This window comes from Seriola dumerili, unplaced genomic scaffold (genome assembly GCF_002260705.1).
Source record: "Seriola dumerili isolate Sdu_G_001 unplaced genomic scaffold, Sdu_1.0 BDQW01000092.1, whole genome shotgun sequence".
NCBI classification, from domain to species: Eukaryota; Metazoa; Chordata; class Actinopteri; order Carangiformes; family Carangidae; genus Seriola; species Seriola dumerili.
The window spans coordinates 1,413,042-1,466,951 of NW_019174347.1; the positions used below are offsets into that span (position 1 = coordinate 1,413,042).

Sequence of the window (53,910 nt, forward strand, 5' to 3'; positions counted from 1 at the left end):
CAGATGGAGAAGCAAATATTGGGGCCCCAACAGGGAAAAAAGGGCCCATGATGGCCCCTCATATTGGTACTTTTTCAATGACAACTATAACTTCCCTTAAACTTCCCATAAAGACAGTATGCAGTGTACTGCTCCCCCCCTTAGTGGGACCCCTGATGATGTGTGCTGTGTCTAGCGTCTACCACATTTCCTGCATGTGAGACGTTTGGCGACGTCTGTCAATCAAAGAGTCTAGGATCGCCACAGTGTACGACCCTCTCAATTTCACATGCAGTCGTGTGACTTGGTTTGCCCACCTCCTGCTCCTCTATTGGTGAAGAAGAAATTTTTAGCAGAAGTTTCTCGTCACAGACCCCACTCTCTTCAACACACTGACCTTTAATGTTTTCTTAATTTTAATGTTTTATATTGTGTTTTATGGACCAGTGAATTTATTTTCATGCATAATTTGTCCGTTTTTTGTGCCAAAATTTGTTTTTTTATGCAATTCACATTTGTGGAGATGAAGCTTTTATTCTGAAAAAAAGACAAATATTTCTCATTGCACCCTCTGTTCTACATGAAGCAACTAAAACTTTGACTTTTAACAGTCACTTTTCAAGTCTCGAGGAGGCTGAGTGTTGAAAAATGTTAAAAAGATTGATCTTGGGTGGAATAACGCTTTACCACAGCTGCTCTTATCACCAAAGGCAAAAAGTGTAGGAGTGTCGCTGCATGTAAAATGACACTGGAGCACTGTTCCTTTAAAAAGCGTGGGCGAGTGAAAGAATGTAAGGAGGAAGCAACACTCGGCGCGGACACACATACACACACACACACACACACACACACACGCACACACACACACACACAGATCACATCTTCAAAACTGAAACGTGTATTACCCCCATCCACAGACTCCAGTGTCGAGCTCTTTAAATCAAGTCAGATGTGTGTGTGGGAGGTAAAAGTTGGCCGGTGTTTCACTCAAAACACAGAAGGTGTGAGATTCTTTGCAGGTAAAGTAGGGAAAGGTTTCTGTGGGGGCTGATAAAGCACAGAAAAAAAACAAACATGCTTTTCTGAATATGACTCGAGGCCATGGTGAGGAAATGACTGAGACATAAGACAAAATACGTTCAGGCAGAAAAAACAAATCATCTTAAAAGGGTTATATTTACATGCTAGCAGCCTGAGACGCATACCTTATGCTTCAGACATGGTTTGGATGCAGCCTGTCATATTTGATGGGTGTTATCCGCCCAGCCACAAGAATGGTCTTTTAAAAATCGTCAGAAAAACCAGAATGAAAACACTCAGACAACAGAGAGGACTCATTTGCATTCCCACGCTCAGTCATGTGCAAGAAAATGATTGCTTGTGCATAATTTTGTCACCAGATACCCTGGTGTCTTGGCAGATTCAGGATATGTACTTTTGGATCAGGCAGCTTCTGTAATTCTTTCATAAAGGTGCAGTAACAAACATACCAGACAAGGGAGAAGTGCACAGACAGTGAAAACAGAAAAACAAGACTTTATGTAAGCTGTTGAGCGTCTTCAGGGTCCAGTGAAGGGCTCTCTGCATTCCTTTGTGCTAAGCTCTTGTTTTTCTGGACTCAGAGGGGCATGGCTGGACGTTACTGAAGCCTGAAAACGCCTCGGATCACTGAGCTAATGCAACACAGTTTGTGTGTACTTCAGGCACCCTGCATGTGACCACCTGAACTTCTGGGGTGAAATCCAGGGCACAGAGACCTGAAGTTGGTCAACACACCCGCAGGGGCAGGTTTACTGTTCTGTTATCCTAATGGATCAGATTCAAGGCTTTCTCCAGAGGAAGAAAATATTTGCAGGGACTTACAATAACTGCAACAAGCCTTGATTTCTGCATCAGCTGCATTTCAATCAACATAAATCAAGGAATGACAAATTTGAAAAAGTACATGGAGCACACTGTATTAGAGCTGAAATGATAAGCAGAATGACAGAAGATAAACCAGTTACAATTCTGATCATCAAGTGACTGATCAAGTGGGTTGCTGAGAAGCAAAACTACTCTTCTGTGAGGCTACACTTACGACGTAACTGTGCCAAATGCTAACATTAGCAACGCTAACACACAATGACAAAGTTTACATGCTGATGTGTTGTAAGTTAGATTGATTGGAGGTATTTTGCCATAGAGCACTGGACAAACTGAAATGGTGACATGACGATGGCACTAAATTAAATGGGATCATTAAAAAGACGTGAACCATGAATGTCACAGGTTTGAGGGGTAAGTAGGACCCAAATGCAGCCAACTCTTGGGAGAACGGTTCAGACAGGTTTGTTCAGAAAACGTGAACGTGACATGAACAAACCCCGAACAAAACTGACGAACCAACACAGACAAAGGGGAGCACAAAGACTATATAGACACAGGAGGCAAGGTGATTGCACACAGGTGAAACACATTAGGGCGGGGCAGACAATCACTACACAGAAACAGGACCAAGACAGGAAGCCAAAACACTGAGACACACAAGGAACCAAATTACAAAATAAAACAGGTGCCAAAAGTCCAAAACAAAACTAACAAAAGGTGTCTGCCATTGAAAAACATGACAGAATATCTGTGCCAAATTTCATGCCAGTGCTGGAGTGGTAGGCTTCGTCCTCATCGCAATCCATCTAATGTTTGTTGAGATATTCCAGTCTGGACCAAAATGGTGGACTGACATTGTAAACATTAGCTGCTTGTATATTTGTCACGACTGATATATCGTGCCAAACAAATGTACACTTTCCACATTGTCCAAAATCATGCACTCTACCTTCGACATGATGAAAGTACAGTCAGTTGACGATTTAAAGCTGCTGCATATTTTTGTATCGATTTGATTATTAAAACACATTAAAAACATGAGCTTTGAGGTGCATCTGTGCATAAAGCAATGTGTTTAGTTTCAGTGGAGAAGGTTCAGTGTTCAGTGATGGTTTAGATGCTCTTCTACAAGGATTATTATTAACACAATATCTGCATGAACAAACCTGTCTGGTCATTTAAGCTGTTTTGTAAATAATTCACCTGTAGAGGAAATAGTAAACAAGAAAAACAGGTAGCTGTTCGTAACGAGATGAGTGTATGTTCAGTGTGTGAACAAACGGCTATAGAAGTTTGGGCTGAGAAGAGCTTCTCCTTGACCTTGTGTCATCGTCCTTGGTCGCGGGCCTGAGAACAGGCACTAATCTCTATTATTAATCAGGTCGTGTTTTGCCATGTCGTCACGTGGGACGGTTCTCTCAGGAACACTTCTTCCCATCTGTCTCACGCTGATCAGGTTTCATTGACAGAACCTGATACAGTTTCTGTCAACACCCATTTCCTCAAGACATACTGTTCAACCTGGATATTTTGGTTGGAGGCTCAAGGGGGGGGCTTGTTGACATGCATGACTCCAACCTCCAACACAGAGGAAGATAAAAACAACACACCGAGAAAATAAGGGCTTGAATTGATTTTGTAAAATCAATTAAGAACTTATCACAGAATCCTTTCTGGGAGATAAAGACGGGCCAGACTCTGTTGGTGAACTTTGGACGTGATTGGTCAAAGCGGATCTTTGCTCCTGGTCTGAAGATATGCTTCACATGCTATACAACATCAGCTCATGACAGTGATGACTGTTTTCAGTAATAATAACTGCATGAATGTATGAGATAAGTGAGTGCTGGCTAACTGAATGAACGACTAGAAAAACCTCCACCAGCTGACAAAGAACCGAGCGCTGTGTGACTGTGTATCGGTATTTTCGGTATGACTAAATCACCTCAATCACAGTCCAGAGAAGTGTGACAAGTCGAAAGGCTCTGAGCTCGGGCTGTCAAAGAATATTCTAAAATTCAATTATATAATCAAATTGTAAAAAAAAAAAAAGAAAAAAAAAACATCCACACATTTTATTATTTAAAAAAAAAAGAAGCTACTTCAGGTTTTGGTCAGCAGACGGCGATGCTACAGTTAGACTGCTATTGCAGGACTTGCAAACTGTGCGTACATCTCCAAAAATATGCACCGAAATGAGCATCTACACAAGTGGTTATGTCTCTTTTTGTATTGATTTCTTTTCTTATGGACATAAAGCATAAAAACAGATAATCGAATGGTTTTTCAAAGGAATATTCGAATGTCATTTTGACCTTTGTCTTCAGTTTTGACAGAGCTACTCTGAGTTGTACAGGGCAGATTTTGGCAAACTGCTCAACTGAACGTGTGAGAAAGACCATGTTGGAAATAATAAATAATAATAACATACAGGAATTATCCTTTCAGATGTTAACCGTGTTGTTTAAGTTTCCCATTAGCTTGTAACAAGATGCATTTCAGCTGCAATCTGCTGTAATTCTGGTCGCTAATCAAAATGAAAAACAGGCAGGAAAATGGTGACAAGCATCAACAGCACTTTTTGCAGGGGTGGGTTCGGATGGGGTCAAAGGAAGTGATGTTAACTCAGAGAAACAAAATGCAGCACCAAGCACATTCGAGATTAAACGCAGTCGGTTTGTTCTCACTGAGGTCAGATAACCTATCACTGATTTATCAGAGGAAGCTGCTCTCAGTCAGCAAGGACTGAGGTCACATGAATACTTAAGATTTAACACTCATGTTAAATCAGTATAAAGGTCAAACAAATGCAGCGGGTCACTTTTAACTAAATACGACTTAGCGGCATAATATAGCCGGCAAATTGTCAAATCCTATACAAACGTATAAACCTATTTCTAATTTCGTCCCACCGTTTTAGTATCAAGTTTCTAAGCAGTTCCGGCTGAATGGTCTGATCACTTGTTACTGGTCATAAAATTTTAAAGTAGCTGAGCTTAGAGGAGAAATGACATCACTCCCTTGTTAAGTGTGGTATTATCTTCCTGTGTCCTTGAACTTAAGTGCGTGTGTGTTTGTATGTGTTTGGGTGGGGGATGTTATTCTATTCAGGTGCAGTCGTGAGTAGGTGGCTGTTGTTTTTAGCATATTTCCGCCATTGACAGTAATCAGTAAACACTCTAAGAATTTGTTGGTGTCATAAAGGTACTGTGTGGTCGAAATATTAGCAGCAACATTCCCAGGCAAAGATGAAGTGTGTTACCTTTGTAGCACAGAGGGCACAAAATCAGCAGGTATCACTAGTAAAGCATTTTATCTTCCCTTTGAAGGTGCCTCTGTGATATGTTGGTGGTGAAGCCAAAACTCCAGTTTGTGACTCTCATGTAATCACTGATACCAGTCTCATATCTGTACAGCAAATTTAGAGCTGCCAACAAGCTGGTTAGCTAATAGCTTAGCACAAAGACTGGAAACTGGGGGGGGGGGGCTTCATATTTAGCATATAGATATGAGAGTAGTATTAGTCATCTCATCTGACAGGTAATGTCACATTATTTACCACAGTTTTGAAGACATTTCTGAATTCCCCTGCCTGGCTATGGTGTTGGTATGAAAATATGATAATGTCTGCTGCTTTTTTCACACGTAGCACCTCCAATGAAATCACCCTGCAGGCACGCAGCTGGCCACCAATGATGTTAGACGTTGATAATGTGGTTGAATGTAGGAGGTTGTGACCAAAATTCAATGTCACGATAATGTCAACTGACAACAACTGACATTGATTGACATTTGTTTTATTGGTTTTCAGTTGCCAAAATCCAACATCATCCAAATATCTCATGCCAACACCATCGATAGAGTCCAGCGTCTTCATGGCGTTACATTGAGGTCCGGTGTCTTAATTTTATTTTACTGACTTCCTAGCTCCTCCAGCGAGGAGACGTCAACTCAGGGAACATTAAGTAAGTGCATTAGCGATTATGCTAAATCAAGTCAACGTACAGAACAGAACACACTCAGGACTGAGTTATTAAAGGACATTCCTCTGGTCAGATGATTAAGAAAGACATGTGATGTGTCTCTGAAGCTTTTGTTCATACTAAAGTCATGCATACTTGAGTCAAGCAAATACAGGAGAGCAAACAGCAGCAGCTCCTGCACAAACAACCTCAGATCAGATGACATACTATAATGGCCCATGACAAACATCCTGCATGCATTTATGCACACTTCATGCTGCTGTACACGGGCTGCTGTACACCTGGCAGCTCAAGAGTTTTAGCGGCCTGGACATTATCATTCAGTAAGTAACCAATCATAAAGCAACAAACAAATCTTTAAATAAACAAGTGACAGGAACTGGTCAGCTGCTTCTGGAAACATAAAGGGCAAACCCAGACTCTCACGTGCTGTGGTCTGACATTAGTTTTCCCTGTAACAGAGGGTTTGAGTATAAAAACGAAAGACAGCATAATAACCAAAACAAACACTGATCTAAGAAGCATGTCAATAATCTAATTAGTTAACAGATACTGATCCATCATAATTGCTTTACATACCCTCCACATGATAATCCCACCACCCACACAGTCATTGCTCAGGAAGTTTGATCCCACATGTGCCCTATTGATCTGATTTACAGCCCTTGATAAGCCTCAGCTTCATTTTGAAAAAATATTCCCATATCAGATTTACGCCAACGGTTTCCTGTTAATACCACATGTTTGGCCTCACCGAACATGTGAAAATGCAAATGTTATTGCACCTTATTTGTATCTTTTCAATTCAGTTCACTGAGTATAAATGATCACAAACTTTGTGTTAATGCCCATACACTGTCGCTTGTGTTGAATCTATTTTTTGTTCCCATTGACGGTAACACCGTTTGAAAGTATGAGGAAATTAACAGCATTTGTGAATCATTAACTGTCATTCTATTTTTTTTACATTCTAAATGTCCAACAATTAACCAATAAAAACATTAAACCGTCAATGTTACTTGTATTGTAAAGCAGTTATCAAAACACATGCTGCAACTCTTCAGTGTTTACAATTGAAATTATAAAGTGTTGATAACCATTCAACAACTCCTACCACACTGGTAATCATTGATATTAGACATACACAAACAAATGAAGGTTTCAGGCTGGTGTTTTACTATATTACAGGTGTACATATTAGTGCTTGTCTCAATACTTTCTGACTTCCCTACTGTGCCTGAAACTCAGCTCCATGCCCATTGGTTCCTACTAAAAGTGTAAACCTTTAAAAATGACTCCTGTATACATTATGATGTATGGTTTCACTATTTGAAAAGGCTCAGTAATTTACTAAAGCATCTGGGCACTGTAGTTTTTAGCAAACATTACTCAAACAGGAGTAAATAGAACTTTTGTAAGGGACTATTTTCATCAGCGGATTAATACACATTTTATGCTTTATGTTTATTTCTAGCAGCAGGAAGCTGTATGCAGGATTGAATTTAAAATAAACTACAGTGTTTGTATTCGTGGTAATGAGGGAACATGTCGACTGTGTTTTTGGACAACAGTTGAGTTCTATGGCAAAAAGGAGTAAGATACATCAGATTTAGTAGGAGATCAATACATTGCTGATTTTGGTCTTTTCATGACATTTGTAGACAATAGCGAACATTGTGAATCCTTTCCCTTCAGGTGAAGTTCAAAGGAACTTCAAAAAAGCCACAAGACTATTTATGGACACATCTGACCTTTTGCTAAAATGCCAAACCTCTCTTCCTGGTTTAAAGGGACTTTGATTGATTCTAGTACAGTAGGATTTAGATTGTAACACACTGGATTAAACCACTGCAAAATATCCCAAATATTTAGGATAATTCTAAAAATCCATCTGATCAGCATGGCAGAATTTGAGAGGATTATCTTTTCAAATAGCAACAAATTTAGCAACCTTTTCTTTGTCTGTGAAATGGCAGGCTAACAACACAGGGATCGAGCCTTTACCAAACAGCTTTCTTTCTGGCAATATGAAAGCGACAGGCTGGAGCTGGCAGGCCTTCTTTGTGTCTTTGGTTATCAACTGAGTGCTTATTTTGTCTGTGCTGTAATCCTTCCAATCGTCATCCATGGGGGAGGATGAAAGACTTCAGCCCTGACCCAAATTCACAGAAAGACCCTGAGAGACAAAACAATAGCAAAGCTTAAAGAAAAGCCCCTAATTATCGTTTTTTGGGTTGCAACAGGGGAACCACTGAAAACGGTAATTTCATCTGCTTAGTAAAAACATTTATGAGAGCTGGGAACAACACCTAAGACTCTAACACCAGGTCATTGCCATTGTCTGGAGATTACACTCACACTTGGCTGGAACAGTTTGTGCCGAGTATCTGGTAAGTGAAATGTACTGGGTCGGGATCTGGAACAGTTGGATAACATCTGGACAGGGAAGTGAACAAGCAGTGCTTTTCCTATTCATTACCTATTGCTGAGGTGCCCCTAAGCAAGACATTTAACCACATCTAATGCCCCAACAGGCTGCTGAGTGGCCAGTATCCAGGACTGCGGTTTACCTGGTCAACTCCCAGGTGGTGTGAAGCAGGATGTTGCTGAAAATGACCGTGTATGAACAGCAAACTTATCAAGAAAGGTTTATAAAAGGTTTGGATGATTTAAAACCTTCTGATATCTCATTGTTCAAAACTCTTTGAACTGTGAACTGAGCTTGTAAATGTAATCCCAACCCACTAAAACAAAACCACGCTGTTATAAAGAGAAGAGTGTTCACGTCAGGTAAGGTAATAGTTGTAAAGTACACTGCAAAAAAGGAACTGAGGGAAAACCCCAATCTGGACTGATTGTCAAGTCACATTTCTTCTCATGAGATTACAACAGAGGGATTTGGTGGAATTACTTGGTTGAACTTCAGCCACCAAAACAAAGAGGGGGGATGAAAGTTAAACTCAGTCCAAAAAACAAGCTTCTTATGGTACATTTGTCCTTACACTGGCACTTCAGTCATGCCATTGTGCCAATAAGTTGCATGAAAGGGGAACTACACCAGTTTTAAACAACGAAAGTCTGTCTTCAGGTCTTGGGGTGTACGACTGAGTAATGGGAAAAAAAGGTGTACACATGAAGCCTGATGATTATCTTCAGTGATGATACTTGAGTCAGAGCCAGTTGAGGCTGGAAACTATAAGTTAGTGTCTGGGGGGGGGTGTGGAGTTTGAAAGGCGTGAGCTCACCAGACCACCTCTGCTTGAGGCTAGTGGTTCAAGGCTACATAAGCCACTTCCACCATAACACACACAAATCTCTGACCGAGTTCCTTTCGATATTATAGAAGCACAATGCTAAATCAGTGGAGTGCTCTTTTAAGTAATATCTGACTGCATCAGACTCTTCTTTCTGAACACATTTAATGCCTTAGTAGGTTCAGTAACAACAAGGAAGATATCAGCCTCTTTGACATGTCAGATATTTGTCCTTTCTCACTGGACACCTTCCTTCTTGCTTTGTCATTTCACACAGGGAAGGCAAGGTACAAACTTGTTTGAGCCACAGGTATATTGGCGGGTCGGTGAAAGCCAGAGGGACTCAACCAAATGGAAATCTGCATCACACTGCAGAACAGTTGAGTGTTGATTCCCAGTGGGATCAGCAATTGTGGAAACTGCAGGGAGTCATTTAATTTTCATGTTAGGATAAAAAAAAATATTTCTTAGGTGGAGCAGTAATGTGACCTGTATGTAAGATTTAGCTTTTGTTGTTTGTTTGACATGTTGAACTCGTCAGGCTCAAATTCTGATTCTGAATGCTGCGTGGTCTGACCACAATCCAAGATCCAACCGGGCTGCGTTCTGTAAGTAAACAAACATTGCTCGCTGTGTGACCCTTGAAATGTAATCACACCCAAAAACAGACCGATAAATGGGCCTTCTGTTTACAAAGATTTATATCCATGTGGTTAATAAGTGTGAACTTAAAAAAGAAAAACAAACGGAAACCAATGGAACAAAGTCAACTCTGAGGCCTGGTTCAGATCACACACAACAAAGTGTAGGTGTGATCACACCACGGTAAAATAAAATTGTCTTCCATATTTCACAATGTGGTTTAACAGCTGCTTTGTCGGAATTAGAGCAATGGAAACAATTTTTTTTATCTTCGCTGAGGGGAGGTCACAGTTCATGCTAAATACAAGTCTAAAGTGAGAATCCTTTGAACATCTACATGTGACTGTGATTAAAACAGGTTAAGAATTAACTTCATCTTTTGACACAGTTTGTCCAACTTAAATGTGATGAATGAATCAGCTGAGCAACATTTTATCAACCAGGCATCAGCAAGGACAGAACCAATGGCTTTACGAGTTAAATGAAGAATGAATTGTGGTTTAAGACTTAACCTGAACATTGCTCCTACTCCTCATGGAGGCAGTTTTAGGATTTGCTGGGTTTTTCACCTTTCTGCTGCTGTGTTACTTTTGCTAGTTAGATGGTTTGTATTTGAAACCATCAAAGACTTGACTAACAAACTTTCACCACTTTGGAAATTACCTACATTTTATTTATAGCCTTATAGCAAACTTGCATGTGCATTAACTTGGTCAAACACTATATATCCATTCTTCTGAGAGTGTGGGAAAAATGTTTAAGCCTAATAAAGAAATAAAGAAAATAACTGAAATACATACTTGAGGAAGACCTGAGTTTAATTTTAATTTCAGATTAGAACGTTGTTTCTTTTTTTTTTTGTCATTTTCTATTTGTCAATCTGATTGTTATGGTTAACTTTGGTTTCGCTATCTGTGGTGTTAGGAAAACCCCACAAATTCCTTTGGGCACATCGGATATTGTAAGTGACTGAGTTGAAAAAAATTTTTAAAAAAAGGTAAACGCATGCGAAACAAGAACGGTGATGACGTCTTTCCTGGGGCAGATCCGGAATCCAGTCAGTACAAAAAAATGGCAACAAGAAAAGTTCCTGCAGTGGAAAGGGGCTAAATGACTTTGCTTTAAAACAATACAGGGGAGCTGGGTTAGTGGGGACATGTAGCTTCAGTTACTGGTGAGACAATGAAATATGATCCAGGAAGTCCAGTTTGAGTAACATATCCCATGGTAAACAATAGAGTTACAGCAATCACGTAAAGTAACCCGCCACGTGTGATTGGACACTGCAGCGTCTTGCTGGATTACGTCCTGTGTTGTTGAGCAGGACTCTTTGCAAAAGTTGAGCCAGGCTCATCTCTTTTGGCAGATAACCCCTCTGCACTGACAGTCCCACTGTGCCGCCATATATCGAGCTATATTCCCTTCACAGCCCTTTCCTTTGTAACTACAGTTGGTGAACTACCAAAGTAGTGAGTAGTACTAATACGGTAGTTCACCGGTTGGAAAACTGTAGTTCCAAAGGAATGCATCGATGAATTGATGGCAAAATAAAGTGGAGAAAATATTCAAGATTTAGCATACACTTACACTAAAGTGGCTAAACTAAAACATGTTTTTTGTGGATGCCCCCGTCCACAGCAGCGCGTCGCTCAGCTTCTGTGATGCTCCCGGCTGCTTCTCTAAACTGGGAACGCGCTGATCTGAATCTACTTCAGGTAATACGCTGACTATAGTTAGCTACCGCACACAACCCTTCATCAAATAACCAGAACTATCACTTTAAGGTGGAACAACAATGCTTGAGTTGTAAATTTTGACTTTACACGGCCATGGTTAATTTTTTTTTTTTTTTTTTGCTGACAAAGTGCCAATCCCAGCTACAGATGAAGGAGAAAGGCGGGATCTATAACTACCCTGCTCGTGATGAGCTCATCTCTGGAACTTCTCCTCGAGTCATCTCCCAGCTAAAACAAGGATTTCAACACACTCATCCATTCAGTGAGTGCTGCGGCAAAAAAGCATGTGATCCAAAGATGCATGACTCGGCTGTGGCGAAATGATAATCGGTCATATGAATTACGTGCAGCCACATGCTGGGCCTCTCCTAATGACTACATGAACGGGTGACTATTGGCAGCACAGTTGTTTTTTCTTTTTTAGTAAAACACAGTGCCTCTCATTGAGCTGGGGTCAATGACCTTTGAACCACTGAGCTTTCCAGATTGTTGTGAGGAATGTCGGAGGCTGCAGACGTCAACAAACTGCCATCAATGCTCGACAAACACGTAGCTCCCAAACAAAAGGTGAAGTCGGGCTGGGGGGGGGGGGGGGGGGGGGGACAAGCTGTAACTGACACTGACCATTTGACCCTCCACCCACCTGATGGTTTATCCAGACATAACAGTATCACACCTGGGAGCACTCGGGTCAGACAAGCCCGGACCTGTTACAGTTTGACCCCCCTTCAATACCAGACGTCAATGTAAAGAGGCGCCTTGCTCAAGTCACGATGCTTCTGCAAATATCATCGGAGCCCATGCATTATCTGTTACAGTTCATACAGGTTCAGTGGTTATAAAGGAAGTGGTTGACCTACTTCTCATGTTTGTCACCTACTTTCATTGTTGGGGAACTGTGTCATCAACAAACTGCTGTGTATCTTGTCACAGTTATATATCTTATTTTGTCTTCTAGTATATTTTATATTCATTTTATTTTAATGCTGTTGGTTTCTGAGAGGCACAAAACGCAAATTTGTTGTATGACGTCAATGAAACAAAACAAGCTTGTTATTTGGACGAGACCAACTACATTTTTATATATTAAACTTACATCTGTTTGCTAATTACCCATACCATTTAATGATCATTACATACGTATCAATCACAATATTTATTTGAGTGGAAGAATTCAGATGTTGACGCCGACCCTGACAATATTTTATTACCATTTATTCATTTAGTAATATTTATCAAAGAACAGATATTGACTTTTGTTTTACATAGAACATAGAACCGATCTTGAGTCACAATTTGCCTATTTTATTGCTTATGATAAACAGGCAAATATACGATCAGACCATCAGAAAATAATTCCCAAATTAACTTTTGTATTCTCTTATGTGTTAAAATGAACAATAATTGTTGCATTTGTTGTGCTACGGGAAAAAATTAACTGCATATATTGTCTTTTGCGAACTAAAAATGTTGAAACATGCTGTTGTGTGGTCTCTTGTGATTTGTCTGCTCAGCTTGGGGACAGTTACAACAACTTGTTGCAACCATCCTCTCCCTATCAGCCATGACAGAGCATCATGTGCTAGCTAGACACGCTGACCTTGACACAGGCTAACCATGTCCCTTAAAAGGTCAACGCAACAATGATTCGAACCGAGTAAGTTTTGATTAATTCATACAAAAGGTCAGGACAGTTTGACAAATAATACTGCTCACGAAAAGAAATGTTTTCAGTAACTACAGGTGCACATATTTTTACTTAAGCCTCGAAGCACAAGTGAAGACATTGAATTTGTCTTCTGTCTTCCAGGTGGGGGGAGGGTCTAACTAAGCATGTGCAATTTCAGCTTCATCACTATAGAGAGTTTCTGAATGGAGGAATAAAACTTGTTGCAATTGTCCCCTGTCTCCTACATGTGCAGAAGAAACACTTATTGGACGTTTAATTGTCAGGTTTAAAGCGGGAAATCCGAACCTGTGTGTTCGCACTGCAATAACCAGGTTACTGTAAAACCTGTGGTTACATACAGCTGGTCAGGAATCAAGTTTTATCTGAAACCATTTTTTTTTTTAACCAAAGCGGGGTTACTGGAAGTGTAAGGGGGATACGCTTCAGCTGGAAAAGGTTTGAATAATGTTTGGGCCGTGGGCAGTGAGGGCCCGGTGAGAGCTCAGGAGGGTTATGTTTCTTTATTGTGGAAATGTGCCTTATAGGTAATGTGTGGTTAAACTTGTTCAATTTTAGTTTCATTTTGATTCTGATGTTCGACTTATGCACAGCTGCTAGTGATGATGTTTCCTTTAGTCCCGCCACACTGCTGATACTGTCATTTTTGTCATGTTTGAGGTCTTTGTCATGCACACGCTAACACGTGAAAACCCTGTTAGAACTCTGTTACTCTTTTTCCTTTTTATACTTATTTCAATTATTTATTTATTTCATTTATTATTTGTATGCTATTATTTTATTCGTTTTTATCTCATTTTAACGTTTTTTTTTTTATGTTTTTCATTTTACATCAGTTTTTAACAGGTTTTTATGTTCATTTTATGTGATGCATTTGTATGAAAGGTGTTATACAAATAAAGTTTCTTATCATTGACATGACTGCATGTCAGTTGGTTTTGGTCATGTAGTTATTTGCAATTGTTTTTTCGTAAACTTGCACCATGAAAATAAAATATCAGCTATGGCAAACACTAGTGTATTTAAGTGTCTATTCTGCTCACATCTTACATACTGTTCATCAGTCGTGTCATCATCAATGAAGTATGGATTCTCTGCAGGCTGGAATAAGGAGTGCAAGGACTAATTAAAAGAAAGAATGACGAAGAACAACGCTGACATGTTAAGGCTTGATGGAGCAGAAAAATAACTGCATGTACCAGTTTAGGAGTGCCATGTATACACTGCCAGGGCTGGGAATTTATTCTTAGAGCAAATGTCCTGCTACTTCCTTCCCGTCTGTAATAAGCCGGGAATTTTGCTGGGAACGTCACGCCCCCCTTCCAGACAGAACATTGGCCTTGTTACTAAACGGCTCTTTCCCTCTGTGTGAATAAAACAAAACATGGAAAGTCTCCAGTGACCTAACGGCGGGTCAACGACCTGTGTTAGAGTACACAGTGTGCTGAGAAAGAGACGGTTACAATAACTTCTGCTTGGGCGAGGCAACGACACGTAGCTGCTGTCTCACAGCAGCCAGAGTGAGCTGGCAAAAAGTATGTGAATACTGCAGCATTATCACACATATGAACATTCATAAACACACACTTAAAACCAAGTTACATGACATTAAGATTTAACTGAAATACTTCTAATTACTTCATAATATCAGATTCTAAAATGTACAGCATTTTCATCACCTCTCACAGTTAATGCAAGAATACCTGCTTCTTGTTTCAGCAAAACTATTGCATTGCATAACAAAGTGGAAAGGTCCAACTTTTGCAAAACTGAAATGATTAATCGATTAATCGATCACTGGAAGATGAATCAGTAACAGTTTTGATCAACTATTGATTGTTCAATTCACTTTTTGAGCAACAATTCCAACCGCTCTGTCTCCAGCGTCTTCAGGGTTAGAATCTATTGCTTTGCTCTGTTTTATATCACTAAACTGAATATCTTTGGCTTCTGGACTGTTGTTGAGTTGTCACTTTGGAGTTACATAAACTGATGTTTCACTTTCAGATGATTAATCAAAAAATAAAACAAATCTGCAGATTAATCGATAACGAAAATAACCGTTAGTCGCACCCCTAAGCTCTCGCATGAAATTCCCATTAATGAAATGTGCGCTACAATGCAGCTATCGTGCACACTGACATAGCTATGGTAATACATCCATAAATATAAAAAATAAAAATTCATCAATGAAATTCTTGGGTAAAAGAGAAGAGGGAGGTTCGTAGCTGTGAATCCTAAACCTGCACAGCTGGTCACAATCAGACCAGGTGATTAAATCCAGTTAAATCATTGATTAAAGCAGTTTCACGTTAAAAATCTGTGTTTTCTCGATTGTTTGGCAGACACAGGACCGCTGCTAACGTTTGCTCAGCTTGTTTCTCTGATTAACTTAAGATCCAGATGTCTGATGATTAAAACTGTTCATCCAGTTAAAAAAAAAAAAAAAAAAAAAAAAGATCTAGAGGTGTGTTGTAAAAATGTGGTCAATTTTGACACAATGCAGAAAGTTGATATGACGTCATTGACAGGCAAGCAAATGATGAAATCACAGATTTACCTGGTTTGAAAAATGCTGCAGGATGATGCAAGTACACAACTCAACATAATATCTAACAGAGTGTAGTTGTTTTTAGACATTTTAATGCAACTATACATATTCAACCTTTAAGTGGGACAGACTGACTCTTTCACGCAACTAATATGTTTGTTTTTAGTGCCGTATGTAGCCTTAATCTTCTCTAAGACACCACGGGACTAAGAGTCTGAGATTTGCATATACTCACATTTAAAGACGTGTGTAAGCATCAACTTTCAACAAGTATGATTTAATTACAGAGCGAGGAAATAGGTTAACACATTTTCAGCCGCCTGATGTGGGAATTGGGATCCTCAGTCAGGCTGTTATGGCTCAGCACATACTGAGCTTATCAACTCAAAAGCTGCTTCAGCACCTTTAAAGGACATTACCAGGACCGATGCGTCTGCTTTACATTCAAACCAGATTAAACAGGGGAATGTGTTGACGTCCATATACAGATAATTGTAGGAATAAGTGGAAGGCCTGTGTGTAATTCAAAACAGCAGATGTAACACGGAACAGTGTTTACAGGGAATCTCACTACAGAGAACTGTGTATGCAGATTTCTGCAGTTTGCATAAAGTTTTGTGGCACCTGGCGGCCGACAGGTGTTTCCAAGGAAAAAGGTTCTCGCGGTGGCCATTGGTGGCCTAAATGTGTGGAAAATTAAAGAGCACCACCCACTCAAATGGAAATTAAAAATAAACCTGACAGTGCAGGCTACACTGGGTGACAAGTGGTCTCTGGGAAGTGTAGTGCAAGAGGCAGCAGAGCAGTTACAGCTCAGCACCAAACATGGAAACAATATAGCACTAAAAGCAGAGGAACTAAGGCTTATTTACAGTATTGCCCTGAGACACATGTAGACGTGGTTTGCTCACAGTCGCTTATGCTGATAGCGGAAAAGAGCTGAGCGGACACCCTCAGGGTGCTCGGCACAAATACATAAACAGGTTCTGTATATTCAAATAGAGCACAGACTGTAGGCTAAGATTTAATTAAAGACTCTGTGAAGCTCCAAGACAAACTGCAAGCCTCTAATTCTTCACCAGTGAAGCAGCTCTAGAAGTTCTTTTGATGTTTAAGTACTTTTTGGTCTTTTTGTTTTTGCACTTGAGAACTTACTCAACTTTTCAATTTGACAAACTCTTGTGTCTCTTGTACACAGTGTCACTTCAGACTGCGCCTATCTCTGCATCTCAGGGTCACACTTCTGAGTATTCACGACTTCTAACGAGTAACTTCGGCTGAGCATTCATGTTAAAGATAAACTTGTGCGTCAGCTGACTTCCCAGAAACTGTTGCTTTTTTTAAAATCAAGGGGCGGGCTGTTGCTACGGGGAAGTGGAGAGGCTCACAACCAACCAATGGCTTCAGAAGGACGTTCCTCTAAGCTCAAGTTACCAAACTGCAAATAAAAGTGCAGCAGGAAGCCTCTGCATGAAGAAAACTTTAGCAATAAATCACAATGAAATAGGGGCTTATATAATTCTGAACCTAATCTGAACTATTTTGTAAAGTTTTCTCTAGCATTTCTCTAATGTGTGTCAAGACAGACTTCCTTATTTGGAGCCAGTAAAAAGGCTCAGATCCTCAAAAACTGCAGAGAACTACTTGTTTAGTTTTAAAATCCAAAAGGAATTAAAGTTGACGAATCCTTAGTGCACAGAAACCCTAAAAAGGTAATTCAAATAAAAAAATGAGGACATGTCCAACCCTGAATAATACTGTTCTTTCCGGATCAGGGCGTACCTGGCAAATTATCTAAACAATCAATACTCGGTATCTGAATGTGAAGTATGTGTGCAGACAATAGTTTCAAAACCACTCCTTAAAAACTATCCCATGGTAGGAATGCCTTCACCTGCTTAACAGTTTCTCACAGCTGCATTGCCTTGACAGTGCAGAGGCTCCACTCTTACATTAGACAAGTTTGTTCAACCACAACAGCTGATTTACATTTTTTTTTTTTTTTTTTAAGCAAAACAAACTGCAGCAGAAAAATGTGAAACGCTTGTAGTAGGCCCTGCAGTTTTCTTGTCAGAATAAAGTTTCTAAAGTCATTTCTTTCTGCTGTGAAAAGATAACTTACCACCTAACCATAGTGAGCATAACCACAGTGAGAATGTGTTTAAAACTTCTGCCTTAATAGCCTTATGGACACATTCAACCACAACCGTTTCATTTTCAGTTTGACACACAGTAGGCTGTAGATTTTGAACCCTACTTTACACCATGTAGGCCTGTGAATGACATGTAGATGTCATAAAAGCTTTCCAAGAGTTAACCTGGTGATGTCCAGCCCTGACCATCAAGTTTTCACTTTTGGTTCCACCGATTTTCATTAGATTTACTTTGACACAGCTCAAGTTTCTGAGTGCGCAGCTAAGTTTCAGTTATCACATCCTCCTTCTGCTATTTGCATATCTTGACATACTGGTCACTGATAGACAATCTAAAACTAACACACTCCTTCACACAGATGGAATTCATATTATATTAAGTTAAAAATTGCACTACTAAACCGATTACCACCATCAAGGTTGTTCAGAGATCTAATGCACTTTTCGTATTCAGTCCCAAAACACTGCAGTGCTGCACCCCCCTCCAATCAACTTGTGTATGGTGAAAACTGCTCTATGAAATTGCCTCATTCTCAATTCCCCATTGTGTAGCAGCCTGTTATTCGCATTGAAGTGTGCAGGGGTAACCAGGGTGGTGGCTAACATCATTAGCCCGCAGGAGAGGACTAGGGGAGGTCTGCTGTGGATCATCACCATGGAGAGGCTCAACTCCATTTCCTCCTAAGACCTTGATGAGTGTTATGTTTGTCCCGTAACCCAAGACAACAGGAGGATCTGAACAAACATGAGTGCAGGCACAAATCATCACCAAGGATTTCCCTTGCTTGAGGCTTGGTATGGTCTGTAAGATTTAGGTTTTAGATGGCATGAAGAGCAAAAGTATTCTGCAGTTTTACAAGCAAAGCAGGGTGGAGCTATTTTTGTCTAGTTGGTTCTAGAAACCTTCCTGACTGCATCCATATCCTTTCATCCATATGATAAACATTTAAATACCCAATCAAATGGATCATATTTGATTAAGTCACCAGTTTCTAGGCAACTACAAAAAATTGCAATCCAGGAAGCAGACTATGTTATGCAACTTTGAGGATGTTGTGAACTGTTTTTACCCCGGTTTCACAACCTAGCTGAAGCTGGTGCATCCTGCTGTTGTGCACCAGAACTTTGCAGATAAACTAGTCACCACTGCGACTCGTGCAACTGCAGATGCAGCCGGGTGCGATGGAGGCGCTACCACCGCCTCAAATTTCTAGGAAATGCCAGGCATCGCTCTGACTGTAGTGTGAATAAAAAGATCAAAGGTTGACAAGTGCGGAGGTGTTAAAACTTAGTTTCATGAGGTGATTCATGTCAGCACAACAGAATTAGTATATGTAGATGTAAGCTCTGTCTTTTGCTTATGAAAAAAAAGTCCCTCAACAGAAAGAAGGTATCAAAAAGGTCAAACCATGTTAATTATATTGCTCTTTTTTTATTGTGCTGATCTATACATGTTAGCTTAGCTTTCTCTATGAACATCCATCTCCCAACTGTCAGCTCTGTTGCAGTCGAACAGCCCAATCTGCATTTTTCTTTCCAACTCACAGTCCTTGTTCATTTCTTCCAAGAGACTCAAACTTTCCAGGCTGCTGTGCAGCAAAAAGTCCTGCATGTGGCTGCTCCTGTGTCTCCGTGCAGATCCAACATTTTCATATGGAAGGGAAATAGAGCTACACTCATGCAAATGCACCCCTCCCCCTATGCACTGTTGAAGTTTCCATACAAACGATCCAGGGGTTATGAATGAGCTCTATGGAAATGGGCTTCACGACTGCATGACATTGGAAAAAATGCAATTTTCCCTTCCTGCTTTGGCCTGGACCGCTCAAACAAACACCTGTGCCAAAAAATTGTTTTATATTTATCAATAGACATAAGAAGCGGAAGAAGAGGAATTGAGAAAATAAAGAAGAAAAAAAATGAAAAGAAAAAAAAAAATCTTTCCATAAAATATATACAATCATTATAAAAATAAATCTGTTAATTAAATACCCTAATTGTTTGAAGCCTGACTGCAAAGTTCAGTTCTTTATCTCAAGAGCACAGTTCTTATTTTGTCAGGTTGGCTGGAAGGGAACCCAGCACATACTGGTGTGATCCAGCTCAACAATAAAGATGATCAGCTTTCACTTCCATCTTCTTTTCGAGAACGTATCTCAAGAGTGTCCAAATTCACCTGATCAACAGGGCCAGTGTTGCGCCGATTCCCGCAAATCCAGCAAAGGCCATGAGTGTGTTCCTCACTTTAGACTCTGGGTCTGCTACTCGAAAGAACGCTACAAAGCCATCCTGAGAACAAGCAAACAAAAACAAATATCAGATGGAGTGTTGGAACAGAGAGAATAGATAATGGCAAAGGTCTATGTTCACTGGACACACAGGCTTTGTTGCACAATGAGAGCAGTTAGGAAACCAGTACATTTTTTTTTTTTTAGCTACACCCTGTCATTCAGCCATTAGTCATAACGTACCCAGGAGTTGTTTTTCACCAGCCAGTCTCGCTGATCAGACAGCAGGTATTTGGAGATCTCCTGCCCCACAGATTCCACACAGTTCTCCCTGCCTGTCTCCTTCATGCGCTGACACACCACCGCCCCGAAGGCCACCAGGCTGGCGATGCGACCCCAGTTTGTGGTGCCATCTGCGAACAGGCTCTTCGCTACTGCACCGACAAACCTCACATCATCCCCTGTGTTGTCCAGTGACAGTTTGTTGATCATACCTGGAAAAAATGAAGGTTTATGTCAGAAATCTATCAAGCCTGAGCATTGAAAAAAAAAAAAAAGGTGACAATTTCACGAATCTACACATCACATCTAACTAAGTTATAAGTAGCAAACTGCTGACTTAAATTTAAACTTTATTTATCTTGTCATAATAAAATATATCCTACAAGCCAATACAGCAGTTCATAAACGCCGAGTCTGTTGTGCGGAATTAGTGGCGTTAAACGGAGCCTTTAGCTTTAGCAGTTCATGGCTACGTGCAGAAGTCTTTGTATGAAATCCACACATGCTGGTGATTACCTACCATTGTATGCGTATCTGTGTTTTTCCAAAACGCCGTCCACAACCCTCTTCATTGTTTGTAGTGCTCTGTGTTCAGTCCACCGCGGTATCGAGCGTCCGGTAAAGCTTTTCATGGACTGGCTAATAAGTTGCCTCGTATCGTCCTCCAACACTTCATCCCCTGCTGGACAACTAGGGACATCGGTTTCTCCGTCCGACTGAATCTCCGGAGTACACGGCAAAGAGCCGTCGTCGACGTCGCTGTCCTCCCGACTCGCTTTTGTTGCATACCCATTTGTTGAGGTGACTTCCAGGCTCTTGGGCCGTTTAGAATTATCATTTGGCACAACATTCCCGTTGTGAGAACATATTGTAGAGCCAATGGCAATCTCCGGCGAGGAGTCTCCGGAGCCGTCGGTCCAAGTTTCCAATCCTCCATTTTGACGACAAATGCAATAGTTCATGGCCGTAAAAGCGGTCGGTTTCGGCGACTGAATAAGATTCATCTCCGATTTGTTTGCTTGAAAATATTGTTAAATTTGTTCCGTAAAAATTAAAGTAGAAGAGATTCAAAGCTAGCCAGTGTAAAACAAAAAGCTAGCCTGTTCTCCAGTGTTCACTCATTCTCCATGACAGGGTTGCAATGAAACGGAAGTGAAGCCTGCAGTCGTTCGTGTTATACCTAATCTCAAGGGGAGGGGGGTTGGGGCATACGTCACTAAGTCCCTTACGTCACAATTTCCTTAAAACAAACGTTTGTTTGTTTGTGTTTGTTTTAGACAGTAAAAGAAAAGGAAAGAGGGAAAAAAAAAGGAAAACAGGAGGAGTGATGTTTCTGAAGCTAAAAATGTTTATGTTTATATATAAAGATTCCTCCAGGATTGTGATTAATTTTCTGGGTTAATGTTTTATTTTTCTATGAATATTATAAAAGATATAAAGGCTTTAATAATAATGGTAATAATGATGATAATTTAGCTGTTCCTGAGGTACTTTAATTTACATTTTTATGTGGTAAGTAAAGTTTAAAGTAAGTCACTTTTACACTATGTAATTTTTTTTTTTAGAAAACAAATGTGCAGTTGTGTTATGGGGCAGTTATAGTGGCACAAGTAAAGTAATTTGATGTTATTACTTTTTAATTTTGATAAATGATTAATAAAATCTTTGATCTCACTGACACTGATCCTATCCCTGACTAATAAAAAAGAAAACCACAGCCACCCTGTCTTACATATTAGCACATAAAACATTATTATGAGGCTATATTGACACACTTCCTCGAGCGTTGCACCTGAGGTTAGTTAAAGTTAAAAATTTCCATTTATTAGAAATGTTGGAAATAGCCGGAACTTTGTAATCACCAGTGGGCCACGTTAGAAATAAAGGATTGTGCTTCCCCCTTGTGGTCAGTAGGAGGTTGTACACCCTGTGAGAACCTACATTAAGATTTAATGTTTCACACTTCAATTTTTATTAGTCCCTGTACACAGGGGGTCTCAGCATGGGTTCACCAACACACACATCAGTGGTAAAAGAAACTACAACAGGGACCTGTCACCAATGAACAACAACAAGGAAATGTTATTAATGTAAAAGTTTATTTCAAATACTGACAAAAATCCTTTCACCTACTCCCACACATCTGAAACATTCTAAGTACTCCTGTACTTTCTGAATTGTTAAAATCATTCCTGTGTTCTCCAGTCATCCTCTTTTTCATGTAAACCCTTTTTTTTTTTTTCTTGGAAGCAAGGGTGCCTCTGATTTCCCTGCAGTTATCATGGGCCAGGATCAAATATACTAATTATGCAATAAGAGAACACAAGAAAAAAAAACAAACATTTACTTGCAAAACAACAAGAAAACAGATTAAGGTAAAAGCAGCACAAAAGTACTTCAGAGCACACAGCCTGTCATTTCATTATACATTCTGGCACGTGTTAAACATAGCTGAACGAGAGACACCCTGTGTGTTGGGTTTGAAACATACCCTGCTATTTTCCTCTCGTTGAACTGCTCCGTGCAAAGCCAAACATCAAGTAGCATTCAAGAACTCCTGTCCACTGTTGTTTTCATAGAACATGTTGTAGCTTATTCACCCATTTCTTTTAACAATCTTGTTAAAACAGGAAACTGTGGGCTTTTAAACATAATAGGATGCTAAATGGTCCGTTCTTATCAATCAGAGTGACATAAAGCGTTGCACACTTTTCTTTTAATGGCCAGACCAAAAGTTGGATCAAATTCAACCATGTACCTTTAATGTTACGGTATAATTTGAATTGAAGTTTACCACAGTCTGAAACTGAATCGACTTTGCCATAGGAGCTGCAGGACTCTGCAACAGAGATGCTCGGGTGGGAAGAAGAGAGTCGGACTGGTAGAATCAAGAGGACAGGTGTTCTTTACAGGGTTATCATCTCTTAGATTTGTCTTTGACTGAATCAGCAGCATTTACACATATTTTCATATGATACAGATTCACATAGCCTCTGCAATACACTAAGATAGAGCAGAAGTAGTGTTAAACTGAAAGGAGAGGAACCATTGAATCAGAAATAGCTCAGGCTATGAAAGAGTGAAAAGCAGGTGGGAAAAACGCAAAAAATCCCTTCCTGTTGAAGTCTATTTACAATGGCTGGAACAGAGAAAAGCAGTGCATTCATACAACGCCAGAACAAGCACATACGTACAGGTCAGTTCTCTTTCACCCACTGCAAATTTGACACATTTTAAAGTCTCAATGAAAAACAAATGAGGTTGAGAATGAGATGGTGCATGCACCCTAAATCGCCTAGCCTACATGGTGGAGTGTGCATTTGTGAAGGTTCCCTGAAGCAGTATTATACAAGGAGGCTAATTCTCAGTGAGCGTTGGCATCCAGTTTAGATTCTTAAATAATGTGGACGGCAGGCAGTCCAAGTCTGCAGATTTGGTGATCGCTCCGTTGACCTGTTTCAGAGGCTGAACCACATTAACAGGTGGGACTTGAGCGCAGAGCACTCACTCACACTTTGCCCCCCTCACCATGTGTTATAAAATCTCTCTGCTTTGCCAAGTGTTAAGAGTGAGCACATCCTGCAGGCATGCAGTGTCCCACTTTAAGCCCGCAATGACGATGTTGGGAGCTGGGCTGACACCTGTGGTTAACAGGTTGCCTGCTGCTTACCACCTCTGACACAGATCGGTCTGTGTAGTGTGTCAGTTTGGGAAGAAAGAATACTGTTCTAAGGGGTGCTGGGAGCAGAAGTAGGTCTATAGGGAAGTAAAGTAGTTAGTGTTTCACATGGTGAATTACCAAAGAGGGCAAGATGTCTAGGGAACCACTACTTCTGACTGTGATATTTAATCTGAAAGTGTTAAAACATGGAGAAAACAATCTCTCACAGAAAATGAGAATTCTATTTTCCATTTTTAGTTTGAACAAGCAGCAAGAATAAGTCATTCCCAAATGTCTGAAAACTATCTTTATACTGCACGTGTGACACTGCTGGACACAACTGTGAAGGCTATGATTGTGGTTAGTTTTGTCTTTTTAATGTGGCTTCTGTATGTCAAATACACGTGTTCACATGTGACACTGAAAAGCTAACTTCTAGCGGTGTTTGGATCTGTGTTTTAAAGACCACAGCAAAGTAAGATGTGTCTTTCATATCTTCATGAGATGCAAACACAGTGTGAAGCCAGACCGGCGTGGTCTGCAGTCTGCCTCGTCACAGCACAATGCGAGCCAGATGATTAGATGGTAACAGACACATCGGAAAGACATGTGTATCCACAGTCTCTGAGCCGGATAGCTGTAGTGTGAAATTTGGCTCGGTTGGTAAAGCATAGAATTTCCGAGCCAGAAATCCGAGGTTGTAATCCCAAGTGAGTTGATTTAGCACTACCATTTCTGTCAGGCATGCTAGCTGGTCTGCTCCTTAAAGCGCTGCGCTTATCACAAATTACGTGCTTTTGATGGGAGTATTATTTACAGAAGAATAAACTCTATGCAGGGTGCTTCAATCCCCCCACAAATCTTTTAGGCTCATAGTAAACACACATCTTGATGCAACTCAAAAGCAACCAAACTAAGAATGAACTCAGAGATTGGCAGGGTTCCCAGCCTTTAAAATCATACGAGGATATACTCAGCTGGCTCTTGCCCTGGGCCGCAAACAAGAGTGTGTGTACATGGATTGTCAGGACAGCAAAAAGGAAAAGGAAGGAAGGAAGTGTGACTATGGACATTTCAGGGCTTTATGTGTTTGTTTTGATACGTCCTATCATTAAGCAGATGCCTCACTCCCGTTAAAAAACATGTTAAATTTCTTTTTTGTTACATGTTACAATCATGCAGCATATTTAGAGAGAACAGGAGCAAAGGGAGTCAAGAATTAAAGCAACATGAGCAGAGAGAGGGAAAAACGTGGCGTTTCAACTCCCTGTTTGGCTGAGCTGTAGCAGATGACCTCTGGTTTTATTCGACGAAAGGTGACCAAAGGATGAGATGAAAGGACGCCTCCGTTCATTTCCCCCCTCCCATTTCCCAATATGGTGTGGGTGAATGCTAAACAACTCTTAATCTGGGCAGCTGTCCCTCACAGATTTGGTATGCAAGCAATTATTGACATACATCTTCCATCCCCTCCCGCCAAAGCCAGCCACCAGCATAGGGAGGGGAACATAAAGACCAAAGAACACGCTGCGATCATGGTTCCTAACTCCCTTACACACATTATTTTGGTGTCATTCAGGATGCAAAAAAAAAAGGAAAAAAAAAAAAAAAGAACAAAACATACTATACAGAATACAAAGTGCATTAACTCACCCCATCCAACCCCTGCCTGATGACACACACCTACTTTGATGCATCTTGGAACACCGAAAACCAAGACATAAGGGAGGCGGTAGAGCAGAGTGCGCAGAGGGGGCAGAGCTGTGCGTGGCGGGAAGGCAGAGAAGGCTGCGACCTCGTGGGCCGCCTAAACCTCCATCCCTCCCACCCCGCCCCACCCACATACAAGCAAATGGAGTTTTAACTTATACAACTCTGCCCGATATGTTAAAGCCAGTGGTGCCTGGGGATGTAGAGGGAAGAGAGGGGAGTGGGAGGGGTTGACATATCGGGGACACAGGTGAGGAGGAGGAGGAAGGGGGACCTTTGCCCTGAGCCCCGGGGAGAAGGAGGGGTGGGTGAGGGTGCTTCTGGGATGATGAAGGCTAGCCGGCTAGCTTGCTGGTCACCAAGGAGGACTTCCTCTGGGGCAGGTCCTGCGGCGTGGGAATGTGGTCGCCGGTTACCAGGTTCTTGTCGGGCCCCGCCACAGGAAGCTGCTTGTTCTTCATCTTGGCCTTGGCCATGTTGTAGTCGCCCGAGTCGAAGTACTTTTGCTGTGTGAAAAGAGAGACGAGAGGTGCTCACAGCTTTAGAGGCATGCTGCTTGGTGATTTCACTTAAGCCTACAATGCAAACTGTTTTTTATCAAAAACAACATTCACAACCAGATTTGCGTATACTGAAATGTAATTGTTCCTCTTGTCCATACTCTCCCCGTGGAGGACCCTTCCTAATGCAATCCAAGTGCAAGAGATGGAGGACGAAATCCAGAGTGCTTATTGTGCTAAAGCTTATATGAGGCTTCAACGCTATGAATTAGGCCCTTTGCATTATTCTCCTGGTGGGCACCACATACACCTGCAAAGGCCAAAATCTGTAATTTAGTATGAAATTTTCTGGAATGCATGAATTTTGCATAGAACTAGGACTGTGGATTTCAGAATCCACCTCTTCAACTGGAATTACATTTGAAAGATCTTTTCACAGCCAGTATGGACAGGAAGAATTATTATAGTGAGAGTATTGTATTAAGATAAAACAGGAAAAAAAAAAAACACCATAAGATGAATTTGGGTTTGGTTACTTTTTTTTTTTACCTTTTGCATTGTGCTGATTCAATCAACAAAAAGGGGAAGTCCACTCTCAGATTCTCTAACTGTGCTCGATATCATCATTCTCTGGGATTTATCTTATGATGAAGTACTGCAATTTACTTTTTGGCTTTCCCAGCAGCCTCTCATCGGCTACTCCTAGTCAGTGATTTCCCAGAAGGACTTTCAACAGTCTCCAGAGGTGGAAGTTCTCAGTAGCATATACAGTGCATGTAGCTGGAGAGAGCAACAGTTTTTCCAGTTGAGGAAAAGTGAGAGAGGAGAGTGAGTGATTCTTTCGTGTGCTCTGCCCTGCGGTTCACATTATAAATAAAAAACAGTCGGTCACACAAGCTGTTGTATTTCACATGCATGAATGTGGCTGCACTAGCATTGGGTCGTAGATAAATTATTTTTCTCTCTGCTTCAATGGATTTAGCCCTATAGGATTGTTGAATGGACAACAAAATGGCAGCTCAAAGTAGAAACCCATGGTTGTGAGGGACACAATATGCATCAGACATGTTTTAGATGACTGAAACATCTTCTACAAGCCAAAAACATCAGAATATGACGTATACATGATGTTAGTTAACTGCAGGATTAAGAAAATACTAAAAAATTCACAGGAAATGGGAAAGGAAATGCAAGGTATGTAGCATGCAGCTGTGTTTAAAGTTTTTCAAGTGGATTTTTCAGTGACATTAATGCTTTGGAGCTTGACTGATCACAGTGCAAACATCACCTGGAGCAGACAGCTGAAACACTTTAAAATCTTTGTTTAGTATGAGCAGGGAGGAATTCAGTGGTTTGCTGATGAGGGGATCAAATCTAAGACCGGTTTTTAATGAAACCCCATCCTTGAACTGCTCTCGTCTCCGACCATGTGGTGAACAAACCATGGTTACCTACCCCTTTCTGTAGTCTCTTCATGAGGAAGTCTGAACCGCCGGGCTTCTGGCCCAGGCCAGGGTACTTGGCCTTCAGCTTGGCCTCCTCCGCCTTCACTGGGTTTGCATTCTTCTCCTGGGAGTCCTGTGGAGACAAGAACAAACTGACATAAACAGGGACCTTTCAAAGTGTCCTGACACATCTTAAGAAAGGTTCATTTTGTGGAACAGCTGGTTATCTGACAGACACTCAATTACAGTCACCCTACAATTCCAAAAATGCTGCTGGCTCTACAAAAACACCTGTAAAGTCAACTGTGGAGCCCAGGGCCGCTTCACTCTACAAATACACTAAAACTGCTCTTGAAAAACTCTGTGCTGTAAAATGGGCTAAGAATTATGACAATGACTAGTGGGAACTGAAGCTACTTCATGATAGTATGAGTCACAGCATAAATGTTCTTCTATTACAGTCTCTCATATTGCCATCGAGGGTTAGGGTTAGAGGAAATAACTCGAGAAGAGGACAGAGCTCGGTACAAATAGAGATCTAAAAAAGAGTTTAGAGGCTTAAATTGATAACTAACATCTAAATCTTGTCAATGAACTACTAATGTTAAATTATTATTGTAAAGTAATAAAGTATTCCACATTTAAGAACTACCCTTTGAGCATGTCAAGCAATCAGAGTTGTTGTTAATTGCTAAATTACAAGTTCTTACATGCTGTTATTTTCAGTTCATGTGGACATAACAACGCTTGTTTCCTGTGGGACTCATGGTTTGTCTTCCATACATAATATTTACAGTAAATCCCATAATCCCTGTTAATGTGAATTCATTGTTTATGTTTGTAACGTGCTTTTTTAGAAACATTCGTGGGAATCGAGGTCAAGAAACAATAATTTCACAACACTATATCGTTGTTATGACAGCGGGAGGAGAGATACAGAAGCCTGAGGTGGCATTTCAGGTAGACAATACAAGTGTTTGTACGGTTGCCACTGACGATCACTGGCCAAACTAGTCAGATACCTGTAATTCAAGTCCATGTCAGGTGTATACAGTATATTCAGGCCAGTAATTTGGGCCATCGAGGCACACCTTCTGTGTACACAGTGTGAATCAAGCTTTTTGAATGCATGTTGAAACTATCTCAGGGTATAGTAGGTGTAAAGTACATGTAAGACTATTATGCACAAACCAAAGGCCATTTATACACTCCCTGCATGTATACCTGGAGCAAGCAGCGCACAGCACAGACCTACTTCCAGTATGCAGACAAGATATAGCACTCAGCCTGCAAAGCTTGCTGGGGCAGGGATAAAATGTGACTCAGGACACAGAAGCCGATGAACAGATTCCCTAAAGAGGAGGGGGTGGGGGGAACGTGTGGCACCGAGTGTGCTGATTCACTTGGGTCCATGACGAGAAATTTATGAGCTACTATATTCAGCCCCAATGCAGGGAAACTGCAAATCCAACAACACGTTCTTTGTGCAACCTCTACAGCGGTTTTAAACTGTTATGCAGAACTGTAAAAATCCCCTTAGGGAGGTTCAAAGTTTGACTTCACGTTTCTTCCACACAATATAGATATATTGTACCTGCTTGTTCCAGTGCCTCATTCAAGCTACACTTACAGCGGGTGAAAGACTATTCAGTATGCTAAATCAATTGAAAATGTTTTATATCTAAAGCATCGTTTTAAACAGAAATCTTCATGACACATTTGGTGTCTTTACAAAGTTTATCAAAATAAAAGTTTTGCAGTTTTAAACAGTGCCATGCTGTTGAGTCACTATGTTTGAAGTGGCTCTTATTTTACACAAAAAAATGTTCTTGAGTGATTTAAGGTAGGCAGTGACTATGTAAAAGATGCAGTCTGTCAAAGCACTCCACATAATTACCATTCACTGCAAATGACCTCAGGTATGTGCACACATCCAAGATTATGCATAGAAGCCATCAGGTTTGTTAACAGACCTGGTCTGAAATTTGTAAAAGCCAACCTGCTGTGCAGCCAATCAGCTATTATATCAATTTTGATCATTTATTACTGTACTTCAAATATCTGGATTAACAAAACAAACCAACTACTAACACACTGTCTCCCTAAATCCATTATACCATAGATAGTGTGATTTATTTTATCATCGCCATAAAGGTTTTGTGCTTATTTTGATGTAGTCACTCTCCTTTTCAGTTGACTGAAAACAGCTGACAGTTAACTGCTGGTAAAGTATACACAAATGTGCACACGTGTAAAGTTGACCAAAACAAACCAGGCCCATACTGACGTCAGCAGATAATACAATATGATAAAGCCTTGATCCAGGTGTTAAATTATGTGCATGTCGCTGTGTTCGGGTAGGCTATACAAATACTGAAGCACTGGCACACTGCAGTTGTTGTCACTATCAGGAAGAGACCGTCAGGAATCTCAACACGTGTGTTACTCAGGGGGGGGGCTGTTCAGTTTGTTTTTCCAGTGCAGGTGTTTTCACCAGATCAAACTGCACCGAGTGAAACCACCACGTTATGTCTTTATTTGGAGACTATCGGCACTCCATGACACGTTTTGAGACCCCCCCCTCCAGGACAGACCAATGAGGCCCGAGCTGCTGTGGACTCGCCAGCCAATGACACAAGGTAAGAGACAAAACAAAGTGACACACTGGCAAGGTGCTCTGAATGTTGTGACAGTGCCGATAAAAGCCATTTCCAGCACACTGCACTGCTTATCGTTGCTCTACGTGTCTTCCACGAGCCCTCCCCTGCCTTGGTGCAGCGCTGAGCATGTTGCAAACACTTCACTTGTGCTAGCTGGTGTTAGCCACTTCTTGCTAGCATGCTCGGTGGTTAGCCAACAACATCCAAGACAGCAGTCAGAAACCCACCTGTTTTTCGTCCTCGTAGTCCACCTGAGTGTCCGAGTCCAGGTTTTCTGACGACATTGTGTGAGTGTGGTGGACAAGCAAGTGTCCCGTTTGCCAGACGCCTCAAAGAGGTGAATGTACGAGGTGCCGTTTTATGTACCTGTGCTGAATCTAATCCTCCTTTTCTGAACACGACTGCTCCCCAACAAAAATGGCGTAACGAGATGTGACATCATCACCGGAGGGAGGGATTGAGGGGGCGGGCGTACGTACTTGTGATCGACATATACAGTAACCAATAGAAGAGCAGTATCTCTCCACTAAGAGCCAATGAGATCCCGTAACGTCACTCTCTTTGATTGACACCCCGTCGTCCAATGGTTTTACAAAATGGAGAGTGGGGGCGATGCGGGGCCGCACTGCATCAACACAAATCACCTGAACAACACAGAAGATGTATAATCAGCACAACATTTTTATGAACACTGTGTTATATTAATTAGTGAACGGACTAAAACTGCTGTAACGGGAGGATTGGCAGTCATCATTGTCCTTAATTTTTGTTTTTGCAGTGCACTTAAGAGAAGCTAACTGCTCTGTGATTGGCTACTTGTTGGGGACCCCTGTTGCTGCCCCCGTCAATCAAAAAATTAGCGGGAACGGTTGGTTTACGCGAACACCTAGCTTACCTCCATATCTTTTTAAAAACCAATCTGCTGTATTGTTGTTTTCGGTAAAACATACTTTTGATGTAAGTACAAGCTCATAGAAAACAGAGACTAGGTTAGAAACAGCTTAATCATATTGTGGTAGGTGGCTGTCTAAATGTAAACTCACAGGATAATTAGCTAGTGGTAGTTTACAGTAGTGCAGTCATGTAAATGTGCTTAACTAGCTAAAGCAATGTTGTTAGCCACTTCACAACATTTATCTTGTGTTCTTTGCAGCTCCTTATTTGTGGTTTTTCACCAAAACTATGGCATGTGTACAACGAGTGAGAACTTCACAGGTAAAAAGACAAGTTTTCTCCTTATTTATAGCAGTGATTGTAACTAGATCTAGTACCTTTTCCTATGTGCTACAATTTCAATTTTATTGTATTTTATGCCTCTATACTAATTTGAGGGCTTTAATTAGTTCCTCACAAAATTATTTGACCCTCATATATTCATCATAAGTTACAGTTGAGACCACTTGGTTTGTGTCTAGCATTTATTTGTCACTTTCAGGTTGCATCTTGGGGTAAAATTGGATATTTAACACCAGAACTGACTTATTTATTATTTTTGGAAAATACAAATTTTAGATAGCTATTTAAATCTACCACAACTTAATTTTGTAAAAGGATGATCCACACCAATATTTAGGTCCATAAAGATCAGAAGAGTCACATAATGAGAAATTACTGGTATTAATATTGTGCTTAAATGTTTTATTTATCCTAGACTTCAGAGAGACAGTATTACATCATATGTAATACTTTGTTTGAGTTTGAATGATAGTTTTATATGTTATTTAATATGTCGTAGCATTGCTCATTTGAATGCAGCTTTTGGCTGTCTAGGTTTCTAGTGTTTCTGTTAACTGTCATGAATAAGCTGCAATAAATTGTGATTTAATTTGTCCCACCTGTGCAGGACACTCAGCTGTTGCCTAATCAGGTTCTCTCAGAGCAGCAGTCCTTGGTTGTTATGAAAAAACTTCTGGCCATCGCAGTGTCTGGCATCACATACCTTCGGGGCCTTTTCCCAGAGAAAGCCTACGGGAGCAAATATGTTGAAGGTTACCTTATCCACTGAAAGTTATTTGTCTGCAAATCATTTAATATTTGGAAATATTTACAAAGAGGATCCTTTCCTTTTTTTTTTTTTTTCCTCCCACAGAGCAGAAAGTGATGATCCTTAGAGAGGAGCGCAGCTGTCCTGGTGCCAGTCAGATTGTTCAGTGGTAAATAACAACAACTTGACACTTGCTGCCCAAAGATGTTGATCAGGCTCACTAAAGAAATCATTTGAATGTCCTCTATCTTTTTGGACATAATTCCTGTTGAAACTGAAAATCCTAGTGAGTCTTGTTAAGAAATCTCAAAATTCCAAAATCCAAGGAAAAGCTAATGCTATAGTTAAATTAGTATAAATTATCATCTTAATAATTTTCCAAAAACTCTCTTAGTCTACCGTGTCATATTACACATTAACTAAAACGCCAGGAGACTTAGTTTTATAAGTGATGATGAGTCAGAGTTCACTGACCTGAGTAATCGTTGTATGTGGAGGAATACTGGGGGATAAAGTTACTATTAATTGTCTGTGTGTTGTTTTTTTTATTCTTCCAGGATGCAGGGGTGCTTTGAGGCCATCCAGAGGAAATATGTAAGTCATATTTAACCTTTTCCAGCAGTCAGAAGATTTGTAATGTACACCTGGTTGATTTACTTTTTTTTTATTGTTTCTCACAGTAACTAATGTGGTCAAAATTATTGTTATTTTTTTCCCCACCAGCTCCGGACAGTCATCATGTCTGTGAGTATTTTGCTTATCTTTGATTTCCTATGTTTTTTTTGAATGTTTAACTGAGATGAACACATGTGAGGAGTATGCTTGTAACTGTAACTCAGTTTTTGAGAGTACTTACAGCATTTAGTCTTTCCATTAAGGCCTAAAAGAGATCCAGGAATATTCATGGTGCTGATGTTTTTTCCTTCTGACCCTTTTTTCAGATCTACACTGATCCAGAGAACCCCCAGGTAACGTGCAGGTTTCCTTCCTCTTTGTTGATGTTCAATACCGTTAATATATTGTAGAGATAATTAGCTGTTTATATGATTGTTGTGTATTTCATGTACAGCACGTGTGTTGTCATGTCTTTCAGAAAGTGACTGAGTTTTACCAGTTTAGGATCCAGTACACTGCAAAAGGAGCGCAGATGGACTTTGAGAGGTGGGATTTTTTTCATGCCTGACAGTTAAGATAACACATATGAATCATCTTGAAGTTGGCTTTACACTCATACCAGGAGGTAACTTTTTTTTTTTCTTTCTTAACTTTTTTCTGTCTAGATATGACTCAGTGAATGCATGAATTAACCCTTTGACTACCTTCAGTTCCATAAATTCATAAACACATCCACGTGTTCCATAATATGGAACAGTTTTATGCATTCAGTGTCTTCTGGGACTAAAACTTTAACTGGAGCTACATCAGACTTAGACAGGAGTGAAACAGTTAAATCCAATATGCTATTATCAATACATTATTGCATGAGTATGGAAAAAATTAATGTGCATCAGTTAATACAGATTCACACAGATGTTAACATGGCATGATGTTGTATGATGTTGTTTGTTTGGAAACGTAAACATAAGCCGGGAGTGGAGGTATTCACAGAGCTGGATAGACGTCTGTGTAAAAAGTAGGACAGACGCTGTTATGTTAGACATCACGCCTCTGATTCCAGAACGCTGGCATGCAATCTAAAATCACACACTGGGCAGGGTAAAACCGGCTTTGTTTGGTTTAGTGTAAACAAGCGAAGGTGGCACAATCAGGGGTCTTCTTAACGGCAAAATAGCGGTAACTCTGGCGCTAGTCTCTTCAATAAACAAGCCTCTAACACCTGTAGAGTTGTTTTTTTTTGTTTTTTGCCTAGCAAAGCAACTTTTGTTTTTCACCCTGCCTCCTTTCTCTAGCAGTAACAACAACAAGGTGTCAGCGATGTCGTGCGGTAACACGAAGAAGGCGAGCATCCTGCTGGTGAGGAAGCTCTACACTCTGATGCAGAACCTGGGTCCTCTGCCAGACAACGTCTGCCTCAACATGAAGCTGGCCTACTACGACGATGGTAGCACACAAACACAAACAAACTCACCATGATTATATTATTTACACCACTTGAGGATGGATTAGATAGATTAAAGCTTTGCACATTTAATATTTCAATGATTAGATTTGTTAAACCTAATGTCATGAGCTGTACGACTTGAACTCTCTCATATGTGCTGCAGCTTTGATCGAAACTTTTAAGCATTTGCGTCACATGTTAGACATTTAGCTGTATCTAAAAATTCGGTGTCTTCTGTAAGGGCAGTTTTGTGAGGACAGGTGGTGAGACCAGTTTCAGAAATGGATGAGAAATTGCACAATACAGAAATGCACAATATTTAAAGACATTTATATTTGCACAATATCCAAATCAATAGTGATTTGCAACCATAGCCAATTTTAAAAATGTAAGAAAAGGACATTTATAGGTTAAGTTTTTGATTTTCTTTTATATCTCAGTGTGGTGCTACATTTAGGTGTAGATTTTCCCAAAACATGTCCAGATACCTTAGTCAAAAATGTATTTATAATAGTTAATAATTTTGGGACTGTTCTTGTTGCCTGTTTATCAAAAAGATGAATAAATGCTTCTGCTGAGATGATTCACATGGCTCATTTCCAAATAGCTGCATAGTTATCTGCCTGTGTTCACTGGATGTGAAATATCTGCATGCACCATGTGTTTTTAACGTGTTTCTGAGTCGTGACATTTGTTTTTGACACTTGATGTAAAACCTGTCTCACAGTTTGTCCGTCTGTCTGTTTGATTGTTTTATAGTCACCCCTCAGGACTACCAGCCGCCAGGCTTCAAGGAGGCTGACGGCGACACCATGGAGTTTGAGAGGGAGCCAGTGAAATTGACCATGGGCGAGGTGGCCACTCCCTTCCACACTCTGAAGTTGGACATGGCTACAGAGAGACGGAGACTGGAGCAGGTGACAGAAAAAGGCATCATGAAAGTCTTTATATGTGCTATAATAACCATGTCAGAGCTTTTGAACTCCCTCTTATTCTGCATATTTGTCTCCTTTAAGTTGTCATAATAATACTCACTGTCTTTAATGGACTTTTGTCTCCTAATCAACAAGTCAGCAGTACTGGGAGCTGATTTTTTTTAAAAGGACAGCATTTTGTTAAATGTCTGCAGGTGGAAGAGAGTGTGATGGAGAAGTGGGTTCTGAAGATGGAGGAGGACGGCGTCCTTTCACAGGTCAGCACACAAACAGCTGAGACATGAAGCTTGTTGACTCTAAGCAGGGCAACAAGTAACAGTCATGGTATAGACTTAAGCTATAGTATATTACTATATATCGATTAGATTAGATGTCTCACAAGTATGAATGTGTGCAGTTTCGCAATCAACACATGAATTTTGAAATGGTCAAATATTGAACATGCAAGCGAGGCCACAGGTCAGACGTGGGAGTCAGTCTGTTTTATCAAAAAGCGGCGTGTTGTTGTGGTCAGTGTGTTGACATTGTTCGATCCCGGTGTTCAGATAACATGTTTTCATCTTTAGAGCCATGTGATTGAAGACGTGGAGAAGCCTGACACTGAGAACACAGACTTGGATAACACCGGTAAATACTCCCCACCAACACCCAGCAGCCCGTTTCACTTCACCTGAGCACAGTAGAACTTTTCCACAGTTCAGTTTGTCCTTGTTTGTGACTGAAATGTCTCCATATTGTAAGAAATAACTGCAGATTTTTGGGAGATGGAAACGATTTAATGTTTTTCATTCTTAAACATGTTAAATGTCACTGCAAGCTTGAATTACTAGAAGCATTAGGAAGTAATAAGAGTGAACTGTATAAATGGACATCATCAGGTGAAGGTCTCACTTGGAGATGCATAGTCCTTAAAATGAAATTCAGTTGTAGAGGTCTCTGATTTTACAGTCCTTTACTTTAAGTTGTGATTTTTTTATGATGTTTCATTTATTATTATTTATTATTATTTTATTTATTGAGAAATTCTCCAAGTGTTATTTCTCTAAAATAGCCTCCAAATTTACTGTTACACTTACAGATCTGCTCATGATCCAGAGAGAATAATGATTAACATGCATGTGATTTGTTTTTGTTGTTTTTTGTTTTTTTAGATGTCCAAATGACCTGTCATGAGAAGATGGAGAGTTGTGAGGAAGTTACAGAGGTAGGTGTGACATTAACTACACCAGCCTCAGCGCACTGCGAGCACGTGGTACGTGTTTCAAGCTGCAGAGGGCTAACACATTAAAATTCACTAATTCCATTCTTCAAGTGGAAATTGGTGGTGAGGAATCAAAACAAGAGCAAAGGAAAAGCTTTTCCTAGTCATCATAAAATAAATATAAATGCGTCATGTGGTATTTAAAAAAAAAAAGAATAATGCTTTGCTTAAGAAGTGGAAGACTTTTCCTACTATTTTACATCAGGCCAAACTGGATTAATTCATTCTTTTCAAGAGCAGAAAATGTTTTGAAGAGTGTGTTCAACTCAGAATTGACTGCATTCATTTGTAACGTGTGGTGGAAACAGGAAACATGGTTGAAATATAAAGAAAATCTTTTAATAGCTGCTTTAGCTATTGATGTAAAGACAAATGCCTTTCAGCGCAAGGTGTCACGGTTATTTTAACTGAGAACTCATAAAAAACTGAAGGGTTTATCAGCAGTGAGAATCTGCAGAATGATTATAGGCTCTGTGCAAACATAAAACGAAGGGCCACTTCGAGTGTGCGTAGGGCCGGTGGCATTACGGACCATCTGTCCCCTCTCAGATCAACACTCTGGTGAAGAGGACCTCTGACATGGAGGTGGGCCTGAAGAGGACCAGGAGTGGACGGATCATCAAGTCCACCACGGTCAGTCATCCACTTAAAGCTTAACAGCCACCTCTCCCCTCGTACACTGTCACAGCTAGGCGTACACTGTTACGGTTACAGCTAGACGACCTGAAACCCCTTTATGATGCCATAGTCAGTTTAATGTTTTTATGAAAGTTTGCTATTCAGTCTGTTTGCTTTGTTAGATAATTAACCAGTCAACAGAACATAATCTATCTATGAATGTTAACACTGTAAAAGTAACAAGAGTGACATGTTTTGATGTAATTATTTTATTAATAAGACATCGTGTGTGTGTGTGTGTGTGTGTGTGTGTGTGTGTGTGTGTGTGTGTGTGTGTGTGTGTGTGTGTGTGCGCGGGCAGGAGACAAACTTGACTGTGGACAATAAGCTGACACCTAGGAAGGACAAAATGGTTTGAAACTTTTATAAATTCTAATCTGATCTTAATTTGGTATCAATATATTGTAAGTGAAGCTAGTAAATGATTAAGTGTTTGTAACTCAACATATTATTTAAGAAGAGAACAGTATGTGCTTGCAAACCCTGGATCCCGTCATTAAATATACAGCATTTGTATGTGTGTCGAAAAAGTCTTGAAAATGTATTAATAAGTTTAAGGCCCAAAATAATGTCAACAGTCTAACTTAACTGTGGGTGGAAAAATGTCCACACATTACTCATAACTCGATCTGGAAACAAAGAGTTCATCATTTTTGATTGAGGCTGATGAATCAGCTGAACAGGAAAACGTGTAGGAACCCTGTTTGTTTCACAGATGAGTCAGCGCTCGCCGCTTTGGTTTCACAGAATCAGAAGATTCATATAAAACACTGTGTTTTCAGGTTTCTCAGTATGACATCCCCAGCAGCCAGGAAACACCATCCACCACTGCGCCTAAGAAGAGACGCAAATTCAGCGAACCCAAAGAGCGCTATTGACCTCACACCCCACTGCTCACACAGCAGCACAGCTGTATTGATTTACACTGATGTTTTTTTAAATTCACAAGTTATGTAGTTGTGGGTTTTTTTTTTTTTTTTTTTTAAAAAGGAGTTCCACTTGTTTTTGAAAACATTTTAGCAGTATTTTGAGGTTGTTACATAACTGTCAGTGTATTGTTTATTTGAATGAAATACAGATACAAAATATGTTGCTGCAAAAGTGTTTATTTTGCCTTTGAATGGTTATATTTGTTTGACTGGCACCACTCTGTTCATGTGTACAAAGCAGGACTGCAAAACCTCAATAAAATATAAAACTGCAGTATAAAGTGTCATTTGTAGCAGGGTTACAATTGCAGTTTTTTTTTTTTTTTTGAAAAGTCAACAATGCACGATTGCAAAACTGTCTGTGGTTTCCATTGAGTGATGTTATGCGATATTATTCCGATTTAAAGGTGACATCTGCCTCGGTTGGAACAGGCTCCCTGGGGTCTTATACGTCAGGCGCCACCACTGATATGCAAAAGAAGTGTTTCCATTTCATTCTGAAAAACCACCTCATGTGTCAAGTGTATACATTTTTTTCCGACATTTGAGTCTTTTCAAAATCAACACGTTTCCATTACTCGTTTTTAAGTTTGCATTTTCAAATTGTGCATTAAGCAGGTTAATGGAAACGTGAGGCGTTAGTTTGTGTGGCACTTGATTATAAAGTCAGATTGAATGGGATTTATAAGGAGCAACAACAGGCAGGTTATGTTGAGGCAGAGTTGGAAGGAAAGGATTATCTCCTTTTCGTTTAAAACTTCTGTTTGAATGATTTATTTGCGCAGATAAATGCTTGGAAAACTATGGTTTTATTTGATCATTTTAATAAGAAATATATGCAGATGATTTTCTGAAAAAAAGTGAGTAATTGGCTGGTGAGCTGTGTTAGTGTGCAGTGAGGTCAAATGTCCTGCATATATTATGCTGACAGGAATATATTTTAAAATTAAATTCATGTGAACATTTGTTCAGATCTTGTTGTATTTTCCTGTCAACATTGACACAGATGGTGAGGGTGTAAAAAGAGCGGTTTGCAGAGGCTACAGTCATACACTGAGAATGCTGTGGTGCGTGCCAGGACTTTATGAGTCATATTTTTATTAGATGTAAGCAGGCAGTGATAAGGAGCCCTGCACATGTTGTATAAGTACTGTGCACATAGTTGAAGCTTTTGCTTACTTCTAACAACAACTGCATACATTCAGTATCAACTCTGATACAGGAGTTTATGTCTGTATTTTGAGATGATGAGTTTTCACGTGTAGTAATTTTATAGTGGTGTGTATGTGTTTATACAGTTGTGTTGCAGCTCTGGAGGCTGTACAGCCGCAACACTCAGCAGCTGCCTCCATCAGCATTAAGACGCTGTCAGACACCTGTGCTTGTTTCTTGGTTTAGAAAAGGCAATAAGCTACCGTCTGTTACAGTTTAAAGATTTAACAGTTTGAGCTTCCTGCTCTTCCTATCCCATAGGCCAAAAAAAAAAAAAAAAAACTCAATTTCTCCTGCCTCTGGAAAAACAAACCTGCATGTTTGAATAGACCTCGAAATGCCACCATTTGCATGTGAGGTGCCTTAAATGAAGCTGTTAAGTGAAAGTGGATTATATCTGTACACAGTGACCTTTGGGCCCAGATAAGGGCCCATCAGCAGCCTCCCGCCCGGCAAGCTGTGTGTTTTTAATCTCCTATTGTTTTTCCCAGAGAGAGGGACATTTGCTGATAGACTGCCTTAACCCACTGCAAATCAATACTGCAGGAAGCCTTTGTGATGCATATCCAAGCAGCCCCCCGCCCCACATCTCTCTCTCTCTCTCTCTGTGTCTGCGGCAGGCCGGGGGGGGGGGGGCAAAGAGAGACTCCATCAAATCAGCCCTCACTTCCTAACGCTGGCATTGTCTTGACCACCACTTTTATTTCATTGTCTCTGTGTTTTTATGGGTATTTCTGATAACAGGCATAAAGCAGAATGGACTGGGAAATCCACAGTGGACAATATCCACACATTGGCGCATTGACGCTATTTATGAGCTGTGAAATTAATCAGGGTTTCCTAACCTCACAGCCCGACTCTGGTGGCATTTTTCAACACTTTTTTATTATTTTGACGGGGGGGGGGGGGTTCTCTGGGTATTGATAAGTGATGAAGTGCAATGACAGTAAATGACACCTTCACAGGTCTAGTCATGTAATGTAGATAACCAATATCTCTGCTATAGACATTACAACAACACTATATCACAGAAATGAACCGATTCATAGCGCCCAAAAGGCAAAATGTGTCCAATGACATGGAAAATAAAAAGAAACGTTGGAAAATGCACATATTGAGGGATTGTCACGTCTGGCACCCAAAGGAGTCTGACACTTGGAGCTCAGACACCTGAATGCACAAAGACTTGAATATGGACTTCTTTCAATCACATCTTAGTTGAACATGAACAAACAACATAAGAACAGGTTTTCAGGGTATAGAGCGGTGTTCCTGTCAAGCGCGTTCCAAATACCTATAGAGGGGGAAAAGGAATCTAAATTGCGATTTTATTTCGCCTCCACCCTTGATCCTTCACTTGGATCCTGGGACTCTACATCATTTCTGTACACACACGTCTCCCAGAAATGAATTCTGAAATTAAATTCAGGGACACACGTCCAGCGGCTAGTGTTAACAGATCAATCAGCTGGTCAAACAGCAGGAGGGGCCCGCTGGACGCCTCTGCAGACCAATCAGAAATCTGGGTCCGTTCTGTCTGAGTCGATAGCGTAGGTCCATGGCCGCCTGTGTACGGTCAAGGCAAGACCCACTGACAGTCTGATGGACAGACAGCCGCAGTCCATCCCAGGGCTCCATATAGATTAAAGCCAGCTTCTGTGAGCCTATAGTCGCGGTGCGGTGATTGTGCCTGCAGGGCCTATAGGCCCCAAGGGGGGGCTGGGCTTTACAGCAGGAGGGGGAGGAGCGAGGGATGGAGTGGACATCCAGCCCAGGGACCGTGACCCCTTTGACCTTGCCAGAAGGGCAGCAAATGTTTCCGAGCTGATTAGCGCTTCCCCAGCAGAGTACCCCGCTCACTGCAGAGGCGTTGGAGGAAAATGTGTCATTCACTTATTTCTGAAAAAAAAAAAAACTGTTAAGCGAGAACAAGAATGAAATAAATAAATTTTTTTGATAAGTGCCTAAAAGGACTGAACATTCTTATACTGTTTCATAAAATAGCAATTCATATGTTACCAGAGGTCAAAGGTGACCAGATACTATATTTAAGGCCAACTTTGAGGAACTTTTACTTTATTTGTACGTTTGTTCCACTACATTTAATTGAGAGCTAGTTTGACTCACTCAATACATTATCTGCGTACAGAAATTAGGATGCATTGTTGTAGATTAGACTACACAAATATGCAAGTAGCTCCAGTGGCTCCTGAATGATGCTTCCTCTTACTTTAGATACTGAAGTACATTTTGCTGTTGAGGCAAGGAAGTTTTAACTGTATACCACCTTCCAATAACAAGCCAGTTCAAAGTGCTGTACGTAAGACACAAAAGGCATTAAAACAAGATACAAAGCAATGGCTGTGACTCAGGCGGTAGAACAGGTTAGAGGTTTAATCCCCAGTTTCTGTCCATGTAAGTCACTTTGGATAAAAATGTCAGCCAAATGATTAAATGTAGATGTAAAAAGACACATTAGCATGTAAAAAAGAGTAAAATAAAATATAAAAACATTTTATAAAACAGAAAATAAAAATATAGTGCAGTTCAAATTTAATTTGATAAAAGGCAGTGGCAACAAGTTTTAAGTATAGATTCAAAACAACTGAGAGTTGAAGCAGACTTCAGGTGGTGGAGTTTGTTTACATTGACATATTTCCACTCTAACCTAAGTATGGAATTAAAAATGTCTTCCACTGTTCTATGTTTACACAGAGAGAACATTACTGTAACAGCAGGGGATGAATTCTCAAGTGGGAATGAAATATCCAAAACAACCACTAGGGGGCGATACGTAGCCATGGAATGAGCTGCAATACTGAGGCCCCTACAGATAACTCCTGCTGCCTTGTGTCGTGACAGAAAAGCATCTCCTTTCTCATGCATGCCTTAATCAGCTCGTACAGTTGGCCTCCACACTGTACACAATTTAAAAAGCATGCGATCCTACTAAACAGCCAACACGAGGCTATTCAACTTGTCTTTTGAGAGACACCGCGGTGGAGTCAACGGTATTGATCCAAATAAGGAATGATAAAAGGAGGGGAGGCTGAGAGCAGGTGGTAGTGGGCCAGCAGATTCAGGGATTTAGTCGCTCACCGGGTATTTATGGTCAGCGCTGCCGAGTGGCGAGGGGGACCAGTACCTACTCGAAACAGATGCTCAAAGCAATGGGATGTGCCCCCATTGTGATCAGAGTGGACAGCTGAATTGTTTACCACCAAAGGGCCCTTTTCTTCAGCGGCAGGCCTGCGCACAATGGGGCCCCCACCGCACTGACACACTGAGGATTTCTGCAGGGGGAAGCAGAGGAGGGTGTGTGCGTGTGTGGTGGGGGGTTACATGTGCATCGAGGGATAGGGGGTTTATAGGGTGAGCCTCTGTCCGTACCCCCTTTTTTCTTTCTCTGTGCTCAGATGGACCTCTGTGTGCCCCCCCCCAGCTCCTCCACAAAGCCCCCCTAAAGCTACCGGAGGGCAGGGGTTTAAATGTCACGCTTGGCCATCAGAGCGCCCAGCCCCCGGCTCGTGTCTCCTGGGGGAAGCACGCCAAGAGACAGGGAGTGGGACGGAGGAAAGCTAAGGGGAGGGAGACACTTGCCCTTGCCCCATTGTCCATTACGATAGGCATGAGCTGCTAACTGACTCCAAATCAAGTGTATCCTCTCGCCACGCGCCCTGGCCTTGTCCTGCTCTTGCTCAAACACAAAGGCCCTCTGTGTTTTTATTTTTTCAACCATCCATAGGTGAATAGCAGCGTTGGTCATGGTATGTTTGACAGAGCAGCTTAAAGGAGGCTGCAGAGTCTAACTTCAGCTGGCCACTGGGCTGAATGATAAACACGGTTTGTCATCCAGAGACGATCAAGATCCATCCACATTGCACTCCGGTGAGCTCTTACATGACAAAAATCAATGCTAACTTTTTGCGTTCAGTCACATAAGAGGGACCTCAAAATGTTAAAGCAGGTAGAGGGGGGAAGGAAGGGGGGGGGGTGGTGGCAAAGTGTCAGGCTGAAATACAAGTACAGGACGAAATATACGAGCTGCCGGCCAACTTTATCCCAGCCCAAGGTCCTGGCCCATACTTTACCCACCCACAAGATTGAGTGTTTTATGTATCTATTTGTTCTAAATAGTGGCACACTTGACCTTGAGGTAAGATGTGTGTGCTTGCAGCCTGGCCCGGGAATCATCCCTCCTGTCAGGCACGGGAGGGAGTGACCTTGAACCGCCGAGGCGCAGGCGTAGCTGAGTGCACAAACTCATTTAACTCCCGGGTTTGTTATCGACATGCTGTAATCGTTAACATTATGGATGATGAATAACTACTGACTGCCGTATACCTTGCGCAATATGTCGCCGTGCCACGTAGACTTTGGCTAGCCAAGGGCCCACTATGGCAGACATGCCGCTGCTGATGGTCAGGTGACTAGAGGGCCACATCACTTAGACTTGTTTTTCCACCCAATCATAGCAACAACTCATCACGAATGCCAGCAAAAGCACACTGAGGTGCTTAAGGACATAGATCACTTCTGTGCTTTACACTTTTTTTTTTTTAGCACACATACCTCTGTGTGTACTCAGGAACACTTAACCTCCAGCATCAGCTGTTAAGGCATCTGCAGTGGATTTTTTTTTTCCTCTCTGACTGTGTATTGATCATTGTAAATGGGTGAATTTACTGTAGTTGCTGAAAAAATGCAGAAAAAGGACAAAGACAATGTTGTGGTCAACGCTGCCAGAGCTGGAGGCATGAATTTTAAAATTGTGTTGTTTTTTTTAGAGAAAGAGAGTTAGTGGTAAAGTATTTATGAAGTACTTTGTGAGAAGGCCACAGAAAAAAGCACAAAAATGTTGGGACATTTTTGTTGCGTTCAAATTCTGTTATAGTAAAATCAAGCGGTTTGCCTTTGTTTTATTCGTTTCTTTTGTAGATGTAGCGGACATTCTTGTTTGCATTTCCACTGCTTGTGAGCAGCCATTTCCATCAGGTAAAATAGTCTGATGCCAAATTAAGATGCAATACATTATCTAAAAGTAAGCATTTTAACTAGAAAACAGAGCCCCTAGAACTGTCTTTAATGACAAGCAATACTCCAAACAGAAGTAAAAAAAAAAGATACAGTATCATTCTGATTCTTCACATTTCAGCTGAGAACTTTTAAGAAGTAGATGTGGAGGAATGACCATTAAGAAGTGTTAATATTCAATTTTGCACTTTAGTATCTTTAACCCTAATTACTAAAAGGGTGTGACAAATAATCAATAATGCGATATGTCATGATGTGCTCTCCTGTGATATGGTATCGATATTCTGCTGCGTTTCTCATGTGATACTAAGGCCGAGGTCTTTCCTTCATTTACCTCAACTAAAGCTAAAAGATTTTTGAAAACTTGACTTTAAATCTCCATGTAACTTTAATTATGTGTTTATGATAAAATAAGCAACAAACTTAAAATTAGAAAACAACGTCTTAGTTGATAATAGTTTAACACTCTGCTTCAGTAGTGTGAGGTAGTTTTTATCAGATTTGACCTCTCTCTTTGACAACATGAGCAAACAATCCAATAAATATCTTCAGATTCTGACTCTGACTGTAGTGTTGCTAAGATCTGATTGGTGTGAGTAATACCTGACCTCACCTTTTTCCAATATTATCCCCATCCACTTCAAACCAGCGAGAAAAACACAGAAAAACACAATTACAGATCTGCTATGTCAAAGAATCAGTATGGGTCTAACTTTGGAAGGTTATGTTGTGTTCATGAAGAACCCCAGCTTTTATAGTAGGGATCAGATTTAGAAAATACGTTTTATGGGCCTTGAATTAAGTCACTTCCTTTCATCTCAGTCATCTATAAAAACTGTAAAATGGAATTTTATCAGGTGGTAATAAATATGGTTTATGATAGATTCATATGTTTGAGGGGTTGTATGAGGGGTACACTTTCTTATGAAGATATTTTACGTGTTGTTTTTGATTTTCTTGCTATTGATTGCATATTACAGAATATGAAAAAAAACATGGTTATCATGGGCAAAATCTATTTGTTTTTACCATTAAGATTAGCATAACAGATGCATCACCCTTAGAATAGAATACAATATAGAATACAGCATAATAATCGACTTGAACAAAATTAAATTAAAACAAAAAAAGTACAATATGATGTAATACTGTAGTGAAATAAAACAATACTGAAAACCTGCAAAAAAGCATCTGTCAGGCTTGACATACAGTGAAATACTAAACACAAAACCAAGTCACTGCTGTTTAGCAGTCTCTCACAACTTGCCGAGAAGTTTGTGGCTGCGCTGAATGTGCATTTCATATACAGTAAGTCAGAGTTTCCAAAGCAGGTCTGCAGTTTGACCACATACATAATATGCCTGAGGGGAGAAGAAAAAGTTTGGTAGATTTTCCTCTCTCTCTCTCTCTCTCTCTCTCTCTCTGACGGCCTTGGGAGTTTGACTTCTGCCCTTCCAGTGTTTTCTTCCTCTCCAGGCTTTTAGGGCTTTTCATCTCGCTTAGGTGCAAGGGCAGCCACTTCTCTCCTCTCCCAGCCCCTTCCTCCCATCCAGCATGCACATACACATGCGGATTTCCATTTCGGCTATAGCGCAAGATTAGCTGCTCCACCACCCCAAGGCTGGCTTAAGACAGGAGGGCAGACATCCAGCAGTGTTGGTGGGATGCATGTGGTGGAGAGGATCCCCCAAGACGCGTTAGAGGCCACAGTGGATTCTATGGATGAATCCTCAAAACATGCGCTTGTCTAGGATGAGCTGTGTTGTGAAGTGTCAACTTGATGGCCTCACATTAGCCCTGCACTGCAAGGGAAAAAGACATAATTAAGTGCCCACTGTATACTTACAGATTTATGTTGGAGAAAGCCACTTAAGCTGATGGATTTTCTTTGTTTTCTTCTCTACATGAAGTAATACAGCTGTCAAGTTTTAATTGTCAAAATGGTCAGGCCAGTAAAATGTTGGTGCCCCTGTCACGTCATTTTGCTTGGATCTTGAATCTTGACTCCAATGCTGCCTTCTGGTGTTTTGAAATTTAGGCTCGTGGCATAATACCCAATATATTGTTATTTTAAGGAAAGATGAACTGACTCAGAAATACCATTATTTGGCATTTCACAGGGGCTTTACATCACTTCACTTTATCCACATCAGTAAATAAAACCTGCTTAAAACAAAATGTAAAAGATTTCAATCACTGTTTCGGTCGTCTCTAAGTTTAGAATTTATTTGTCGATGTTTTGATATATCCGTTTCTGAGATTTCTGCCTTCACTCTAATATACAAGTGCATCCGGAAAGTATTCACACCCCTTCACTTTCCCCACATTTTGTTATGTTACAGCCTTATTCCAAAATGGATTAAATTCCTTTTTTTTCCTCATAAATCTTCACACAATACCCCATAATGACAAAGCGAAAAAGGTTTTTTTTAGAAATTTTTGCAAATTTATTAAAAATAAAGAACTGAAATATCACATGTACATAAGTATTCACACCCTTTACTCAGTACTTTGTTGAGGCACCCTTGGCAGCGATTACAGCCTCAAGTCTTCTTGGGTATGAAGCTACATCCAAATAGCATGATGCTGCCACCACCAAGCTTTACCGTAGGGATGGTATTAGCCAGGTGATGAGAGGTGCCGGGTTTCCTCCAGACATGACGCTTGGCATTCAGGCCAAAGAGTTCAATCTTGGTTTCATCAGACCAGAGAATCTTGTTTCTCATGGTCTGAGAGTCCTTTAGGTGCCTTCTGGCAAACTCCAAGCAGACTGTCATGTGCCTTTTACTGAGTAGAGGCTTCTGTCTGGCCACTCTACCATAAAGGCTTTATTGGTGGTGCTGCAGAGATGGTTGTCCTTCTGGAAGGTTCTCCCATCTCCACAGAGGAATGCTGGAGCTCTGTCAGAGAGGCCAATCCGGTTCTTGGTCACCTCCCTGACCAGGTCCCTTCTCCCCCAATTGCTCAGTTTGGCTGGTGCTCTGACATGCACAGTCAACAGTGGGACCTTATATAGACAGGTGTGTGCCTTTCCAAATCATGTCCAATCAATTGAATTTACTACAGGTGGACTCCAATCAAGTTGTAGAAACGTCTCAAGGATGATCAGTGGAAACAGGATGCACCTGAGCTCACTTTTGAGTGTCATAGTAAAGGGAGTGAATACTTATGGTACATGCGATATTTCAGTTTTTTATTTTTAATAGATTTGCAAGAATTTCTAAAATAACTTTTTCGCTTTGTCATTATGGGGTATTGTGTTTAGATTGATGAGAAAAAAAAGGAATTTAATCCATTTTGGAATAAGGCTGTAACACAACAAAATGTGGGGGAAGTGAAGGGGTGTGAATACTTTCCGGATGCACTGTAGAAGGAGGTGAATCTAATTGGATTTGTGGTGCTCAAAGCACTGAAAATTACATCTAAAAAATTCATCAGCTACATGTCTTTCCAGTCTCCGTTTCACTGGATAACCAACAGAACATGTTGTCAACAGTCTTAATGGGGACTTTTTCTTCAGTACATTGTAGTTTCAATAAAAGGTATTTCATTTTAGTTTTTAAAATATAGATTTTCAATGTTTTGAACACCACAAACGGCATTTCTTTTACCTGTGCTGGTGTGTTGTTGAAAATATCTTAAAGCATCAGCAAATAAAACCAGGTCTCACAGTTTGCTTGGGATAATTTGGATGAACTGACCCTTCCAGTCACTTTTGGGTTATCATCTTTTACAGCAGTGCACAGAAACAGACATATATTTATTGGAAAATGTTGTGCTGCTCTACAGAGCTCAACAGACTTACATGCAAGCCTTGATTAGTCAAACCACAATGACCGGACCACAAACCTCCAACAAGCCCATCTGACAGATCAGGCATCCACTGGCAATAGCGCCCGTTACAACTGACCCGTAACATGTGGCCCAACTACAACTAAATTGTAGCTGAATTATTGATACAGTGGCGTCAGCCGCTTTGCAAGTGGGGGCATGAAAGGGAGCCAACATGGGAATGGTCTGCTAATTTTATATGGGAGCCTCAGGGCACATTCCTCCCAGTGAAGACCAAACATATTGACATATGTGTGTAGGGGGAGAGACTGTATATAATATCAGCCCGGTGCTGAAGCAGAAAAACGGACAATGTGACTCTCTATACAGACTCGACCTCCGTCTACACATGTTGTGTCCTCCATATTTCTGTAAATATGGCTATAAAATCCGTGGATTTGAGTGCTGAGATGATGCATGTATGAAGAACTTGGCAGGTTTGAGTAAAAATGTAGGCAATATCCTTTTCTCTTTTGCTCTCCCGCTTTTTTCGATTGCTCCCCTGGAATCATTACAGCTAAAATGTTTGTTTCACATTCATTTGTCAGTGTAATATCAATACTGTATGGAGAAATGGTAAGACGAATGGTGATATATGGGATCAAGTCGTTTAGAGGGGGAGAGGGGGGGGTTGGGTGCTGTTTGTAGCTAAGCCAAGGTTGTTGACCATCAGTGAGCTAGCTGGCTAATTTCTCCAGAAGTGTCCAAAAGCCTTTGTGTCCTCAGTGCACTTTTATTTCCACCTCTCTTGGAATTGTGATGACCGTGCCTCGGGGCGACAAAGACACCTTGAGGAGCGCCCACCTTTAAATCCGCTGCTCCATGACTTCAACCATGACCCCTCGCTGGAGGGATCCCTCAGGCGAGATTTAAACGAGCTCCCCCAGGTCTGCAGAGGCTCCTCTATTCACCGTCACATTTTTAAAGACATGAATTGGCCCTCTCTGATGGCTGATTGTAAAATTTATTTGAGTAAAAAAAAGAGAAGATTTGGATAAATTTATATAAAAACTTACATATGTGGATAAATGTGCCGTGACAAACGTGTGTAAACAGTGTTGCCAGGGAGAGGAAAAAGGCTGATTTTGGAGTGACTGTGACAGAAAGACAGAAGGAATGCTGAGGCCCCTGCAACCCCCTTTTCCTGTCTTTCTTTCTGTCTTTCTGTCTTGTTTCTTTTTTGCTTTTCTTTCCATCATTATCCATAAAATAAGGGAATCCCTGCAGTACTCCAAAGACAAAAACACATTTACTGTATTTACATGTCATCAGCCTCCAGGCCTCTTCCTTTTAATTTCATCATTTTCCAATCTTCTTTTTTTTTTCATGTGCAATACTATCGCTTACATTTTTACAATTCCTTTCTCTCTCTCTTTTTTTTTTTGCTATTATGGAGGACGAGTGGCGAGAAAAGCATACAATATACAGGCTATTGATCCACGCCCATCACTGCAGAAAAAAAGTCGGTTCAGGGGGTGGGGGAAAGGAGGGGGACTGGACACAGCGATCGATAACCTACTCTATCAGCCGTTTCCATGGCAACCGGCCGAGCAAGGACAGAGGGCTGCCATGCATTTTGCACCTGTCTATTTCATATACCTATTGTGATAATGAAAGTGTCAGGGAAACGAATGCAAAGGTGACGTGGGGCTCCAGCCCAGCGTCAACTTCCACAATTAAAGAAATTACATAAAGGTTAATAGCTTGCTGGAAAAGAGAGGTGAAAAATGGTAGCGAGGGCGGGGGTTCTAGAGGGATTTCGGTGACCTCCTCCTCTCCCTGATGTGGGTTGAAGGACGCTTGAAGGCAAAATAGGTTGCAGCAAGTCGGGTGCAAATCCGGGTGCTTGAGTTCTGGGTTGTTTTCAGAAAAACATGCACAGATGACAGTTTAAAATCGGCAGTTGTTTCCTGACATTGGAGACGGGGCCTCTTTTGTGGTTGACCCCAATTTGGAGGTCGAGCAAGCATGATCAATGTGCTGGCCATTAGCTCACCATGAGCAACTGTAGGCACAAGAGCAGAGAAATATAGCCGGGTAGATACAAAAAAGGAGTGAGGAACGAAAGCAGGCGGGAGGGAGGGAGCGGCGCTGTTGGCCGAGGTTAGCCGAAGCTTTCTTCAGATCAAAACCCAGTAGGCTGAGCCAGACAGACTGTCAGGAGAACTTGACACCCAGACGACCACTGAATCGCCGTCTGTCTGACCGTGGTGGGCATTGAACTTCCAACCCCCTTTGAACCGGAGGCTCATTGGCTCCAGAGCTGTGGTGCTGAGCTGGGTCGGCCCTAAGTGAAGGGGATGAATATCATGATCTGGGTCCCGTGTTGATCATGTGCCATATTGATCTCCAATCGAAACTACTGCTGAAAACGCAGGATTGAGAGGGAGAGAGTAAGAGAGAGAGTGGGAGGGAAGGCAATCAGCTGTGGCTACTCGCTACGGTCAGTGGCCCTGTATCAGGCTGCTGTGGTTTGCCGACGTTGCTGCAGAGGAGGAAACGGTGGTTTTAAAGAGTATCGTAAGCCACGAGTGCAACGCATCTAGCTTACATGCATTTCTTTGAGGGTTCCCCTCTGTATTGGTGTATTCTTGTGTACTTTCATTGATGCAGTCATGAATGACAAATCACAGACCACAATGGATTTTCTTGAATGCCAGCAGAGTGAAACTCGAGCATGAACGCAGCATGTCGGCGAGTGGGAAGCTGCACCACTGAGGAAGACACAGCGGTCGTCCTCCAGCACCAGAGGCACTCTGTGTTTTGTGAGCTGTGACAGGGAGCTATTGACGGGCACGTGGCTCTGCAGTGTTGTTCAGGGGCCACTGGCCACTGCACTGACCTTTGACACCCCAACCATGCCTCTGCTCCATTGTTAGGGGAAGAGGAGGAAGAAAGAGGAGCAGGAGGAAGGGGGGGGGGGGTAGATGACCCTTGAGCTTCTTGAATTCTCCCTCCCCCATAGCCTCACCCCTCCCATCCCAACACCTCCATCCATCCCTCCCCCCTTCTCTTACCCTCTCTCCCTCCCCACACACACTCCACCTTATGCCGATCAATGACAGTTTCATGTGGCTTCTCTGGGCCTGCAGTGACGTGTGTCCTATTGATTTATCGACATTACTCCAGGCAAGCGAACCCAGAAGCCCCCTCTCTCAGTAGGCAGCCAGGCTCCAGTCCAGCAGAGGTTTACCTCCCCCTGCGCCGGGTGGGCCCATGCCAAGTCATCCAACTGTACCGGGCTCTCCGGAAACAGCAGTGCATTAGCTACACACAACCGAACAGTATTTTTGTGTGGATGCATGTCTGTGTATGTCGCTGAGAATGCTTTTAGGCATCACCCCCCCCCTCTTTGCCCATCTAGTTTCAGCCTGTCCCCCCTCTTCTGCCCTGCACTCCATGGGACATGTAATGGGGACAATGAGTGAGACACCCTGGCACTCACAAACACATTTACTGTCGCCTCCGATTTCCAGAGGCGACTATTCCACTTTTATGGTTAAAAGGTTCTTTTCTTTCGTCTGTGTCAATGTCATGCCTCTGTGGCCATGGCTCATCCTCGTGGCTATTACTCTCATCTGCCCCTTTTTCCTCTCTTTTACTGGGGTGTGTTTGTGGGGGGGGTGGGGCAACCCATCCTTTTACACTCTGCCCCCACCCCCTCAGGCTCTCCTGTGTCCAGTGAAAGGCCAGTGGATTCAGGGAGGGAGGGGAAGAGGGCAGCTGGACACTCCCCGTGGCCTGGCTAGCCACTGATTTGGGGGTCATGGGGGGGGTGGGGGGGGGGGGGGGGGGGGGGGGGGGGGGGGGGTTGATCCAACACCATTAGGATAGTACTGCTGCGATGGCAGCTGGCCCTCAAAAAAGGAGAAGTAGAGGGGGGGTCAGGGGAGGCTCAGAGATCAGTGACCTGGCCACAGTGTCCAGCTGGGGCATCATTTCACGGCCCACCTCCGGCCACGTGCTGGATGACCATCTGGGGATCTGGCAAACCCCTCAAGAGCATCATCTTCTTAGTTGCAGGCATGGACAACAACAAAAGTCAAGAAATCTGTCAGCCTAATCTGGAGAGAGGTGGGAGGGGGCACTGCAGCTGCCTGTTGTAGTTTGGCATCAAGTGTGGTGCGCATCTGCTGTTTAATGCAATGCAGTGCAGTATTTGCACCTCACAAGTGCTCTGATCTTTTTGATTAATTTCTGATGCACAGTCTCTCTCTTACTATATATTTTCATGGACCATTACAGATAATTATTTTTCTATAAAATATCAGAAAATAGTGAAAAATCATTGTTTCCCAGAGCCCATTGTGCTGTCTTCAAATTGCTTTTTTGTCCAATCATCAGTCCATCCTCCAAAGATATTCATTTTACAAAGATTTAAAACATAGACAAGCAGCGAATCCTCACTTTTGAGAATATACAACCGGATAATGTTTGGCATTTTTGCTTGATAAATGACTTCATTGATTCATTGATTATGAAAATTGTTGTTTTTCTCACTCTCACAGAAATATGATTGATTGGTTGATTGATTTATCGTTGCTACACTACATCTTACTCTACTTTCTATGGCTCCAAGATGACTGTAGTTTAAATATCTGTTGGACTGCACTTCTGAAGTGGTGTCCCACGAAGGTTAAAGGTGATTTTAAATAGAATTCCTCCTCTAAAGTGCAGAAGAGCACAGGAGAGGGCGGCGGGGTGGGGTGGGGTGGGGGAGTCACTCAGCAGCCCAGATGGACCACCAGATTCTCTTTTAGCTGAGCCGTTCAGTTTGATGGCTCTGATCGGAGAACAGATTAGCACTGGTTTGTTGTCAGTGCTAACGTCACCCCTCCTTCTCCTCTTCCTCCTCCCCTTCTTTCTTCCTCCTCCACCCTCTTTCCTCCCCCATCCTTTCATCATCCTCTCCTTCTCCCCGAGCCTTCTGTCTTAAACTGTTTAAGGTGATCGAATTTTGCCCATCCTCCCAATGTGGTCGGAGAGGATCAAAGGTTGCTGACCCCAGCCTGATTGTAAAGGTTGTGGAAGGGGAACCTCCATAATAAATAGAGGTCCCACTAAACAGATCTGACCTTCTAGATGTTTCTATGAGCTTAAAAAAATCTCTGTCTTTATTTTTGGGAATCCTGTAATCCCCTTAACAATTTATCATTGTTCTGCTAATGAAAGTGATCTTTGCGTTCATGTCTGATAGGTTTCTAATTAGATTCACATAGACCCATGTGGAAATGATCCAAAGAATGAGCCAGGGGAGGAATGGAGTGGTGGAGTTATTGCTCTCAGAAACACTGGAGTGCTCCAATGTGCTGAAAGAAATTCATAAATGTGGTGGAAGGGTGGGGTGGGCTGCAATTGTGCACCAGTGTAATCTTTGGTCAGCACTTCTTCATGGCCGATACTGCGATAGGAAAGAAATCGTCTTCTGAAATTTGATTAATTGCTGTCTCTCCGCCTCTCAATCCAAACATTGGTGGAAATGGAGGATGGTTGACAGGACAGATACATCAGCCTCGAGAGCCGCAAGCCCCTGGCAAGCAGAGGCATTTCTTATCCTGTAACAGGATATCCACATACAGTGAGGTGTGGAAAAGTGAGAACTGCATCGTCTTCATTTGGCCATAACAAGGGAGATGGGGGGGGG

At 41.4% G+C, this 53,910-nt stretch overlaps 3 protein-coding genes across 5 annotated transcripts; 1 reads left to right on the forward strand and 2 right to left on the reverse strand.

Annotated features, from left to right (window-relative positions):
* Window positions 1-19,266: 19,266 nt before the first annotated feature.
* LOC111222415 (induced myeloid leukemia cell differentiation protein Mcl-1 homolog) lies at window positions 19,267-21,500 on the reverse strand. Its single transcript, XM_022746129.1, has 3 exons — window positions 20,885-21,500; window positions 20,326-20,576; window positions 19,267-20,143 (listed from the first exon to the last, which is right to left on the reverse strand). The coding sequence occupies exons 1-3, from the start codon at window positions 21,366-21,368 to the stop codon at window positions 20,027-20,029; spliced, it is 852 nt and encodes a 283-aa protein (XP_022601850.1). The 5' UTR covers window positions 21,369-21,500; the 3' UTR covers window positions 19,267-20,026.
* A 1,066-nt stretch (window positions 21,501-22,566) lies between these two features.
* On the reverse strand, window positions 22,567-30,745 carry LOC111222422 (alpha-endosulfine). The gene is made up of 3 exons (XM_022746142.1): window positions 30,568-30,745; window positions 27,691-27,813; window positions 22,567-26,241 (listed from the first exon to the last, which is right to left on the reverse strand). The coding sequence occupies exons 1-3, from the start codon at window positions 30,622-30,624 to the stop codon at window positions 26,071-26,073; spliced, it is 351 nt and encodes a 116-aa protein (XP_022601863.1). The 5' UTR covers window positions 30,625-30,745; the 3' UTR covers window positions 22,567-26,070.
* On the forward strand, window positions 30,118-38,204 carry LOC111222420 (HORMA domain-containing protein 1-like). 3 transcript variants are annotated; one of them, XM_022746139.1, is made up of 16 exons: window positions 30,118-30,319; window positions 31,494-31,555; window positions 32,184-32,328; window positions 32,430-32,493; window positions 32,882-32,918; window positions 33,048-33,068; window positions 33,266-33,292; window positions 33,418-33,485; window positions 34,235-34,386; window positions 35,146-35,303; window positions 35,516-35,578; window positions 35,888-35,948; window positions 36,473-36,525; window positions 37,132-37,215; window positions 37,562-37,612; window positions 38,043-38,204. In XM_022746139.1, exons 1-16 carry the CDS (start codon window positions 30,277-30,279, stop codon window positions 38,136-38,138), a joined length of 1,185 nt encoding a protein of 394 aa, XP_022601860.1. In that variant the 5' UTR covers window positions 30,118-30,276; the 3' UTR covers window positions 38,139-38,204. The 3 variants fall into 3 exon arrangements, with proteins under 3 accessions (XP_022601860.1, XP_022601861.1, XP_022601862.1); XM_022746140.1 differs by lacking the exon at window positions 37,132-37,215; XM_022746141.1 differs by lacking the exons at window positions 37,132-37,215; window positions 37,562-37,612.
* The last annotated feature ends 15,706 nt before the right edge of the window (window positions 38,205-53,910 follow it).

What these genes read in the sequence shown, in the direction of transcription:
- LOC111222420 (XM_022746139.1), top strand. Translation starts at nt 30,277, where the DNA reads ATGAGGCCCGAGCTGCTGTGGACTCGCCAGCCAATGACACAAG. An exon ending in AGGCCATCCAGAGGAAATAT is followed by an intron (nt 32,919 to 33,047) that starts GTAAGTCATATT and finishes TTTCCCCACCAG; the next exon opens with CTCCGGACAGTCATCATGTC. An exon ending in GTTGTGAGGAAGTTACAGAG is followed by an intron (nt 36,526 to 37,131) that starts GTAGGTGTGACA and finishes GTCCCCTCTCAG; the next exon opens with ATCAACACTCTGGTGAAGAG.
- LOC111222422 (XM_022746142.1), bottom strand. Translation starts at nt 30,624, where the DNA reads ATGTCGTCAGAAAACCTGGACTCGGACACTCAGGTGGACTACGAGGAC. An exon ending in ACTACGAGGACGAAAAACAG is followed by an intron (nt 27,814 to 30,567) that starts GTGGGTTTCTGA and finishes TTGTCTCCACAG; the next exon opens with GACTCCCAGGAGAAGAATGC. An exon ending in TGAAGAGACTACAGAAAGGG is followed by an intron (nt 26,242 to 27,690) that starts GTAGGTAACCAT and finishes CTTTTCACACAG; the next exon opens with CAAAAGTACTTCGACTCGGG.
- LOC111222415 (XM_022746129.1), bottom strand. Translation starts at nt 21,368, where the DNA reads ATGAATCTTATTCAGTCGCCGAAACCGACCGCTTTTACGGCCATGAAC. An exon ending in ACACAGATACGCATACAATG is followed by an intron (nt 20,577 to 20,884) that starts GTAGGTAATCAC and finishes CATTTTTTCCAG; the next exon opens with GTATGATCAACAAACTGTCA. An exon ending in TGGTGAAAAACAACTCCTGG is followed by an intron (nt 20,144 to 20,325) that starts GTACGTTATGAC and finishes GCTTGTTCTCAG; the next exon opens with GATGGCTTTGTAGCGTTCTT.